At 36.7% G+C, this 72,089-nt stretch overlaps 1 protein-coding gene and 2 long non-coding RNA genes across 4 annotated transcripts; 2 read left to right on the forward strand and 1 right to left on the reverse strand.

Moving 5' to 3' along the window:
• The first annotated feature begins 18,878 nt into the window (after window positions 1-18,878).
• On the forward strand, window positions 18,879-21,011 carry LOC149002511 (uncharacterized). Its single transcript, XR_016170300.1, has 3 exons — window positions 18,879-19,236; window positions 20,257-20,607; window positions 20,707-21,011. It is a non-coding gene; the product is annotated as an uncharacterized LOC149002511 (long non-coding RNA).
• A 6,330-nt stretch (window positions 21,012-27,341) lies between these two features.
• On the forward strand, window positions 27,342-41,890 carry LOC149002512 (uncharacterized). The gene is made up of 4 exons (XR_016170152.1): window positions 27,342-27,735; window positions 28,731-28,792; window positions 39,885-40,052; window positions 40,135-41,890. It is a non-coding gene; the product is annotated as an uncharacterized LOC149002512 (long non-coding RNA).
• Window positions 41,891-52,647: 10,757 nt separating this feature from the next.
• On the reverse strand, window positions 52,648-70,109 carry LOC149002513 (NADH:ubiquinone oxidoreductase, 17.2kDa subunit). Of its 2 annotated transcripts, XR_016170293.1 has the most exons (10): window positions 69,840-70,109; window positions 68,978-69,034; window positions 68,555-68,607; window positions 58,939-58,990; window positions 57,393-57,449; window positions 57,250-57,312; window positions 55,325-55,364; window positions 53,901-53,960; window positions 53,356-53,646; window positions 52,656-53,264 (listed from the first exon to the last, which is right to left on the reverse strand). XR_016170293.1 is itself a non-coding variant. In XM_089137711.1 (9 exons), the coding sequence occupies exons 1-9, from the start codon at window positions 69,949-69,951 to the stop codon at window positions 53,583-53,585; spliced, it is 558 nt and encodes a 185-aa protein (XP_088993837.1). In that variant the 5' UTR covers window positions 69,952-70,109; the 3' UTR covers window positions 52,648-53,582. The 2 variants fall into 2 exon arrangements, 1 of the variants encoding a protein (XP_088993837.1); XM_089137711.1 differs by having other exon boundaries at window positions 52,648-53,646.
• Between the last annotated feature and the right edge of the window lie 1,980 nt (window positions 70,110-72,089).

A 72,089-nucleotide genomic window follows, 5' to 3' on the forward strand; every position in this document is an offset into this window, starting at 1 on the left:
GATTTCTGCGGTGGCCACGGCGGAGCAAGTGTTAGCACTTGGCAGCGGGAGTTCTAGGGGAGGCCCTAGTAGATTTATAGGGGGTTGTGGTGGGGGTTTTCCAGGCACATAACTTCGGAGCCATTTTTGCTTGCTTTTCTCTTCTCACTCTTCTCTCTCAAAGACCCAACAGGAACGGAAAATCAAAGAAGCCCTTGGCGCTAGACAATGAACCACCAGAAAAGATTAGAGGAACGACCTAACGTTTATTAGAATTACATAAATAAGCCTCAAAAAATCGCCCAATATATCGGCTGGTGTCGCCAACCATCGACACGGCGACACCAGTCGACATGTCAAACCTTGGTCTTGACTACATTTTTAGGTAACTATTATAAATAATTTACTGGTAATTTTCATTTGGATCCCTTGAAGTTCAACTCAAGATTCCTTAAACCCAAAAAAGATGATGTTTTGCATTTGCCTTCCATCTTATATACAAAAAATCCAATTTAATGACACATCAAATTTTTTATGACTAAAACACCATTCGCTAAATTCAAAATTTTATTCGTGTGATCATACAGTTGGTTGCCAAATTAGCATCACATATAGAAATTTTGATATGACAACCCTTATTAAAAAAGATTGAGATATGCTTGTAATTATAATTTTTTTCTTTTTTACAATCTAAGGGTTTTTTTATTCAAAACTTTACAAAATCAAGCCCTTGGCTGAAACTAGACAGAAGCCCAAGAGTAGACCTATAAATGGATAACCGAAATCCGCCTTCGAATTCGCATTCATTTTCATTTAAGGGTGTCCGTATCCGAAATTTTTCTTACCGGAAAATATCTGTATCCGTCTGGCTAAGCAATTGGATTCGATTCGAATAATTGCTTATCGGATCGGATAATATCCGAATAAAAATGGATCCAGATAGAGTAAAGCTTTTTTCCTCTGAAAAGGGATGATAATCGGATTCGGAAACCGGTAGTTGGTAATCGGATAATCGAATAATTGAAATTATCCGGTTAGAATAAAATATTAAAAACTTTTCTCTAGAAAATGGGTTAATAATCGGGTTTGGAAACCGGTAATAGGTAATCCGATAATCAGAAATTGGAAATAAATAAAAAAATGACAATCACCAATCAATAATCAGATAGTTTATCGGTTCGGATTATTATCGAATATCCGATAAAGTTTCGGATAATTCGGATGCCTTCTCTAAACTTCTGGCGGGTTCGGATAACGGTTTTGCTAATCGGATTTGGATTTGGATACTGGTGTATTCGAGCCGAATCCGATCATTTTACAGGTCTACCCAAGAGACATCATTGAAACCCATCTCTCGGTGAAGAGAGGAAGACAAATCATAATTTAGATTTTAGGTTTTTTGTTAAGGTATTCAAAGTATACCTATAAATGGCTAGTCTAAATTCGCATTTATATCCTCTTAAGGGTGTCTGAATTTGAAAATTTCTTATTAGGAAATATCTGTATCCGTCATGTAAGCAATTGGATTTGGATTTGGAGAATTGTTTATCGGATTGGATAATATCAAAATAAAAAATTATCCGATTAGAGTCAAATATTAAACAAAATTTTCCTCTACAAGGGGCTGATAATCGAATTCGGAAAGGGTTAACAGGTAACTCGAAAATCGAAAATCATAAATAAAAAAAATGACAATAAAAAATTAGTAATAAAATAGTTTATCAGATTAGATTATTATCAACAATCAGTAATAAAATAGTTTATCAGATTATATTATTATCGGATGTCCAATAAAGTTCTAGATTTGAACTCTGTAAATTTTTGTTGGATATTGAATTGGATTTGGATAGTGGTTTTGCTTATCTAATTCGGATTCGGATAGTGTGTAAGTGAGCCGAATCCAATCTGTTTACATGACTAATTCTAAGGAAACCCTTTGTCCGTTTTGTAACTTATGTTTAGGTTCATCAAGATCACATACTTTGTGCTACCATTATGTGTCGAAATTAGAAGATCGACCTAATTTCTTATATCTACTAATTAGTTGTCCACATAAACGGTGGATCATTCATTATGTTGGAGCTTTTGTGTTTCAGCTTTAAATTTCATGAATTTTGTAGAGATCATGGAACTATAGGTCATTTCTGTAGAATTTTTATTTATATTTATTATTTCTTTCCAGATTGATTGAGTATCCATCAACAAGATGATCTGCGTAGTCAAAGCATTCACCAAGAGCCCTTTAGTGTTCTAGATCTCCTAAGGCTAGCTTCGTGTTAAAGCATCAGGATTGCATTTGCAATCATGTTCGCTCCCTTCTGTGTCTGCGCCAAAAGGCTTCGACTTTGGCCTTTATGCGCGAAAACCCCTTTATATTTCAATTGTTAAAGCTTTTGGATCTTCAAAAAGTTCAAAGACTTTGAAAACCTATTATCGAGTGCAGAGCCTATGAAGGTGATCAATCGCAGCTGATCAGACTACCAGATGTGGAGTAGGTAAAAACAACAGCTTAGAAGCTAAAAAAGTAAATATTTTGCAACTTGGCTTTGAACGTTGTCTTCAATATTTACGGTAAGCAGGGTTGGTAGAGTGGTAAGATTCATACTTTTCAGTGGAGAGGTAATGGGTTCTAGCCTTGCGGACGACAAAGCTCCCTCTGAGGATGTAATCGAGGTGCTCGCAATCTGGCTCAGATGAACCTCAGACACACAATAAAAAATAAAAATAAAAACATTTACAGTATGCAAATCCTCAACTCGTACCCCTACCCATGCCTCGCCTCCACATTGTCTCTCGCTCCTAGATCACTCATTATGTTAATCTCTTGGACTTTGCAAATTGTTGAAGCACCCAAAACTAACAAAGAATTTTGGAAAACTCTCTTTTCAACAAGGAGTTGTCACCCCTCATTGAGGCTCTCTTTGGTGTACTTTAAATTTAGGGTAATTTTCAACTGGACCTCTGAGGTTTGGTCCATGTCATTTTTAGTTAACAGAAAATGAAACTTTGCATCTGCCTCACCTCAGGTGTTCAAAGAAGATCAATTAAAGACAAATTGTTACTTTTACAACAAAAAATCCCTTATATCTATTCTGTTAAACTTGCATCATGTCATCACAATTAGATCCAACAGTGCAAATTAGAAGAGTGGGGTATATATGTGTAAATATGTTTTAGATTGGTAGGACGAAATTGTCATAGCAAAGTCCTTTTTTCCATAGCCGGAGGGCTTACCACCAATAGTGTGCTTCGAACAGAATTAAAGGCAATCGTTGTGGGCCTTAGAGCTGCGCGGCAATGACAATATGAAGATGTGGATGTACGCAGTGACTCCTTGCAAGCAATTAACCACATTAATGTCCTATTTATACAACATGGTTAGTTCGTGATTTGTTGGAAGATATTTGGGGGCTTCGTGATGGATTCCACCAATGTGTTTTCGTTCATCACTTGCGCGAAGTTAACGCTACTGTTGATTATCTTGCAAGTCATGTTATGACTGAAAAAGAGATCTCCTATTTGGTTTCTTACCTACTGGACGAGCTTAGTGAGATCACTGATGCGGACCAGAATGGTCATATATATTACCGTATTTAAATTTATAATGTATTATATATATTTCTTATTATAATATAAAACGCATTTGACCGAAAAAAAATGTTTTTTCAAATTTATATTTAAAGGTTCAATAATTCATAAATTTACCATATGGAATCCTTAAGTTTCCTCCTTCCGCCTCAACCGGCACTTTCCCTTCTTGTTTGCTTGGCACAAAGACCTAGTTAATTAGAAGACCTGTTGCTACTTCTAATTATGCTTTGAGCGAAGTTTAATAATTCATAAATTTGCAATTCTTGACCCTAGAACTCATAGGTTCAAGAAATCTAGACCTTCTGATTATGGTTGAATTTTGTCAATGTCTTCCAATTTAGTGAACCTGAAAAGGAAAATTTGCGAACCAAAATTAACGTAATTGTAATGGTTGTAAAGTATTATATGTTGGCCAAATTGATAGTAAATAAAGAAAAATTAGATGATAACAATCAAAAGAATATATCAATGCTATTTTACATGAAAATAGAAATATACCCAAACGAAACTTGAACCGAAAGTAATAGAATAAAGAGGAAGAATCGTCGAGGCATGTCAAACACTTTTCTTAAAACAAATTCGTCCCCTCGGATATGTGCTTGAGGATCTAATGGACGTCTGTCTCCCAGGATACAATGCCGAAGAACAACGGTATACTTAGCACAAAGTAGATCGCTACAACAAACTTAATATGTGTCTTTCTTCTATCACCGTAAAATCCAAATTGACAAGTTCTCACAACATTGACAAGACTTACAAAATATTAAAAAGACTCTTAAAGCATTCTTAACATGACCCTTAAATAAAAAGAGAAAATCACAGAAACCCCTTGATTGTAATGTTGAATGGGTTGAGGAGTTGATTGATCCTATCAATAGAAGTTGGAAGGCTGATATCATCAAGTCCTTGATCCCTAAGGATGAAGCTGATGAGATTCTAAAAATACAACTCAGCTTGTTCCCTCAACCCAACTCTCTATTTTGGGCAGCAACTAGAAATGGGCAATTCACAGTTAAGTCGGCTTATGAAGTGCTTATATTGAAGAAAGAAAACAAGTTGAGAGAGAAGCCATCCTCATCTTCTAGTGGACTATGGAAGCAAGTCGATAGAGGTGTATGGGATTACATCTGGAAAGTAGATGCTCCACCAAAGATTAAACAACTTTTATGGAGGATTTGTGGGAGAGGCTTAGCAACAACTGAGGGGCTAATCAATAGAAACATACAAGTCGACCCATTATGCCAGAGATGCGGTAAAGAAAAGGAGAGCATTGATCACATTTTCCTCTCATGTCCATTTGCCAGAGCAACATGGTTTGGGTCTCAACTTTCATTTACTTCCCCACAAGGAGAGGAAGCCAAACTCCACGAATGGCTTAATTCATGGAAATCTATTGGATTTGGAGAGGGTGGCTTGACAAAGGAAATGACATCCTTGGCGGCTTTTATTTTCTGGGAGCTATGGTTGGCCAGAAATGCACTAATGTTTAACAGAGAGGTATCATCTCCTCATCAAGTTATTGAACGTGCAATGAGGCATCAAGGTGAGTATCTACAAGTGAATCCCATCAAATAAAAAATGGTGGTAAGTAGATTGGTGAGACAACCAAATTGGTCTCCTCCAAGCACCGGTTGGGTCAAAGTAAATTCCGATGCAGCCATGAAGAAGGACAGTGATAGATGCGGTTTGGGTTTCATTATTCGAAATGAAGGGGGTGATTGCTTATTGGTGGTTTCGAAACCTTCTTCCGCCCAATCAGTGTTGGTTGCAGAAGCTATGGCCTTGAGGGATAGCATGTTGTTCACATTGGGTGAATGTCATGACAAGGGGCATTTTGAAACTGACAATCAAGAGCTTACCCGCCACTTGGAAGACTGTCTCCATCTTGGCCCCCCGGAGGTTAGACCAATTCTGGATGATATCATATACCTCAGAACCAAGTTCAGTGATTGTGTAATTCATCATATTTATAGGGAAAGTAACTCATGTGTTGATTCCCTAGCTAGGAGGGCTCTATCTCTCTCGAGCGAGATAGCTTGGCCCACTTCCACTCCTTGGCTCCAGGACTTTGTCAATCTGGATGCCTCGGCTGTAGCTCGTGCATATCTTTCTGAATGAAGTTGTTGTTTACCAAAAAAAAAAAAAAAAACAATTTATCCTTAATTGATCTTTTTAGATACCTCAGAAAATCACTTGCAAAGTTTTATTTTATTTGAATTAAAAATGACATGAACCAAATCTCAGGGTTCAGATGAAAATTATTCTTAAATTTGTAATTATTTAATTTATGAAACTTAAATAGATGCATTTGGTATGATTTATGACCCCGATTTCTCATTAAAATAAATTGATTTAAATATAAATTCATAAATACATCAAGACCTTTTTATGAATTATCACCATTAATTATTAACTTTTTATTATGTTGGTACCATTAATGAACATGTAGATAAACTACTTAAGAATGGGTAAAAAAGTGAAGTTACAAAAAAATTAGAATAAAGCCTTGTTTTTCTCTCTTTAACCTCAACATTATTGCTCCCGTTTTCACTTTAACAATATTTTAGAAATATTAAAAAACTACCCAAATAAATAAAAGTGAGCCAAGACAAAAACTAAAGCATATATATATACTTCAAAAGATAAACTAAAAATCAAACTAATATACATAATATATTATCCAACTAATAATATCAAACCTATTTCTTGTTATATAATATATCATATATAATAATTAAACGAAAATTATTTATTACTCATAACCTATTATCGTAATTGATTATTCTTAAATATGTCATAAGCATAAAAATAAACTATGTCAAAGAAAATTTGAAGTAGCTAAGGGCTTGATTATGTAAATTTAGAATCTAAGAAACCTTTGACTGTAAAAAGATAAATTATAATTATAAGAATGCCTCATTTTTTTAATTAAGGCTTCGCATCGAAATTTATATGTGTAATGCTATAGCCAGCTATACATTTGCAAAAATAAAAATGTGAATGTATAATTAGCTTTTCTGAACACCACATGGGAGACATATGCAAAACATCATCTTTTTTGAGTTAAAATCGACCTAATCAAACCTCAGGGGGTCCAATGAAAATTACCCATAATTTAAATATATGATGATAATTTACTGTTGCACCAAAGAGATATAGAAAGTACATAAGTATTTTGGATTTCCTCAAATTTTACAAGTATTTGTGAACCTTGTAATGAAATCACATTTTATATGTGAATGTACATGGCTACCTTGCATAGGATGAGCTAAAAAATAATAATATATATATTTTTAATGATTTTATGTCATTTTATTCATATCTTATGTGTAGAGCTAACAAACATTAGTTACATATATTTTTAATGGGAGAGCACTGGTGAAGGTATAGTATCTCCCTTGCCAAATTAAGTGTCTACACGATTTTTATACAGTTTTTGAATTGAAAATGTCCACATGATAGCGGAATGAGCTAATAGAATAAAAATAGAATATCTATAATTTGCATCAGAATTGCCTCGACAACAAATGATCCATAATTAATTAGCTTGAGTTTTTATGTGCGAGTCTTTTTAGTAGTATATAAATCAATGTTGAGTCCCTTAGTGTATAAATGACGTCTCAATCTCAAAATAACTAACACCATCTAACACAATAGTGTCTTTGATGTAACAAAACTATACTTCTTTACCCAAAAAAAAAAAAAAAAAAAAACTATATTTGATGTTATGTTTTGGAATAGATTGAGCCCCCATCATGTACTTGTACATCTTAGACACTCAATAAATCAATCAAATCAAGTAATCAACTATTATATGAGTAGATTCCATGTGGTTTAGAATGTGTTGAATATCCATTTTTTTTTTGGCCAAAACAAAAAAGCAACAATTATATTAAACGAAAGAGTTTAGGTCAGAGGACCTATATACAAACGAGAGAAATCCACAATAAACAAAGGTGGTATACCCCACCAGGATCTATCTAGAGATAACCTGCAAGCACCCTTAGCAAGGAAATCAGCAAAACCATTGCCAACTCTAGGAATATAATTAAAAGAAACCCTAGTAAAGAAAGAACAACGCTTCAAACTATCTACAATTAAACTGAGACACATCCAATCTAAAGATGATTGGAGACCTTGGAGGGCACTAATAACAGCTAAACAGTTCGAATGAATATATAAATCAACCGCTCCTAAAGAGGAGCCCAAAATAATGCCATCTCTAATGGCTTCAAGTTCAACTAAGGTTGCTGAAGCACTACAAGAACATGATCGAGACCTAATGGATTTTGAATCTAGCTAATAAAACAATCAATAATTTCATATTGTCGCTACATTTATCAGAAATATCCTATAGCTAAAATAAAGCAAACCCCGGCCAAATGAAATATTCAACCTTAACTTTATGTTATACCTAATTTAGGAAGCAACCAATCTAAACCCTCTCTCCTTTTTAGGGCAAGTCAAAATGGATCGAGTTTGGACCACTAAAGCCAAACTTGCACCCTATAATACGCACGTGGCAGGAGTTTAAAATCTCTCCTTAGAGGGCCTCTCCCATGATTGCCCATTGAGTTTTAGGATTCAACCACATATAGTATTCTAATTCAAGAGATTAAAAAAAATCCAATGGGTGCCCTTGGATAGAATGCTATACGTGGCTGAATTCTATAACCTATTGCGCACTCATTGAGACACTATAAGGAGAGGAGCCAAATACATTGGCAACTGATGACTAGTCAACTTGCTAATGTCATAATTGAGATTAATAACAAAGTTAAATTATTAAATAAGTCATAAATAAAAAATTATTCTATTATTCTTGTAAAGTCTCTTTTCTGATATCACAAGTTCAACCACATGTAAAAACAAGAAGAATAAGGAGGGAAGCATGGAAATGACATTATTTCATAACCTAATGCATCCAAGCATACCTACTTAGCCTTTTAGAAAATGTTTCAAATTGAGTTACCTTAGCTCCTCACTTTTTCCCTTTAATCAAACATTATCTATCAACTAATACATTAATATATATCCAAAAAAAAAAAGATACACATGAAATTTTTTAACTAAGATCTATATTCTTATCAACTCATCCAAAAGGTTTATTTTTCACCTAAGTGTCTCCCAATGGTAATTTTCCCACTGGTCTGCAATATGTTAATGTGAAGAAGTTCTATAGATTATAATTTACCTTGTTGGTATATTCTTTTGAAAAGATAAAAAAAAAAAAAAAAACCCAAAATTAAGTTATCATATAAGCATATTAAGTTCAAAACTAGAGTTGACCATTGTTGATTACCATATTAATGAATTTAATAACTAAAAAGATGTAACAATAAGAAACATGCATACTAGTACACAAGAAAATTGCACCCTATAATTTAACTTGTGCAAAAATCTTTGGTATTGGATTCACTCTTTTAAATTCAAATACAAAAAGCAGGAGACCATATTTGTTCATTTAGTCCCCACCTTAGTGCACTATTCAATTAAAGCATTTATAATAGTATTATGTGGGTTTTTTTTTTTAATTACAAAAGGGGATTGAGTGGCAATTAATTGTATTTGCTTGTCATTGTCTAACTACACAAGCATGCAACTAAAAACTCTTTATCCTAATATATTTTCAATAATGTATCACTTTTTTTTTTATAAATTTAGTTGACTATTGCCGTTACTATTGTTAGTAAAAAAATTTAATGTTATAAATCTAACTCTTTATACATTCATTGCCTATGAAGAGGAACGTGATATAAACTTGTGTTAAGAAGTCAAACCTTCTTTTCTTTAGGAAAAGTCCATTTTGTGAGAAAAAACAGTCTTTATTATCATCATTTGATGCAATTTCAAATTCCATATTCACATCACTTTATTTTTTTTTTATAAGATAATCATAGCCATTTATCTTGCCTTATTCAGTTATGAATTTCTATCAAGTAAAGATGTTTTTTTCTTTCTTTTTTTTAATATTGTCACAAGGATGAATTAGCATAGGCATTTTCATTTTTTATATTGACACAAAGATGAAGTAAATATGTAATTATGTCTACTAACACAAAGGAGAGGCCTAAACAACAACAACAACACCAACAAATGCAAGTTGATGCGATGAACAAGTGATCAAGCAGTGGGAAAGGCGTTTTTCTCTACAGGAATCTGCATTTAAGAAGTGGATTTGGTACATGAGTACTCTCATGGGTATGGATGGAGGAGCTTTTGAGAATTTGGGGATTCTATGAAGTTTTTGTGTGGGTGTGTTGTTGTGCATTTGGATTCTATAGGTAGAGGGTACGTTAGTGGTTTTCAATTTAGGAATCAAACTAATGTAGATGCCATTCTATTTGGCAAGAAATATGATAGAAGAGGTAAGAAGAATAAGGCTGGATCACTTTTGTACCAATCCCTTGGGCCATAGGACCAATTGGTTGCATAACTGACCTTTTTGCAAGAGCCAAACATTGTTTACGTGAGCGGTAATGTGAATAGTGATACAACCCTATTTTGGCCTTAAAGGAATATCATTTAAAAATTTTGTGGCAACGTGAGATTGAAGTCATATTAGAATTTATTAGTTAGCATACCTATTGTTGGGAAATGCCGTGTCAACATTGCCACATCAGCTTCTATTAGTTTTGATGATAACAAATACGAATTACTAATATGAGTAATATTTACTTTAAGTTGTCATTGTCTAGCTTATTACTAAAGCAAGTGGACCAAATCCATGCCAACTCGTTAGACCAAACTCACCAAATGCCCAAGCCCAAGTCAAGATTAAGTAAACTTGGACAAGGAACCAATGTCAAGATGAGCATTAAGATCAAAACATAAGGGCTGCGTTTATTTGCAAAGGTGGGGTGGGAAAAAAAAAACGTGGGTCCCATGTGTTGTGGGGTGAGGGAGAAGGAAAGGAAAGGAAATGGTTTTGTGGAAAAGTGATAATGGTGGGTCCCACTTTTTACCTTTCCCAACTTTCCCACAAAGTCCCACCAAATATGTGCGGTTTTAAAATGGCTTGGGGTGGGAAAGTTGGGCTGCCACATCAGTAGACAAGTTTCCTTGATTCAAGGAAACTTGTCTCTCACTTTCCCACCCCAAGCAACCAAACAATCTACCATTTTGGGATTTAAGGGAAAAGTAAGATATCTACACTCTTTTCAAGAATTTTCCCACCCCACCTTTATTCCAGCAAACAAACGCAGCCAAGAAGATGCGAAAATCAAGTCAAATTCAAGACTTAGATAAATTGGGGACTTAGGACACTTCCACATGCACTTATATGTTCCCGCATTAAATTATATGCATATCATGTAACTAAACTAACCTAGGACATATTATGAGAGTGTATAAGACTTAGGGTTGGCTTGAAATACCAAAAACCCAATCAAGTCCCTGTTTTGCATTGACTATGCACTTTGTGCCGTAGACGGATGTCTGTCTGAGCCAATTTGAACTTACTTTACCCAAATTCACATCCTCTTTATTAGGGGTTGGAATTCATTTTTGTATTCATTGACTTTGATTTTGGATTTATATCATGATCCTATGGAGAGTATTTGATTTTATTGATCTTCATTTAAGATGATAACCCCTCTGTGAGTTGGGACAACTTAACTATTCTATTTAAGGGGATAGGGTTTCCTTTCCTAATTAACTCTTAAGCCAGATTTCTCCCTTCCCTCCAAATTCTCATCATCAATAAACAAGTAACCAACTTCCAAGTAACTAATTGAGTAAGTATCAGATGTGAAAGCCTTCCAAATCCTACACATTAAGATGGTTAATCATCCTGCCATGTATCAATTTGGAAAAAGAAGAAGGAAAAGAAAGAAAGAATTATAAAGGAGTGTTAGAAATGTGTATGGAGAGAGAGAGAAGGCTAGAGAGTTTACGTGGTTCGGTTGAATTCAACCTACGTCCTCAGGAGAGTTTTAGATGTTTTCACTATTGTAAAGAGTTGCGTACATGGCTTCCTTATATAGAGTTAGAGTCCTTCTTCATTAGTGTTCTAGGGCTCTTGTAGTTTTGATCTTCTAGATACCTTGAGTTACAGTGTTTGGATTAAATGAAGATAGATGTTTTAGATTACATGAAATATTGACCAGGGTTTTGTAGCAATTGTAATCTGTATCAAACTCTTCTTTGGGTTGGTTAGAGTCTTTGTGTGTACCAATTGTAGAGACCTTCCTGGATGTAGTGGCTAGTGTTTGATCAACTGTGGAACTCTTAGCAGCAACCTTCGATGTAGTGTCTAGTCTTTGATCAACTGTGGAACTCTTAGAAGCAACCTTAGCCGCATAAGCTTGAGATGGAGTGGTGGCTAGGGTTTTGGTTGATTTTTAAGAAATATCCCTAATACGCCCATGCAAACTCAAGGGAGGTGAAGTGACGTTTAGGTTGGCTAGCAATGTGCTGAAACGTGGAGTAGATAGAGGCTTGGTGAAGATGTCAACTAGTTAATCCTTAGAAGATAAGAAAGGAACTTGAAGATCTCCTTTGATAACTTTATCACGAACAAAGTGGAAGTCAATCTCCATATGTTTGGTCTGAGCGTGAAAGATAGGATTTTCAGGATTTATTTCTTTGAGTTAGCCATAATGTTGTGCCATAGCTTTTGACTCCTTGACGGGACTAGAAGAACTACCTCATCTTTTAGTTGGAGGTTGATTTATCTTGGAGGTGGTGGTGCAAAGAATGCATCAATTACCTTAAAGGAGCACTCAATGTGTACCTCAACCTCGTTCGTTGGTGGCTTGTTCGATTACAACATCAAGTTCTCTAGATTAGCTAAGGATCTTCAATTTTCAGTTGTATTGCAATTCCATTGTTGTACCTTTAAAATTTGTAATACAATTACCCAACACTTCTAGAGCTTTCAAAACAACTCACAACAACAATTGATGCACTTCCTGGCCTTGATGGGTGCAGGAGAGGGGGTGCAAAAAAGTTTTTATTTTTATCAAAAACAGAGAGGAAGCAACGCTTTTCTAAGATGCCACGGATGAAGACAAGATGACGGTGCTTAATGAATTTGTTCCAGTGGCTGAAGCATTATTAAGGCATATAAAGTTCAAAGAGAAGCACATCCTGGACTTGATGGCTGTAGGAGATGGGGTGCAAAGCAGTGCCTCTTTTTTCTCTCTCTCTCTTTTTTTTCCCCCTTAGATGCACGGTTGAAGACAAGATGATGGTGCTCGACAAGTTTGTTCTAGTGAGTGAAGAATCAAGACATTGGTGGGGCAATGTATTTTGTTGGTTTTATTGATCTGTTTAAACTGAGGTTCATACTCTTTTCTTTGAAGATAGCTGCTGTTATATTTCGTGGCTTATACTCTGTAAACGATATTTTTGCTTGAAAGTTCTTTCTAATATATTACTATGGCAGATTTGGCTTGTTAATGGTTGACACTACACTATTGAAGCTTAATTGTTTCCAATTAATTTTATCATGCAAAATACTTTGGTGTAGCTTGCAGAAATCATCTTAAAGTTACATTTTCCAGCATACCTGTGTCTTGGCATGTTTTCTTCAAGCGCCGAACCTTTTCTCTTTAATATTACATATTGCAGTGACGAACACATTTATGTGTGAAATCTTAGGGCATAAAGCATGTATTTTATACATTTTGAGTAGAGCTACCTTGAATTTTATGTTGTTTTTGCAGATTTTATGAATTTTCAGGACTTGAGCGAATATTTGGAGTTTTGGGTATTAAATATGCGATTTTACACGTCAAGATGTCCGTTCAAATTCTCAAATGCGAAAATGAGCCTGACCTGGAGCATGATGGACCAAAGATGTGATTATGGGCCAACTCCAAAGTATTTAGAGATAAAGAAGCAAATTTTGATATACGGCTGAGATTATGAATTATTAATCAAATCTACAGAGATATTATTGAAAGAGTCCTTGCACACCTCAATATCTTATTTCTTATTTGGGACTTGGTCAAAGAAAGAAAAAGAGGAAAAATCCCGTTTTTGAATGCCTCTATTCAGTTTCGATCAAGCCCTTCATCGAACGGTCATCCGTTGTTCAATCGAGCTGATTTTTGGAGGAGAGCTTCACGACTTCTTAACCCTAAAATCCAACAGTGGAATTATGTATTTGATATCTCTAAGTCCGTCCGATTGGTACCCCAAAACCCTAATTGGTTGAATCAGATAAGAACTTTGAGTTTTATTCAAATTCAGCCGTGCCTCATATCCCATGTAAACTCTATAAAAGGAGAGCATACTCCATCAAGGGAGAAGGTGTTCTAGAGCTTAGTAGAAGCATTCTTTCTTCTCTCTTCAGTTTATTTAGGCTTTCTCTAGTTTTATTTGCTTGCATTTGTGAGATTTAAATTTCTAGATTGAATGTTTAGGTTTAAATTTTTTATGTAATGCAATTCAAGTTTAAGTTTCAAGTTCTTAGATTCGTTTTTCTCTGGGTCTAGCAATTGCAGATTTAGATCATTCTAGATCTAGATCTGGTTGTTAGGGTTGGTTGAGATTCGAATCGTTTGTTCAATTCGCAAGTAAGTAACCTTCTTTATTAATCTTCTCTCCTCCCTCCATTCCCACTTCTATCTACCCCTCCATATTCTTAATTTAGGATTTACTTTCAACATTTATTTATTGTTCTCCCTTCCCCTGGATCCTTGATCAGAGATGCCTACAGTCGTGCCTCTCTTTGGTTAAGGTTTCCATTTTACTTTTTACAACTTACTTTATGTTATTTACTTTCTGCACTGTTTTTTTCTCTTTAATATCCGTTCCCCCGATCGGTGGACTGTAAGCTACGGCAAAGGGTCTACGGTCAAAGTCATTATTATTATACTCCCCTTCCCTCGATCTAGAGCTAACACTCGGATCACTTCCCTTTTCCTTTTACTGTTCGCATTTTTTTCCTGACTTTTATTTATGCATTGATTGTGTTTACTTTATTTTTCGTTTTAATTCAATTGTATCAGATGCATGGATTAAGATCGTTTAGTTTAGTTAATTAGTTAACAAAAATTGAATCATTCCACTCTTGCATTATCATTAAGAAGTTAATTCTAAATTGGCATATCTCCTTGAGATCGACCCGTTAGTTACATGATACCGTGCGCTTGCGGTTACTTATAATTTCACAAACATGCAGCACTTGTGATATTCAGATTTTGTAGTTGCTTCATATGTTATTACAGTTACAATGCAATAGTTGGAATCTCCCCTCTTCTTCCCTGGGGTGAGATTCATAATGTAAATGTCAGTGTAGGTATGCTGCTGAGAAAGACTCTGTAGTGAAACCTGAGTAGTATCTATGCTTGACCTCGTGGTTCAGTGCAGTTATAACTGTCAGGATTAGTCCCTGTACCAACAACAACAACGAATACTAGACCTATTTTCATCATACTAGGTTTGACTGCTAATATATCTCTTACCAGAAAATCTACCTGAAGTGCATCATTACTGCCCATTTAACCATTTCTTTTTCCATTCTAAAAAACATATATTGCACTTGCTGCAATAGTGCATGAGATTTGTTTTATAAACCCTCTGTATCATAAATAGTAGATTTTTTTTTATGCTGCCCACACTGGCTCTTTTCAGAAATAACAAGTTATCTATTATTAAATTTTGATCGTTTGACTGTTAAGTTTTCAAATTTATTAAAATATTTTAGGACAAAAATACCCTCACCCATTCAAATTAGACTATTGCCCATGTAAGTCACTTCCCTCCATCATCTTTCTCTTCTCTTGCGAGTAACTGTACACGGCACCTCCACCTTAATACTGCAGATGTCCTCCTTCTCCTCTGACTCCGGCTATTGGAATACGTCACACCCACTGCTGCCAGCATGTAATTTGACAGAGGAGATGTTGGCAACTAGTTACAAATTACCTGTGGTTAAATTATCATGCAAGAGGCATTAGATACAACAGGAATAGTGGAGAAAAAAATCGAGTTGTAGGATGAAACCCTAGATTTGTCGCTAGCTGCAAATTTACAGAAGAAATGTAGAAAAACAGAGTGTGAGTGGAGATGGAGCCACTAAACATCGGTCGTATCATCACTCTAGAGAAGAAGAAACCACGCTGAAAAGATCTGCTTTGCTCTTTGAGAACCGAAATGAAGAAACGAACAGAGTTTCATTAACTTCCAATTGAAGCGGCCAAAGCACTAAGATAAAGGGCAAAAGCATGGTTCATTGGGTTTGCTCAGACTAGACAATGGTGGGAAACTTGCCAGTCCTTTAAAGTGGCTAAACTGGTGCAATTTTCTGTGTTTGAATCTAAAGGATAAGTCCAAGGGTTTGAGGTAACTGAAATTGCAATTCAGTCATGGCTCCCACATAACAAGGGTGATTTGTGTCCTCAGAGGTTGACAGACGTGAAAAGGGTTTAAGTCAGACTCAATGGAGAATTCATTTGAATGTTCTTGTATAGCATGAAAGTTGTTTATTTCTTTCTTTATTCTTCATGTCAGCGGTGGGTGTGACGGATTCTAGTAACTGGAGTTGGAGGAGGAGGAGGACAACTGCGGTGTTGAGGCGGAGGTGATGTGCACAGTTACTTGCAAGAAAAGAGAGATATGATGGGAGGGAAGTGACCTACAGGGACAATAATGTATTTTGAATGGTTGAGAGCATGGAAAGTTATTTCGGCGAAATTCGTCGAAATATCGGCGAAATCGCCAGTTTCGCCCCCCGGCGAAACGAAACCAGGGGGCGAAACGATATCTGTCGGATATCGCCGAACTAGCGAAATCCAGCGATATCTCGCTGGAAAATCAACACTGATCGCCTCTTTCAGTCTTTCTCTTCTTTCTCTTCTTTCTCTCCGTCAATCCGAGGGAACTCCAGGTCTTCATCAGTGCTGCCTTTGGTGTTGGTGGTGGTAGTATGTCTTTTACTGGCGCCCAAAGGCACCACCGGCACGGCAGCAACAATAGCGATAGCCGTGGGAGAAGCGAGGGAGAAGAATGGAGGCGACGAAACCTAGGGGTGCCTACCGAGCCTCGCTTTATCATCTAGATGTAGATGCGGTGACTTCTAGGCTCTAGCGACTGCTGGCGAGAGTTCGTCCGACCGACCGTCCATGGTGAAGATGAAGATGAGAAGATGAAGATGAGATTATGTACACGCAACCGTCATTCTCAGTCATTTATGAAAGTATAAACATTTGGTAAATCATACCTCTTTACCTTTTTGGCATTTGAGCCTCATGTCACGTGGCTCTTAAATGACCATAAAATTGTTTAAAAAACCACAAAAAACAAAAACCCTTAAAGCAAACATAAATCCGATCGACTTTTCACATAATATTATTTTATGTAAAAAAACCAAAACGCATGTGGGTTTGAATTTTTAATAACAATTTGGGGCGAAATATCGCCGAAACCTCGGCGATATTTCGCCCTTTCGCTCGGTTCGCTGGGTAGCGAACCGAGCGATTTGAACGAACTATCGCTCCTTGGTTGAGAGTACTTTTGTCTTAAAACATTTTAATTTGAAAAGTTATTGGACAGACAGTCAAAATATAACATTGGGTAACTTCTAATTTCTAAAAGGGCTAGTGTGGGCAGTGAAGAGTTTTGTTTTGGCCCCACTTAAGTGGCCTGCATGAAAAAAAACTATAAATTATAATAAAAAATCTTCGTGGATTACTAAGTTTAAGAAAAATAATCTCCTTGTCTGAAATAATTAATTAAGGGGTCAAAACTCTTTTCTTGGAAGTTTTTTTATTTTTTATTTCTTGGGTGCATCTTTGTATCTTGCCTCTCTTTCTTTCTTTCTTTTATTTTTTCTTTTATTTTTCTTCTCTAAGGTCTCTCCTCAATATCATATTTGTATACATGGGATTGTTGTAACTTAATTCCCTAGTAGGACCATTCATGTCTATGGAAGCTCCTAGGTGGTATGGTTCTACTTTAGCTTTGTTCTTGTACCTTTTGTGAAATCCCCTGGATTTCGAACCTTTTAATCCATGGTTTCAAGATAGCAAACTCAAAACTGGAGTAGGCGATAACTATGAGCCATTCGAGTTAAGCCTATAGGTTTGGAAGTGGACCCCATGATAGTAGATGACCTCTAGTGATTACTCAACCACTCTCCTAGAGTTTAAGAGGAGAGAGAAGGTCAATCATGAAAATATGAAAAATAGATTTGGTACTTCCAAAAATCGATGAAGGAAAATCCAAATGACGAAATAAATATATCCAAAGATAGGTACTTAAACATATAATAGCATAATGAAGGTAAAAAAAAATGCATAATAGGTAAGGTAACTGATGTAAGTGATGAACAAAATGTAGAAGAAGAAGTAAGAAGAAAGAGAGAAGAACAAGAAATAGAAAGAAGTGAGAGGAAAGAGAGAAAGAGACAAATGGTCATGCTTGATAATGTGAGATGAAAGACGAGAGAAAGTTGAACAAAAATTATAGGAGAGAAGGTAGGTTTAAAGTCCATCAAAAATAGGAAAATATTAAATTTCCATAAATTATGTGTGAAAAAAAATTCAATGGTTGTGATTAACTCTAATATACTCAGTGGTTAAAATTCCAAATGTAGATAAACCTCTTACTTCCATCTTCCCAAAACTATGTGTTTGGTTGAGTTGATTATACCCCTCAACTTTTTATTTGTGCACATATAAAAAATTCATAAAAAAATAGAAGGGTAGCATGTTAAAAATGGACATCACAAAAGTCTTGGGGGTTGCTTTTAAGTTTTACTTCATAGAAGACAATGCAAGAAGACCATCCAAGAAAAACAAGAAGACCCTCAAAGGTGATTCGAGCTTATATTGGGCTTGTTATTATGTATTGTGAATTGATGATTGGTTATAGTACTGCGTTGATGGTCCTTCAAAGGGGAATTTTACAATTTGGGCAAGGATCCGGACATCTTAAGTAGAGTGTGGCATGTACAAAAAAAATCAAACCGATCTTTTATTGGGTTTCCGTTTCGGTTTCGGTTTCTAATTGATACATACTGAGTTTTGTCACCAATAAAATCAATTCAATAAGAAATGGGTTTGAAGCCTCTTTTGCTTTATTACGTTATTTTTTATTTTATTATATTTATTATATTTATTATTTATTTGGGAGTGCGTCGATTCAAGATAGACATGATTTATTGAAAAAAAAAATTCTTTTGGCCAAAAAAAAAATTTTTCAAATTTGACACTTTCATTTGAGCATGTAAATTATAACGAGAAAAAGGATACAACAGAAAATATAAGCATTTATCAGGGGTAAGTAAGGAAATAAGATTAGGGTTCTGCGGCAACGTTTAGCCATGTCTTGCGAGTTGCGAGCCGTTCTGAAGTAGGGTTTGCTCTAGAATCGGACCTCGCAGAGGACTGCATCGAAAGAAAGAAGTGGTGGTCTCGATCTCCTCCCCGGCATTTCTCCCTCAATACTTTCATCTTTTCTTTGCTTAATGTTAGTTGTCCGGGATAAATGATGGTTTTGGGTAGCTGATGATATCCCCTTCGTCGATGGAGTCGTTTGCTGCGACTCCTCCGTGTCAGAGAGGGGCTTTATTTTTCGGGACGAAAGGCTCTTATGGATGCTGTGCTCTCAGAAGATATGTTGATTCGCATCGGTTATTTTCTCTCTGGTTTCTCCTATGGTCCAAGTTTAAGCGAGCGTTATGCATCCCTAGAGTTATGTTACTCGTTGCAGAAGGTATGTTTTTTTCAATTGCCTATTGTTTTGATGTTGGAACTTGTTTCCAAGCTTCTGTACTTTCGATCATTTACTGCTTGCACTCTTGTGGTTAAATTTATAGAACTCGCTAGGGTTTCGCTCCCCAATCCTAGTCTTTGTACGAAATTTTAGACTCATTTCTTCCGCCTTCTTAGCTTTAATGACATGGTCTTGACTCTTGATGTGTGTTTTGGGGCTTTTTCACTGGTCTTTTGATGCAATGGCTTTGTTTATCTGCAGTTGCTGGTCTTCTTTTTCGTGTTTAGTTTGCGTTTAAATATTGTTTTCTGTTGTGGTTTGGGCAAATCATCTGTCAGTAATTGCCTGGAGAAGTCCCCTTCATAGAAGTTGTTCATCTGGTTGTCATTTACTCTTAGGTTTAGTCCCTGTTATAGCCATGGAACCCATCTTTCTTCTATGATTTGTGACTGTGACCCTGCTTTAAGCGTGTATTGCATTTTAACTAAGCATTTGTCTTCCAATCTAGTGGGACCCCTCAAAAAAACCGTCGCTTTGTCTGCTGGGAAGCTTGAGTTTGTGAAAATTTATCTTTGCTTCTCCTTGCTGAGCGGATTGGGTCCCTAATTGGATGTTGTGAATCTCATTGAGCTTCAAATTATGCCCTGTAAGCCCACAGCTCTTTCTTTCATCCCTTCAACATAAGCCTAATTATACTAGCATCCCCGACCCCTCAAAAGTACAATATATCCCAAACAATTTAATATCAATGGTTTGATGAGCGTTTTCATTTGACCTTGTTGTTGGGTGGTTTTCCGGATAGCGAGCTTCAGCTTGGGTTCCTATCCTGCATGAGGTGACTCCACTTCACAATTTCTCTTGTGGATTTGATAAATTGGGGTGAGCTTGAGCCCTACATAGGGATGCCACTAACAAAAGAAATTCAAGATTGAGGAATGCTTCCAACAAAACAAATTCAAGATTGAGCTTCTGTTGTGACCCATCGTTTTGATGTAGCTAACACTTGTCATATTGCTGCAGAAAAACCCAAGGTCATTCTTGTTGGTGCTTATTTGGAGTGGGTAGTCTCGGCAAGTTTTATTGTAAGTTCCTATGCATCCCTTAATTTTCTCAATAGGATTGTTGATTACCCACCATAAGTGTGGAAAAGGAGGAGATAATGATCTTAGGCCAGCTCAGTTTACAGAAATTGCAAACATGATTAATGCAACACTCCAATCCTCATATGAGACTGATCAAATTAAGAACCATTATCGAGTGTGGAGGGCAAGAATCAAAGCCCTAGTGGATCTCATCAAATTTAGCGTCCTTGGGTGGAATGACGAAGAATCAAGGTTCGGTGGACCTAAGCACATGTGGGCTTCCTTTCAAGTATGAACCTTATGATTTTTAGTCAATATGTTTCATTGGAAACACTTGTTTTTTGAAATACATTTACATATTAATATGTTTGTATTACATTTTTTGTAGAAAACTGAAGAAATGTTTTGGAAGGACACACAAGTCCTACCCATCCACTATGAGGTGCTTTCGTGGTTGGCAATGAAATTGCCATAGGTCAAGATTTAGGTCACCCAACTACCGTACCCAACTACCGTAGTCATTGATGATGTAGACTTGGCTGACATGACACTAGAGACTGATGGAGAGGGAAGTGCTCAACCAACCCCAAGTGGTCGAAGGTCGACACCTTGAGGTAGGCCAACATCAGAGGCTGCTAAGGTATCTTCAAGTAAGAAAAAGAAGGTCAAGACTGCGGTTGATAAGATAGTAAGTCCCTTCAAGCAATTACTGCCTCAATGTTCGTTGAAGAATGGCAACCAAGACTTACTTCATCAACAACAAAGCTGAAGCCCAAATTTTCTTGGACTATGATGATGGAGAGAAGTTGATAGTGTTGGATGAGCAAGTCCTTATTGCCACTGGATCAAATCTACCTAGAAACTTGTTTGGATAATTTTGTTTAAGTTCTAACTTAATGCTTTATGATGTATTTGTTTAAACTAGGGTAATTTTCATTTGGACCCCCTGAGGTTTGATCTATGTCATTTTTAGTCCAAAGAAATGGATACTTTGCATCTGCCTCCCCTGAGGTATCCAATAAGGTTAATTAAGGACAAATTGTGCTTTTTATGACCAAAATACCCTTATATCTATTATTTCGTAAGATTTGCATCATATCATCACAATTAAATCCGACGGTGAGAATAAAAAAAAGTATTTACATCTTATAAATTTATGAATTATTAATCTTTGAATATAAAAAAATTATTAAATCTTTAAACCCTAAATGTTATAGTTTCCTTAACTCCCATCCCCATCACTACCGCCACCTAAGGGTGTCAATTGCATACCGAAACCGTTTAACCGTAACAAACCGCGCCGTCTAAAACAGCACCGTACCGTACCATTCAAAATTCGGTATGGTACGTACCGAAACTGAATTTCTTCGGTACAGTTCTAGTTTTAGGTACTCATATCGTTGGTACGTACCAAAACCGTACCGTACCAAATTAATAGATATAAATTGTAATTTTACAATTAAAACACTTAACATTTTCCCTATCCCTATTTCAGTTTTTCGTTTCATCATTCAATTCTCTTCTTAGATTTACTTGTTTTGTCTCTATTAATTAGTTTTATTTGCTTTATCTATGTTAATTTCAAATTATATCGATTGGTTGATCACAATTTCATTAGGATCTTAATGAACTAATAACAAAAGTGGCATAAGTTCATTCGTACCAAAATTGTACCGCACTAGATAGCGTGTTTAAACCATTTTTCCGTATCGATTTAATATCGAAACCGCACTGAACCGTATTTGTAAATACCGAAACTGTACCGTACCGTTTAAATTCGATACGGTACGGTTCTAGTTTTCAATATTCAAAGTTGGTACCGCACCAAAACCGTACCGAATTACCAAAACCGTACCGATTGACACCCTTACCGCCACTATCACCGCCACCTCCAAAGCCCAAGAAGCAGATTATACACCACCACCACTACTACCACCACCACTACCAGAGCCGCCAATCCAACTAAGCAACTTCTCTTGCCATTGTTGTTGCTTGCATTCTCTTTCTTGGCAGAGCTATGCTTGTTATTTTGCATCCACACTTTCAAAACGACCTTCTCAACTCCAATCTCATTGCAGAAGTCTTCGATCAATTCTTTGTCACTCTTTTGCATCTTCCTACCCAGCTTCTCCGAGATCCAACCGCAACCATTGTGGGAGAAAGAAAAAAAAACTCTACGAAAACCAATACACCAACAGAAACCCTAGGTCAATCGGATTTGCACATCGGCTCACCTCTTTCTCAATGAACTTCGTGAATAATCGTTCCACCTGAACTGTGGAGACATCGCCTCTATACACGCCATACCAAAATGCGGCTTTAATGTCCAAAAGGAAGAGCGCCGAGGCGGCACCCACCATCAATCGGAGACTGAGGAGATCAGATCAGGTTTGCACAGGGGATCTGGATTTCCAAATGTCAAAGAAGAAACAAGAATTGAACATCTCTAATACTTTTTTAGACAGATTTTTTGAATTTCTTGGGGGAAGTCAAGCATGACTAAGCATCACAATTGAGATGTTGGGAAAAACTTGGCTTGATCCCGATGTCTGAAATGAAAATGCTTCAACTTCAAAGGCCGAGATGTACCGGGGGGGGGGCCCCGGGGGGTGGCTGGCCCGGGGTCTGCTCCCTTTCTTGGTTTTTCCTCTCCCCCCCCCCCCCCCCCCCCCCCCCCCCCCCCCCCCCCCCCCCCCCGTTTCATTAGGTTAATTGTGCTACACGTCCTGTTTTCTAAAAGAAGATATATTATTGTGAATGAATGATGAATCTACTACGAGTTTGCTATAGCATTCTTGGGTTTTCTTCTTTATTCCCTCTTTTGCTCACCTTTCAAGTTCTTCTTTTCCCCCAACTCGTTGGGATGGGAGTTAAGGAGTTTCATTTAGGGTTTAATTTTGTGCTACATTCAAAGTTAATTCATATTTACTTCTAAAAGAAGATATAAGGATTAATTGTGATGATATGATGTAAATCTACTAAAGAGATATATTATTGTGAATGAATGATGAATCTACTACAATGTAGACTATAGCAATGTCAGGATTAAGCCGGAACTAGTTTTTCTTCTCTTTGAATTCACGTTGCTCACTACTTTCAATGTTTCCTCTTTTCCTCCTCCTGGGCTTTGGAGGTGACGGTGGCAGTAGTGGTGGGGATGGGAGTTAAGGAAGCTAAAACATTTAGGGTTTAAAGATTTAATAATTTCTTTTACATTCAAAGATTAATAATTCATAAATTTATAAGATGTAAATACCTTTTTTTATTCTCACCGTTGGATTTAATTGTGATGATATGATGTAAATCTTACGGAATAATAGATATAAGGGTATTTTGGTCATAAAAAGCCCAATTTGTCCTCAATTAACTTTATTGGATACCTCAAGGGAGACAGATGCAAAGTATTCATTTCTTTGAACTAAAAATGACATAGATCAAACTTCAGGGGGTCCAGATGAAAATTACCCTTTAAACTATTTGTTTAAGTTCTAACACTTGATGCTTTATGAGTAGACATACAAGAAACATGGTTCTGGTGGTCCGATTAACTTGAATTTGGCTCGAACTTTGTGGATGACGCTTCAAGTTATGTACAGTTCTGATGGTTGGGTTTCCTTGGGGATCTGAAAATTCAAGGAAGGGGGGCGAAATCTTGGATCTTGGGTGATAATTGATGTATTCTATACTCTTGATAGGATGAAGGAGATGATTTATATGGATGGTGGGATGAATTTGGGAGGGTTCCAAAATCTTGGATCTTGGGTGATAATTGATGTATACTATACTCTTGATAGGATGAAGGAGATGGTTTATATGGATGGTGGGATGAATTTGGGAGGATTCCTTTTGTAGGTAGATCCCTACGAATCAGGGTCTCCAAAATGAACATTGAAATAAAAACAGAAACAAAAAAAGATGGTAGAATGCAGAAGATAGCTAATCTCAATATTAATCTACTAGGTTGGGTTTAGCACTAGGATATGACTCTGGAAGGTACTAGATGCGATTTACCAGCAGTCTCTCGCAATGGAGGAGGGGGCAACACTTTCATAGCTAATTGCAAAACTTTAAAATAATCAATAATTTTTCTCTATGGGTTGGATTGTTATGCTTTAATACTACTTTGATACAACCTCAATTGGATTGAGGACCTGCAACCAAGAAGATTTGTAAAGCACCTATTTGAACTGGGTAGGGGAAAGATAATTTTTAATCTATGGTTCTGAGATTTCAATGAGTCTCTGTCTCTCTCTTTTTTGGTGTTTTGTTATGGGGTTATCTTGATTGGGTTTTGGGTGGGCAGATCAACCCAAGGAATCAGGGGTATATTTAGTTGAAAAAATAAGACTAACTAGTATGGAATTTGAAGCCGATTGGTCAGATGTTGGTTCCTTGAATTGCACAGGGTTCTAGGGAGCTTGATGGGAAACTTGTTTCTTGTGGACTGACTGACCTGAAACTTGTATTGAACTTGGGAGGTGGTTTATAGGGATGAAGCTACAAGTTATTGACAGATCTTATGGTTAGACTGCTGTAGATTGAATTGTTGGAATTTAACACTCGGGCAGTTAGCTTTAGGCTTGTTACTTCTTCTCCGTTGTAGGAGACTCTGCGGATGTGTAATATCTAGTTCCTTGATTATTAATATCCAAGGAGGCATAGATGAACTGGTTAGAGTTGAACCACAACTAGATGGGTTAAATTCACACCATCAGAAGAAACAAAAAGGAAGCAGTACAGATGAAGGAAGTGAATCATGATTCTTAATCGTCAAGCCAAGGATGACAAAACTGTAAAGTTAAGGAACACTGACTGCAAGATAATTAAATTGAATAAAGCGAAGATTTTTTTATGCAAGGAAAGTATCTTATCTGATATGCCACTTCTGCTACATGATGAAGCAATGAGGCTAGTGTTAACAGATGAAAAAAAAAAAAAAAAAGAACTCCTAATCAAACAATGGCATATAGAAGTATATTTTCTTATAAGGAAAGGATTTCAGAATTCATCGGATATTATTCTTCGTGCAGAAGACTTGAGGTCAACATATGTATAGCTAAGGCATTGACAATGAGTGGATACTGCTGCTTAGTTATTAGGACTTGGCATTGCAGTTCCAAATAAGGAATAATATTAGATTACAATTAGTTGATTAGGATCTATATATGTGCACTTGCATCTAGTTAAGTCAACTAATTTTGATGTCAAGTTCAACAAAAAGCAAGATAACCCCCTTAAAATCGAGAAGAAAAAAAACAAGGGCATTTTTGTCACAAAAATTATTAAACTAATGGTTTCTGTTAAACTTATCCTTATTTAATAATTTCTTGAAACCACAGGGGAGTGCAAAAGAAAACTTAAAATGGACTAAAAGTGATTTGGACTAAACCTCATCCACATGAAAATTATCCATTTTGAAATTCATGGATTCAGATAACCAAACAGTTTTTCAAGGTGAATCTATAGATTTCAAATCCACAGATTTAGGATAATCAAACAATTTTTTAGGATGAATCCATAGATTTCATTCCACAGATTTAAGTAAACAAACAATTTTCAAGATGAATCCACATATTTCATTACACCAGATTCAAGTAACCAAACGGTTAATTTTTTCATTCATGAGTCCATAGATTTGAAATCTCATTTCATTTCAAATGGTTGGATTCACACAACCAAACAGGCCCCTAGAAAAAAGGCTAAAATCTAAGGGACAAAAGTAGCCGTGACAATGGATTGGCTGTACGTTCACAAAATTCAACCATTTGTTTTGGTGGATTAAATCTCAATTGTTGAATTTTTATTATTATCTTTAGTTTCATCTTACTTTCACCTAATCTTTTTATGGTAACGTCTTAATTTCCAAATACTTCTCCTTAAAAGTTCTCCAACTAGGGTTGCATTTTTTTTTCTAAAATGAAAAGGAATAGAAGAGTACTAAAGACATCAGTGAAGATTTCAGTTATTCCTTAATCTAATAAAACAAGAGATTGGTATCTCTCTTTACCTTCAAGAGATTTCAAAAAGGTAGAAACATATAATATCACAATGAAGGGGGGAAAATTCATAATAAGTAAGGTAATTGATATAAGTGATGAATAAAATATAAAAGAAGTAAGAGGAAAGAGAAAAGAACAAGATGTAGAAAGAAGTCCGAGGAAATAGAGAAAGGGTAAGAGAAAAGAGGGAGAGAGACAAATGGTTGTTCGTGATAATGTGAGATGAAAGATGAGAGAAAACTGAGCGGAAATTGTAGGAGAGAAAGTAGGTTTGAAGTCCACGAAAAATATAAAAAATATTAAATTTTCATAAATTACGTGTGAAAAAATTCAATTATTACGATTAATTCTAATATAATTAGTGGTTTAAATTCCAAATGCCCACGGACCTCTTGCTTCCACCTTCCCAAACCTATATGTTCAATTGAGTTGCTTATATTCATCGACCTTTTATTTGAGTATTGAAAATTCATAAAGAAATAGAACGGAAGCATGTTAAAAATGGACACCATAGAAGTCTTGGGGGTTGCTTTTAAATTTTACTTCATAGAAGACAATGCAAGAAGACCATTCAAGAAAAACAAGAAGACCATCTAAGGTGATTCGAGCTTATATTGAGCTAGTGATTATGTATTGTGAATTGATGATTGGTTATAGTACTGCATTGTTGGTCCTACGGAAGGGGTCTGGGCCAATCTTTCAATTCGGGTGAGGATCCGAACGTCCTAAGTAGAGGTTTGGCTCTGGTTTTGTTCCGAATAAAAATCAATTTAATAAGAAATGGGCTTGAAGCTTTTTTTTTTTTTTTTTTTTTTTTTTTTTTTTAATTTTTTTTATTCCGTTTAATTTTTTTTGGAGTGCGTCGATTGCGATTTGTTGACGCACACAAAAAAGAAAAAGAAAAAACAAACAAAAGAAAATTGACATTTTCGTTAGAGCCTTGAGAAAGTATACAACAGAAAATATAGGCGTTTATCAGGGGTAAGTAAGGAAATCAGATTAGGATTCTGCGGCAACGTTTAGCTATGTCTTGCGAGTTGCGAGCCGTTCTGATATAGGGTTTGCTCTAGAGTCGGAAATCACAGAGGACTCAATCGTAAGAGAGAAGTGGTGGTCTCGATCTCCTCCCCGGGCATTTCTCCCTCAATACTTTCATTTCTTCTTTGCTTAATGTTAGTTGTCCAGGATAAATGATGGTTTTGGGTAGCTGATGATATCCCCTTTGTGGATGGAGTCGTTTGCTGAGACTCCTCCGTGTCAGAGAGGGGCTTTATTTTTTGTTACGAAAGTCTCTTATGGATGCTGTGTTCTCAGAAGATATGTTGATTCCCATCGGTTATTTGCTCTCTGGTTTCTCCTATGGTCCAAGTCTAAGCGAGCGTTATGCATACCTAGGGTTCTGTTACTCGTCGCAGAAGGTATGTTTTTCTCAATTGCCTATTGTTTTGATGTTGGAACTTGTTCCCAAGCTTCTATACTTTCGATCAGTTAACCTGGTTTTATTCTCATGCTTATCCTCTTGTGGTTGCTGTTCTGTATCAAAATTTATAGAACTGGTTAGGGTTTCTCTCCGCAATCCTAGTCCTTTTATGAAGTTTTAGACTCATTTCTTCCGTCTTCTTAGCTTTAATGACATGGTCTTGACTCTTTGTGTGTTTTGAGGCTTTTTCACTTGTCTTTTGATGCAATGGCTTTGTTTATCTGCAGTTGCTGGTCTTCTTTTTCATGTTTAGTTTCCGTTTAAATGTTGTTGCTCTGTTGTGGTTTGGGCAAATCATCTGTCAGTAATTGCCTGGAGAAGTCCCCTTCATAGAAGTTGTTCATCCGGTTGTCATTTACTCTCAGGTTTAGTCCCTGTTAATTGCCTTTCAACTAAGCATTTGTCTCCAATCTAATGGGACCCCTCAAAACCGTTGCTTTGTCGGCTGGGAAGTTTGAGTTTGTGAAAATTTACCTTTGCTTCTCCTTGCTGGGCGGATTGGGTCCCTAATTGGATGTTGTGAATCTCATTGAGCTTCAAATTATGCCCTGTAAGCCCACAGCTCTTTCTTTCATCCCTTCAACATAAGCCTAATTACACTAGCAACCCCGACCCCTCAAAAATACAATATATCCCAAAGAATTTAATATCAATGGTTTGATGAGCGTTTTCATTTTACCTTGTTGTTGGGTGGTTTTCCGGATAGCGAGTCAGCTTGGGTTCCTCTCATTTTTGGTTTCTGCATGAGGTGACTCCACTTTACAATTTCTCTGGTGGATTTGATAAATTGAGGGGAGCTTGAGCGCTACATAGGGATGCCACTAACAAAAGAAATTCAAGATTGAGGAATGCCACCAACAAAACAAATTCAAGATTGAGCTTCTGTTGTGACCCATCATTTTGATGTAGCTAACACTTGTTATATTGTTGCAGAAAAACCCAAGGTCATTCTTATTGGTGCTCATTTGGAGTGGGTAGTCTCGGCAAGTTTTACAGTAAGTTCCTATGCATCCCTTAATTTTCTCAATAGGATTGTTAATTATTTTTATTTATGATACTTTGTTTGTCAAACTATACATATTCATGAAGATATGTAGACTCTTGATGTAACACAGGGTTACGGTTAATCTTCAGGATCCTCTCAAGGAGAGCCATCAACAATTTAAGTCTTAAATCCTTTTTGTCTTGGGTTAAAACTCTGGAAACAATAGCGAAAACACTCTTAAAACTCTCAAGGAACCCTGTGGCTAGGTCTAATTGGGTTCTTAATGCTTGGATCAAGTATGGGACGTCTAGGGTTATGTGCAGACTTGAATTAGGTCCTTCATGATTTCTACCTCATCCACCTTAATGAAGAGAGATGGCAGCAAATTACAGGATGCATATCATATGTGTGCATTTATACATCAGAATATTGCCAAAAAATGGCATTATAGAAATGAGAGTATTTTCTAAGAGCCTGTTTGGTTACATGAATCCAGGGATTTCAAATCTTAGGATTCATGAATGGGATACCCATTTGGTTGCTGTGAATCGTTGGATTCATGAAATCTAGATATTAACTTTTTTACCCTAAAATCGTGAATCTGTGACTTATGGGATGTGGTGAAATCTTTCTCACTTTAAAACCGTTAACATTAGCGCATTTAGACTTACCTTGACGAAACTCTACGAACTTCGACGGAACGACATCGATTGGCTCTTCATTGTTCTTCATCGTCTTTATCAGAGTCTTGCTTCAAGGTTCTCTCGACAGATGATCTCGCTTGAAGGTAGGATCTTTTTCTTCATCTTCTACTTCATTTTTCTTCTACTTCCACTGATGTCTTCTTCTCATGGTAGAGTTTTGGAGCGACAACGAGTTTTTTCTTAGAGTGCCTCACAGGTACAGAATGAGTTTTTTCTTGGAGCAAATCACCAAATTTACTTCAATGCTGTGCATTAAATGCACAACACTGAGCTGTGAATGGCTAGGATTAAGCCATGTCAACATCTTGTTTGATAGCTGTTGATTTTAAACATGAGGCTTTGGCATGTTTTTAGTGAACTAACCGGTAGGTAAACCGGTTCGGCTCAATCCGTTTCAAACCAAACCGACTCGATCCGTTTAAACCGAATTGAGGCATTTCAAAACAAGCAAAATCAAGGGCTTTTCTTCATTCTTCTTCACTCCATCCTACAAATGAGTATTCGAGAGAGAGAGAGAGAGAGAGAGAGAGAGAGAGAGAGAGAGAGAGAGAGAGAGAGAGAGAGAATCTCCTACAACGCTTCCTGCATTTCGCTTCCTTGGTAAGCTATAAAACCGTCAATGCTTGCCCTAATATCATGTGGTCACTGCTCCCCAATGAAGTCTTTCTTCTTTGTCTCGAAGACAATTTTGAAATCTTCTTGTTTTTGTATAATCTTTTCTTTCTTGTATCTTGAAGGATTGTGTTTCCCTGTAAACAGTTGTTTCTCACGTTTTTCCAAATTTTGAAATTCATGGGGTTGAGTGTATGATGTTGCTTCTTCTTTGCACTATGAATGTACCTAATTTTTTTAAAATTTTGATGATATATTGACTGCCAATGGTGCACGTGTTTGAATGTGATCCCATGTTGCAGTATTCTTATGGTGGCTTGGTAGATGTTAAACAATGTAAAGTCAAAGAATCTTTTCTTAAGGCTATTTAAGTTTGGATCTGATAATCTTATCTGGTTAGGACCCAATGGCTTCACAATTCAAAGAGGGAAGGATAGGTTGGTGTAGTCAGTATCCACAGGGGTTACTCAAAGCAAGAAAACTATTGGCCTTCTTATCCTGTACAAGGATGATGCCTGGGGCTACAGATAGACTGGTATATACTTGTAATAAGAGGTCGAAACAAATTTGTGTACTGTATTATTTTTAAATTACTTACTAGATACTTATACTTGTCCGTCCTTGTCAAAGAGAGTTGGATATATAATCCTAATCCCATAATTGGATTTGTGCTTTTTTTTTTTTGTTTTGGAAACATAGCCTGATACAAGGTCGTTGGACTACTAAATGCATGAGGTAAATGTCTCAAAACATTGGTTCAAGTCTCAGGGGAAAAGGGGCCTCTGAAACCTTGCTTTCTGTTCATAGAAATTAAGAATTTGTGGCATTGTTGCTGCTGTGTGCCTCTGCAACATAATGCAAGATGACCAATTAGTACATGCCCTGCTTAGAGGACTGATAATTACTCCCTTCCTTTGTTCACCTCAGCATTAGTGCTTCAGTTGGACGTTGAATATACTTATTATAATTTTGTCTTTAATCTAGTACACAATTTCTTCAAAGGATCTAGTTGACTTAATGTGAAATCGTTATTTTCATGTATATCTTGTGACCTTTATAGAACATGAGTACAACAACAATAAGCCTTGTCCCAACTAAATGGGGTCGGCTACATGGATTCTTACCCTCCAATCAGTTCTGTTCGAGGCCATGCTAGATATAAGGCTTAAGCTATACATATTATTTCTCACTACTCCTAAGGTTATCTTAGGTCTACCCCAACTCTTCTAGTTCCTTCAATATGGATTATATTACTTCTCCGTACAGGGGGTATTTATAGGTCTTCGTGGCCATGCAACCTTAAACAATTTTCTCGAAGCTTATCACTTATGGAGCAACTCCCAGACTACTTCTAATATGATCATTTCTTATCTTATCCATTCTAGTTTTGCCACTCATCCGTCTTAGCATCCTCATTTCTGCTACACTAAATTTATCTATATGATTCTTTTTAACTGCCCAACACTGCGCACTGTACATCATAGTTGGTCGAATAACGGTCTTATAAAATTTTCCTTTAAGCTTTAATGGAATACGCTAATCACATAAGACCGACACACCTCTCCACTTCATCCACCCTATTTTAATTCTTTGGGAAATCTCATTCTCTAAGTCACCTCTTTTACTTATGATTGAACCTAGGTACCTAAAACAATCACTCTGAGGGATTTCTTTATCGTTAAGTATCACCACCTCATATCTGCCCGATCATGACTAAAGTTTCAAACTAGATATTCTGTCTTCGATTTACTAAGTTTAAAGCCTTTTGATTCTGAAGTTACTCTCCGTGATTCTAATTTGGTATTAATCCCCACTTGGTCTTATCAATCAACACGATATCATCTGCAAAAAGCATATACCAGGGGACCTCATCTTGAATGTCTTTGGTTAATTCATCCATTACCAGTGCAAATAGATGTGGGCTTAAAGTTGACCCTTGATGTAGCCCAACTGTTATTGAGAACTCATTACTTTGTTCCCCCACTGTTCTAACACTAGTCACCAAACCATCATACATAACCTTAACTATAGCTATATATTTATTTGCAACACTTCTTTTCTCTAGTACTTGCCAAATTAATGCTCTAGGGACTCTATCATAAGCTTTTTCTAGGTCAATAAATACAATATGAAGGTCTTTCTTACATTCTCTATACCTTTCCATAAGTCTCCTAATTAGGTAAATAGCTTCCGTTGTAGATCTTCCGGCATAAATTCAAATTGGTTCTCAGTAACTGTATTTAAGTGTTTCAAACGAGTTTCAATTATTCTCTCCCATAATCGTATGGCTCATCAATTTAATGCCCCTATAGTTATTGCAACTTTGAATATCTCCTTTATTTTTGTAAATTGGAATCACGACTTCTCCATTCATCTAGCATTTACCCTATGCTCATAATCTGATTAAACAACTTAGTGAACTAAACTAGTCCATGGGTTCTTAAGCTCTTCCAAACTTCAATTGGGATTTCATCAGGACCTTGTGTCTTGCCAAGTTTCATCCTCCTTAAAGCTTCTTTTACTTTGGACATCAAAATTCTATGCATATAAGTTCGGACATGGTGCCTTGGTGAAAGGGGTAATCGTCCGAATTATAAGTGCTTGAAGAAAGCTCATTTAGAAAATATAAAAAAGTAGGTTCCCAATCTTTTCTTAATGTCCTCACAAACTAATACTTTATCATCTCCATTTTTAATACATCTAACATGGTTAAGATCTCAACTCTTCCTATCCCTCATCTTAGCTATTTTATAAATAGATTTTCCCTCTTCCTTCATGCTCAACTTATTGTATAACTCCTCATATTTCTTTTCTCTTGTTTTTCCCACAATTTTCTTAGCTTCATTTCTATCCAACATATACCTTTGAAGATCCTCAACATCTTTAGTTCTGTGTCATGTATCAAAATTCCTAATGGTAGCTTGAACTTCACTATCCCACCACCACCTCTCTATAAGAATCGAGCTTTCCTTTTAATTCACCTAGGACATCTTTAGCCACCTTCTTAATACACATAGTCATCTCATTCCACATTGCATTGGTATCCCCTATAAAATCCCATTTTCTTTATTTGACTACTTCATTAACAAATGATTTCGAGCACTCTCCTTTCAAATTCCACCATTTTATTCTGGGATAGTTTACCTAGGACCTTTTATGTGTTCTTGAAACTAAGCACATATCCAAGACCACAAGTTTATGTTGTGCAGTTAAGCTTTCCCCGGGTATCACCTTGCAATCCTTGCACAACAATCTATCAGTCCTTTTAGTTAGGAAGAAATCTATTTGGCTTCTATGCTGCCCACTTTTGAAGGTAATTTAATGTTCATCTCTCTTTTTGAAGTAAGTATTTATAATAGATAGATCAAAAGCAGTAGCAAAATTTTAAATTTAAATCCCCTCATTCATTTCTCCAAAACCATATCCTCCATGTACACTCTCATATCCTCTTTGATTTTTTCGAATATGTCCATTTAAATCACCTCATATGATAATCTTTTCTCCTTGACGATCCTTGTATTAATCCATCCATATTTTTCCAAAATTCTAGCTTTAGACTTTCACCTAATCCTACTTGAGGTGCATATGCACAAATTATATTTACGAACTCTTTCTCCATTACAAGCTTGATAACAATAATCCTATTACCCAGTCTTTTAACATTCACTATTATACCCACTATTATACCCAGTCTATTTTTATTTGTTTTATCCCCAATATACCAAAGTTTAAAGTCATCCAACATGAGTATAGAATAAAATTCAAACGACATCCTTTCACTTTTTCTTTTTTTTTGGATTTAGAAACTTATGCAATGTAAATTGGTTTTGGTGCAAGTATAAGTAAAACTAATCTGATAATTTTTGAAGCTTAAAAAAGGGGTTCGAAAATTTTTGTGTCCAGGTAGAAGTGTATGATGAACATTTGGTTGTCAGCGTAAAGTCTTGCATGTTCACATTTGGTTGCCCTCCCTTTCAATTTGATTGCTTTATGCCCATAAATATAGAGATTGTTGGGTCTAATATGATCAGTTGTCAGTGTTAAGAATTAAGCTTTGAAATTAAAGATGTCATTTAACTCAAAAAGAAATGTGACACATCCCATCAAGTTTCTATTCTTTAGCATCTTAGGGGTTGTATGGCGACGATTCTGTGCCAAAATTCCCAATTTGGCACAAAATCCACTTTTTTTTTGCTTCTGTGCCGAATTTTGCAAATTTGGCACATAATCTGTATTGAAATCTTGTATGATTGGACACAGATGGACACATTTCTGTGGCAAAATTGGCACAAAATCTTGTATGGTATGTACAAAGTTAGGGTACAAAATGGGCACGCATTTTTCTAGTATTAAATAATTAAAAAAAGGTCATTACACATCAGTTGATACACAATTGCTCACACAAAATCAAGTGGCATTATAATGTTTCAAGTGATTGGTGGGAGTCTCATGGTTGCTGCCAATTGATTTGCAATTGTCTTCCTTTGTTCTTCTATTTGTGTTGCTTCATTTTGGGTGTTTTTAGGGGGAACATAAAGGTCCGATATGACTTCTTCAAGTATCCAATGCAGGTTTCCGTACTCTTGAAACTTTTTGTTAGCAACTTGCTCGTTGCGGATGTAGTTATGAATAGCATAACAAGCAATGGCAATTCTGGCTTGAGTACGTAATGTAAACACGTGACACATTTTACACAAAATTGGAAACCTGTTCTTTAAGCACCCAAAACACATTTCTATGACATTCCTTACTGAAGAGTGCCTGTAGTTGAAAAGTTCAACTGCAATCCTTGGCCCTCGACGTCTCCCCCTGAAATCTTGCAAATGATACCTATTACCCTTGAATGGTGTCATGAATCCAGTCATGGTCGGGTATTCGAAGTCAACCATATAATACTTACCTACGACAAATTAACATAATAAAAGCTAGTCCCATCAGTTTAGATCCGATGAAGGGTTAAAAAGAATTTTGTGAACTAGTAGTATTAAATTTACTTGGAGTAGGTTGAGGAAAATTTAAACAGGTGTCTGTAATTGCTTGTTTAAAAACTCTGCAATCATTTGCAAATACTTCCCAGCTAGAATAGACAAACGTGAATTTCATGTCAAAAGAAAACACACACATTACATTCTGTGCGGAGATTCCTTTTTTTTCCATGAAATTGTACTTGTCTTTCAGCCGGTGCCACTACATGCACATGAGTGCCTTCGATTGCACCAATACAGTCCTAGTACAATGAACATTTTCAAACCCATTAATAGATCTCTATGAGAAGCATAAAATATAAATGTTTACTATTGTATTCCAATTATGAAAACGTGTATCAAACCTTAAAGTAAGGAAAATGCTTTGGATTTGTGAGGATCTCATTTGGAATTGCATCAAGCTTAGGAGGCTTGATGTTTTCTCTGCTTAACATCATAAAATTATTTAACTCTCTTTTGAATACTCTTGTGATTGTCTCTGGCGAACGTTGGAAATCTTCTGCGACATCCTTATATTTAAAGTCATGATCAAGTAAACACAAAAATATGCCAAGTTGTTCATCAACACGAATGTACCTAGTATCATCTAACCACCCTTGATGTTGCATTTTAGACTCTAGGTTATAGAATACATGTCGCTCCATCTTGAATTTCTCGTAGACGCGATCTACATGTCCCTATAAGATTTCTTTAACACGTTTTGGTCCCGTAAGTTTACTATCTCATATTGGCTCAACGACACGGGATACTTGTGTTTAATCCATAAGCAACATCCCCAAACCTAAAAATTCCACAAAAATCTCTTCATCTGAATCATTAGATATCCATATTATCAATATAGTCCTTGAAAATAATCACACGAACCCTGTTCAAATAAAAAAAGAGATAACAACAATCTTTAATTCATAACATTCCTAATAATCAATACCCTATTAAAAAGATGAACATAATGCATACTATTCAAATCCAAAGTTTCATAATTTAATGGTAACCTATTTAAAAACACACATAAGTTGCATACAATGCACATCCATAGTAAGAGGGTTCATACCCTAGTTAAAAGCATATAATATCATCCTGAATCCATATGCATAAATAATCCTTACAATCCATAACCAAAAAAACAAAAAAAAAATATATGTCCAAACATTCTTATACAGTCCAATTGCATATAATATCATCCTGAAAAAAACAAATATAAAAACATATGTAAAGACATTGTTCAAGCTTGAGTAAGGTCACTGGGGTGGGTGGACTGGTGGCTAGACGGGTGCTTGGTTAGTGTTAAACATAGTATTCAGAAAAATCTGTTTGACTTCAGGGGTGAAGATATCAACACTTCTCTGAATGTTGGATCCGACTTCACATGTAATATTGACTTGCATAATGTGGCGATATCCAAATCTTGGATCCGACTTCACATGTAATATTGACTTGCATATCCAAATTCATTGTCATAAGAACACTTATGGCACTAGCAATGCTGAAATCATTAGTATCACTAAATGTTGCACTACTCTGAGCTAGATACTTGTCCCGCTTTGCCAAACACATTTCTAAGAAGGACTGTTTAGCACTTGAATTGCTAAATCCTGGGCATGGGCTCTTTCTCTTCCTTCTCTTCATATTTTGAGTCTTGTCATGCCTTTCAAAAGGAGGGACAGGTTCGCTAGGTGTACGAAGTTGAGGTGTAGGTGACAACTCAGGATTGCTTTCAGAAAAGATGTTAATGTCATCTCCGTTTGAGCTATCATCACCCACATACTCATCATTATCCCTCCTTAGGTCCACTGAAGGCTCCAATGCAATGTCAGGAGTTATCGCTTACTCACCATTAGCATATGTACCTCCAAAGATCTTACACAAGTCTTCCCACTCAGGAAGGCCATGCCTCTTAAACATAGCCCAATCTGAATTAGCCTGTTATAAATATTGCACAAATGAGTACACATAAATCCAATGATCTAATTGTTTAAAATATAGCTCAAATTATTTTGATATGAATTTCCCATAATAACTCATCATCAACAGTGGTAGTTTTGTTGATAGGATTCCACCCAAATCCTGTGGTTTCTAGTAACTTTTTGAAATTAGCATATTGCTGCCTTAGCTTGTTAAACTTGTTTTCAACTGCTTCATTTCCAAATTTAAGTTTGACTTGCTTTTAAATTTTTCAAAAATATTTCTCCACCCAACTTTAGTGAATGTGGACGTTGTTCTATTTGAAGCTTTGACTTCTTCAACCATTATTTCTATAAAAAGTCTCATATTCTCTTGGCTTCAACTTAGCAATTAGAATGGATGGCGATCACATTTTGCAAAAACTACTAAATTCATACAAATAATAATGATTAAACCATACAAGTTACTAACAATATAATAGTATGAACAATAACTACTAAAGGGGCTAACAAATAATAAAAACATCCAAAACATTTATCATATCAGTCTGCATTCCATTACAACTTTCAGAAAATATAACTAAGCATATGAGCCCAATAGGAATAGAATTACACCACCTAATATAGATAATTCTATCACTACATGTTCAATTAGGATTTTGCTCGAGTCCTGCTCATTTAATGCGCAGGACGGTTAAGCGAGCCGTCCGATCTTGCCAGGCCAGATCGTGACCGTTGCTCGTTTTTAATATTAAAAAACTCAAATCTGCTGTTTAATGCACGATTCATTTGGTTGGTCGACCAAATTGAGAGGTCCAACACTAGACCGTTTATACATTTTTAAAATTCAATTTACTTTTATATGTTTTCAAATTTCAAATATCGTTTGAAAAATGGTAATCCAAATGGATTTTGCCATAGGGTTGAAATCATTCTTTCCTGAGCTGTCGATTTTTGCCATAGGGTTGAAATCATTGTCGCCTGATCTGTTGGATTTTGTTAAACTAAATTCCTTGGTTCCTACAAATTTACCTTGTGCTTTGTTTCCTTCTGATCTCATCAATTTGCCTAATGTAAGTTGCAGTCCTTCAGTCCTTCCAGAAGAGCAATCAAGCTTTAGCTTTCTTGTTCTTAGGACTATTGTTTCTCCTTTTTAGGCTTTGTTTGGTTGCAAGGGAAATGGCATTCTAAATATACACGTATCTCTTTCTAAATATTATATCATGCAATGTGGACTAGCTCCTTTGAGTTTTATTTGATTATTTTCTTAAACTTATGAAGTTGCTGGAAACGGTTTTCCCATCGAGTTGTATCTTCGTGTGTTTGTTCTAGCAAAGACTTGTGTTGGTATGTTGTAGTACATGATTGAGTTTTTTTTGTATACTAGTCATTAAGATGCTACCATATAGGTCTGCTATGAGATTTCCTTCATATTAAAAGGTGTTGTTCTTATCTACACTTCAAGGATGGGGAAGGGAGGCATTATATTATTTGTATTTTCTATTTGAAGGGTCTTGGTTGAAGACTTGTGGTGATCTTTTCTAGTTTGTTCTGATTACTCCCTTTGGGGTTTCTCACTGGCTTAGAAGCTAAGATACGATCACTAGCAAATCAGGAGTTATATTGACAGAACTAAGGTTGGCAATACATTGGCTTTGATATAATAGTGTACAAGAAAGTTGTTGGTTTTAAACTTTTAGATTTATCTAAGAATTGAAATTAGCCATATAGTGACTAATGTTAAGCTCCAGTTTTGAACTTCTAGTCATCACATAATCTTTTCCACCATTTAATGTACAACATTAAGTCCAGTCTTTTGATTCGTGAGAATCACTTAGTTACATTGGTGGTTTGTTTTGTTTTTTTTTTTGTAATTGAAAAATAAATGTTTTATCATATTTGTTTTGTTTCATGCTTCTCACAAGGGCAGACAGATGCCAGAAAACTAAATAGTAATACTGGTGCTTGTAGTACTATCCATTCTGTTTTATTGGTTGTGCTCTTGCCTGCTTTTTCCTTTGGTAGTTTTTCCATCTCCAATTATATATTATTATATTTTGAGATTGTTTAGCAAGACTTTGTAAGGATGAAGGTTGTTATTCTCTTGTTTAGTTTTTCAAATGGGATAGGTTTCAGGGTATATTGAGTTACGTATCAATTAGTTCCAATTCCCTTAGTTTTTCTCTCTTGGGCTTGAATTGGGTTCCTTTGCTAATCAAATTCATTTCAGAATACCTCATGTGTAGAGATCCTTGTGTGATACTTTCAGTTTATCCTAGGGCAGCTGTCATCAAATTCTAGTTAGATAAACATGGAAATGAGTATTGCAGTTGCACACACTTCTTTGGCTGATGTTATGCAATTGGTGCATATGTTATTCACCTCATTCTCGAATGTTTTGAACTTAAACTACTTGACTTTGATACTTTTTAAATTTATTGCATGTTTGTTTCTTGATGGTTCCTAATTGAACTTGTTAGGGTTTGTAAATTTGAAGCATTTTGATTTTAAGATTCAGAGGGTTCTTTCCCTCTCTTTGTGATGTCTTGCGGGTGGGTGGATGCTTGAACATGTTCTTAGTTATTAAATTAAAATAAACCCAAGTAGTTAGAAATGAATTATTGGTTGCTTGCAAAAGATGTCTATGGAAATGTTTGTCTTTAATCTGACTTGTTGGGTGAAGCTTTCAATTGAGGCCAATGGTTGGATGCTTGTTCATCTTTAACAACTAATATATGGAGTGAATTTTTTAATGCTTAGAATGCTTCTATTCTCTCTTCAATGCTGTCTCATCCTAAGGATCATATGCTTTATATGCGTCGATCAATTATTATTTGTTTTGTTATACTTGAGTTTCATACTTTGGATGGTTTAGCTAATATGTTTTGTGATCTATGCAGCAAATATCATATTCCCCACATCATTGCATATATCATCCAACACATAGGGTCACCATGAAAACCTAAATTCTTTTGAAGCTTATGTGACCCATTGTGTTCATATTATGAGGCCTCTAAACCTGATGATGCAATGTGCTGTAGTGGCACACAATCGTGCTCTCCCCTACGGTAGACTCCTAACTTGCATCTTTACTGTCTTTGGAGTTGATGTTAGAATTTGTTATATAAATTTTTTTTTTTTGTGGAGAAGAAGTGACAAATCCTCAAAACCCTCATCAAGATTGAGGAGCACATCTTCTAAAAAATGTGGAATAATCTTGGCTTATCAACAACAAATGGATGGAAGATTTGCACAACTGGAGGGAAGAAATGCACAAACAGAGGGTCATATGCTTTATATGCGTTGACGCTTGGACCAAATGGATAATCAAATGCAGCTTTCGGAGCCCCCAAGGTCTTCATCAGATTCCCAAAGTTCTCCATCAAATATCGAGTAAAAACACACTTGAGGATGATGTTGATTTTTATAGTTTGTCTGAGACAATTTGTTCAATGTTTATTTGAACAGTGTCTTCATTAGATTCTCAAAGTTCTCCATCAAATATTGAGTAGAAACACACTTAGAGGATGATGTTGATTTTTATAGTTTGTCTGAAACAATTTGTTGTTCAATGTTTATTTGAACAGTATGAACAATTTGGTTGACAATTTGTATTTGAACTCTTTGGTTGAATGATTTTTACAGTTTTTTACCAATTTGTTTCAGTGTTAGATGTATATGAGGGCCTTATTGAAAATGTACTTGTTTGAGCCTCATACATGATCTACATATTCTTATAAGAGGAAGAGAAGGACTCGGTGTCTTCCTCTCATATTCTTTAGTGCTGCAGAGGATCTATATAAGCTTTACTTAGAGTAATGAACTGCTTGACTGTTGAGGTGATTTTTTTATTCTTCTTTTATAATATGATGGTTCAGTTGTTGAAGTTGGAGGGATTGAGCTGGGTCAAGTAGATGTTTAGTGTTGGCACGGGCGGAGATACGAACAGATATGGGGTATGGCTATGGGTTAATGATTGAAAGAACATATTTCATAACTTTCCATGTCCTCAAAAAATATTTTTAATGGTTTTTGTGTCTTTGCATTATCAAAGTTCTTCATTGTCAGGATAAATTGAGGAGAACTCAGATCTTGACACATGCTTGTCTTCTTCGTGTAATAATCTCTTATTTAGTTCAACGCTCAGAGCTTTGTACATATTGTCTACTGAATAATAGAATACAAATTTACTACTTTCTTCCCACATTTATGTTATTGCACTAAAACTTACAAATGCACCATGAAACTCAGTAGGTGTATCAAGCCAGCTAAGTTGTACTGTACCTGAACCATCAAATGTTGGGTTCAAGATACATAATTAATGCAAGTCCAAATGATCTTGCCATGTAAAAGCTGTCGTCTTCTATTTGTTTTAGGGGATGGAGGTCTATATTAGCATCGTGTATTTGCATTAGAAACGCTAGAAAAGGAAATATTGCTTCAGATACTCCAATCCTAGGTTCAGGTTAGAAAGAAATTAAAAAACAAAAACAAAATACTTACGTGTGGGTGCCCCCATAAACACAGGGACCAAGGAAAGCCATTGGATGACCAAAAAAGCAAATCTCTTCAATTGGTCCGACAACGCTTGTGAAGGAAATTGTAGTGTGTGATAGAACTTTGTAACATATGGCACCTGCTGCCTGTCAACCATGTATATATGGAAAGATTTGAGTATCATGATAAAGATGGGCATAAGAGATGGAAAACTAACATTCATTGGATTATAGATCCTTTGTCAAAGTAGAGATTTGGACTCTTCTCATACCTATTCATCACATATTAGGAGGGGTTCATGTTGGATTCATTTACGTTTGTTTATGCAAACTTGTATAGCTACATTTGAAATACACTTTCAATTTACACAAATTTTAAGCAACTTAGTAAAGCCGTCGATGGGCTTACTAGAGGGAATTGATGAATCAGATGATTTTTTTAAACGCATGTTAGAGGGAAGGGAAAAATTTTCAAATTAAAACGGCATGGTGCCGTTTCACATCTGCACAGAACGACACCATGCCGTTTCAGTAAATGTAGGGGGACCCCTTTGATTTTTGAAACGGCATTGTGCCTTTTCAAACACCTACAAAACAACACCATGCAGTTTTGTAGGTATTTGAAACGGCACCATGCCATTTTGCAAGTATTTGAAACGACAACATGCCGTTTCACTTATCCCCTTCAATTTAAAAAAAACATGGTGTCGTTTCACATCTGCACAGAATGGCACCATGCTGTTTCACTAAATGTAGTGTAAATTTTAAAATGGCATGGTGCCGTTTCACTAAGCAAAATGAATCAACATTTCCCTCGAATTGCCATTAGAAATTGCTTCGGTTCTAAGTATTTGAACCGATTTGGTTTGAAATGTATCTACTTGAACCACAGTAGTCGAACCGGTAACTTAACTTAAAACCGCATGAACCACATCATGTTAAGAATCAACGGTTAATATTCAATCAACCGACATCACCTTTTTCGTTTCAAATGGCATGGTGCTGTTCTGCGTAGATGTGAAACGGTATCATGTCATTTTAAAGTTTAAAAGCCCCCCTCTATCACAGTGATGAAACAACATGGTTCCGTTCTATAGGTATTTGAAATGGCACCATGCTGTTTCAAATATTAAAGGGTCCCCCTACATTTAGTGAACGGCATGGTGCCGTTTCAATTACCTGCAAAACATCACAATGCCATTTAAAAAGACATGGTGTCGTTCTATGCAGATGTGAAACGGCAGCATGACGTTTTAATTTGAAAAAGTTACCCTTTCCTATAACATGCATTTGTTTGAAAAAATAGCCATCAAATTCGTCAATTCCCTCTTGTACGTCCATCGAAGGCTTTACTGAGTTGCTTCAAATTCATGTAAATTGAAAGTGTATTTCAAACGTAGCTATACAAGTTTGCATAAACATAAGTGCATGAATACATACCAACTCTTCATCTCTTCATAATTTTTTGGTAAATTGCAATTACAACTCTACATTATTTTTTGGATGAAAGCTTGTTAACACAAAAATAATGGTAGCATGAACCCTCACATCAGCTTTCAATATTAATGTCAACTACTTTTCTATTGGAACCCACAAATACTATCCTAGAATTGAGCAACCAACCATTGTTAAGCTCACTCAAATTTTTAAATGAAGAGTTACCTTAACTTGTATGGGACATATGACCCTCATTGTTTTATATAAACTATTACCACTATCCATATACCTCCTCTCCGTTCTTATGGAAAATCTTATAATGAAAATTTTCATCTGTATCGAATAATAGATGCTGGTTAGTGTCTTCAACAGTCTTGATATGTAGCATGTTTCTCATCTACTTTTTTTGGGTGGAATTTCTTACCTGGTAGAGAATTAGTGTATGGCTAGGTCAGAATATAGCAATCATTTAGATAATTATTCCTTTGTTATCTAGAATCCTTCTGTAAGTATAATTGACATTATGTTGCAAGTCTCACACAAATTTTGCCATAACTATTCCTTCCAAGATAATGTGCTTCTCATGATCATGGTAAGCTTGCTCTTATCACGTAATTGGCTAAGATCATTAGACATCCAAGGTTAGGTAAATGAGGCAAGATCTAGTTGAGTTGTGCATATGTTCATCCGGAATATAGTAAATTGTAAATTGTAATACATGGAGGCCCAATACAAAATTGAATAAAAAATGTTTCAAGATGAAGATCATGTATGACTGCAGTTGATGAGAAACTCCTGCTGCCTCCTCAAACTTTGAATTCTTTGTCAGCAACACCACCATGATGACAGCAACAAGTAACCAAGCTTTCTATGAAGAGCACGAAAAGATATCGGAGTTGGGACATGGATGGATTTGAAAGTTAGCGCATCAGTGAATGCTCTCAGAGCTTCTTGATGGATGCCTGTTTGCTTCATAGACTAAGACATTTGATGAGTTCCCAATTGAAGAATGGATGAAACACAAGAAACCTTGATTAGTATTCAAAGCAGGACTTATCAAAATTGACAATAAATATAACAACCAAATCTTCTAGTAGAAAGACACAATGACACATCCCAATATCCCATATCTTATAACCTCTACTACACTAGAAAGTCGGTTGTCAATAAACGCTAGTTAAGAAGACTATGTACAAAATTTTAAAATGTTTCAAGAATGTTCAACAAAAATATCAAGCGACAAAGATATTCACAATACAGTAGAATACATGGTTGGAAGTGGAGACACCCAGCTGCAATAGTGCATATGATCTACTCATCCTCAATGTACACCCTTGAACACTGTGACAAGTATACGTGCTCAGAACGTTGACACCATTCTATTCCAGACAATGGTGGGCCTTGTAAGCCACCTACTTCTTAACCAATTCAAAAACAAATATGTAAGAATAACTTTGAAATTAAAATAAATGAGCAATACAAAAAGAGAGAATACATGCATTTACCTGAGTTAAACAATGATTAGAACCCTAACCAAGTTGTACTGAACTCTGGGAGGAAGGTACGCGTTGTATAATTCAACAACACATAGGTAAGATTATTTGTCAAATGAAGTAAAATATATGTACAATACAAAAAGATAATAAATGCATTTACTTGACTTGACCATGTATTAAAACCCTCGAACATTAACAAATAATTAGACGGTGGCAAGATTGCTTCAATGGAGCTCTGTCCTTCCATTGGCTTGATAGACCTCTTCTTTTTAGTTTTTTCATGCTAGGGCTTCTATCTTTTTCTTGATCCCCTTTATTGAGACTCTTTCAGTCTTAATTGTAAACTTCTGTATGTTTTACCATTTTCTTCCGAGAGATGCTCAGTAGGTTGCACAGGATGTACATTTTCGAGTTCTTTGAGAATTTCATTTACATGATTACATAGTATGATATAATCAACTTCCGTTTCACATGCTTGGTTAATAACTTTCAAAAATGTGAGAGTAATCATCCTACATTGTTGTAAGCGACTTAATTGTCCATCAACTTTAATACTTGCCCCTTCTCTTTCTGTCCTATCAACTACTGACAATTCTCGGACTGATCTTGTCTATCTCATCAAAACATATTTTATCGGAATGCACTTGATTTGGAGAAAATCTAATACTCTTAAGATATGGATACAAATGATCACAAAACTCTTAAATTTATTACAACTACATGTTAGGCTTTCTTCTACTATATTACGCATAACTTCGTATCCCTTCCCTGTATAATGTCTATTCACATTTGCCTTTAAGATCACATATTCAACATAAAAATTATTTATATTTTGGCTGTTGACATTGGAAACATTCACCAACGCATACTCCTTCATAAATTCTTTGAATATAGTTGGAGTATATAACTCGTAAGCTTGAATCAACGTATGTATCATTAAATGTGAACGTCCAAGAACTTCATTTCGTGCATCAAATTCTTTTTTCAATTCATTTGCAAGTTTTGCATCCACAACATCCTTAAAATGTCTCCTAAACCTTACAAGATCAAGTTTGCATCCAAGACATTCTTTCAAATCAACATTCACACTTTCAGTCAATTGTGTGCTCCTCACACCTATTGTGAAGCAGTCCTTCATGTAACAACAAACCTTTTTTTTTTCTTCGATTTTATATGTTCTATCTAGCCAACCACTGTTTACAACTCCATAATTTTCTCTTAAATTCTTCTATGCAAATTCAAATCCCCAACTTCTATATAATCGTTGATGCATTTGTACAAAATTTTGGAGAATTGTGACCTATTACTCATCAAATATCTATGGTGTTTCTTTGCATTTTGCCACAGATGCCAAGTGCACAATGCATGGCATGTATTAGGTGCAACCTTAGTTAGTGCCCTTGCCATTACAACATCTTGATCAGTAAAAATTGTCTTTGGCTTCTTTTGACTATTAACTCCAAAGAAAGTTCAAAATAACCATTCAAATGACTCAGTTGTCTCATCATAAAGTAAAGCAGCTCCAAAGATAACTGCAGTCCTATGATGATTAAACTCCACTAACACAGTCAATGGTTTATTTTCCTTGTTTGTACATAAAGTAGTATAAAAAACAACTACATCATCGAATAGTTGATAATCACATTGCATTTGTGGATTTGCCCAAAATACATTTGTCAACTTATCATCACTGTCCATCTGTACAAAATACACAAAAGTAGGGTTTAAGTTCCGTTGATTGTCTATATAAAGCATTAAGCTCCGGGCATCACCATATGCCAAATCACATTGGCGTTTGCTATTCAAATAATTATGCAAATCTTTCTTTGTGAAACCAAGGTTTTCATTGCCCCCTGCTTGTAAACCCAACAAATTATATGTCAATCTTGTCTCCATTCCAGTTTTGTCAGCCAATTTTATTTCTGTAGCTTGGGTACTTGATATTGCACGATGGGAGTGTAATAAATGTACAACTTCTTCTTTCAGAGGACCATGATTGTGTTCATCACAAAATTTATCAACTACTAATCGCCCATTGTGATCTATTCTTACAATCATCCTTGTTAGACAGCCAATTCTAGTCTCAAGACATTGTAGTTTTACATTTACTTCTTTTTCTCTTCGACATCCTTCTTTGCTACAAATGTAACACATTGCACGATGACACTCTTATCTATCGTGCTCCTATGCAAATAATTTCTCATAATACTGAACCCACAAATATGGCCATACTTATTGTAAAAATCATAAGCTTCTTCATATGATTGAAATTCCATACCAATTCGAGGTGTCACCTTATCTTCATTATCATTCATCTCCACCAACTTTGATAGTTCAGTAGAAAGACACATTTATAAAAGTTAGGTATGAAAAATAGTAAAGATTATTCAACAACAACAAAGATCAAGCCAACAAACACTTTAACACAAACTTTAAGTAGTTTAACCATCTTGGCCTCCCATATAAGAGACTCGGAGACCTTAAGTGCCTTTGGAACCCAATTATTCTTTTTTTAATTCGAGGCAGTTCGGAATGATCTCAAGGATAAATCTTTCTTTTAAATAGAAACCCAATTATTCTTTTTTTATTTCCTAAGATTATGTAATTATTACAGATCAGGTAATTGTAAAATACAACCAATAGAATAGTGGTTTGTCTTGTTATATAGCATAAAAGAAGTTAAGTTTACCAGATATATGTTACAAGCAAATTCAATTTTCTTCATAAAGCTGAAAGCATCAATGAATTACATCATAATACTAAATTAGGACATGAATTAACATACTTTGAGATCTGGTACTATAAGTTCTTGTTATAGTTTTTAAAGACCTGAATTTACCCTTCCTTTAAATCCATCCCTTGGCCCTTCTTTTTTTGGCCGCCCTTCTCTGTAGTCTACCCACGACACTTCCCCTTCATTCACCTTAGGTCAAACCATCATCTCTTCCCACACCCCTCTTAGCCCAGTCTTTCCAACCCTTCCTCTCTGTTTGCCCTTCTCTCCTCTCTTTTCTCTCTCCTTGTCTCCTCAGTCCCCCCCCCCTCGGATTAGTTCTCATCCACCCTTTCCCCCATTTTGAGGATTTACAGCTACCTCAAGTGCATTGCCAGCCAGTTCTCCTTCACCTATTGCGGGCAGCCTAAAGTGGGCCACTCTTTATCATGCAATAATGATACTTCGACAATTGTGCCCAAGATTGAATTCCCTTCCCCTTCGTTCGATCCTGATTGTGTTCATTGCAGGAAAAGCAACCATATCCCTAAGGATTTCTATCAAGATGATGGAGATTTCATTATTGAACTCAAGTCGCTTAGAAAGAGGAGGAATAAAAGCTAAAAGAAAAAATAGACTCACCTCTAGTCTTGCTTTTTAGTTCTGTTATTTGTTCAGACATATGTTAGGGTTTCTGCCAATTTGAGCTTTTGTTGTTTGGGCTTAGCTTTGACATTCTCTTGCTGGTTTTCCTTCCTTACCTCCTTATCTTATCTTTGGTAATGAATTCTTTATTTATCTCCAAAAAACCATGACAGGTTTATGTGACTTCAACCATTTTGGCCAGGTCATATGCCTCCAAGACAAAATGACACTTCGCTTTACAGGTTTTGGCCAAGCCTATTTGGCATTATTTGTTTCACCATTGAACTTGGATATTTAGAAATGAGAACATAATTCTAGGAAGCCATAGGCCAGTTTCTTGCCCCACTGTCATCTTTCTAGGCTTGGTCTAGAGGCACGTAGGCTATCTTGGCCAATGGGTAGCTTCATCACACACTGTAATATGGTTCAAAATATTTTGTTGGTAAAGTCTTGGTTTGGTCCTATTACAATGGGAAGTCATTCAATATCAAATTACAAGGCACAACTAATGCAAAACTTGCATACATACTAGTGATTTCAGAGGACTTTGGTACTAGCATTGCTTGAATAGGCGAAAATCTGAAGTTAAATTCATACAATACAACACTAAGCTTTTGATGTAAAGAACAATTATTCATATGAACAAGCCATTATGGCTATAGGCTTCATATTCTAATTACTTTGTAGGAAGATTGAGATACGTCCACTGCGAAATTGTAGGCTTGCAAACTAACTGGGTACTTCCTTCAGAATCACTTACTTTATGTATATCACAGAGCCACATACGTATAATATACATTTTGTAAAACCCCTCCAATTAATTTTGACCACCTACTCCTAGTGTAACTTAAGTTATACACGAAATACTTCGGTCCATTGATCCTTATAACTCCAACTTGGTGCGAATCTCTCCATTTTTCTCATCCACTGGAACAAATAAGGGCTTTAAATTAATATTTGATGTCAAGATGGAACTCAGTTGTAATGGATAAATATATGGGTGTAATTCTCTTATTACATAATGCTGGATATATGTGGCTACCTTGAGGTTTCAATGATTGGAGAGCATATACAATCTCATATCCAAAAGTTGGGCCTTCTTTTTCATATAAGCTTGATGAATTCTTTACTGACCATGTATGCTAGTTGTGGATCCATGGATAAGGCACCCAAAGTCTTGAATGAGATCCCTTTGGCTGACTCTGTTTCATGGAATTCAATCCTTTGTGGTTATGCACAGAATGGCTTCAATGAAGAATCTATCAGATTCTACATGTTAATGAACAAAAATTTCTTAGGACCTAACCACATGATGTTCATGAGTTAATGAACGAGAATGGCTTAGGACCTAGGACCTAACCACAAAATGGCTTCAATGAAGAATCAATTAGATTTTCCACAACTTTGTACTGTTCACTTTGTAAATTAATCTATTCAACATCAATGAATAAACAAGCAGCACATTTATATAGAATCGATTAAAAAAAATTACAATGCAAAAAAATACCAAATATTAAAGACAAACAAAGCAAAGAGGGAACAAATCAGGAAAACAAACTCTGATAAACTGATACACACATACACATAATCGATTAAAAAAATTATATATGTTTTCACAACGCAGCTACTCTTAGAGGAAAAAACACAAAACGAAGGATCGGACCTCACCAAATGCACCACTTGACTAGAGCTCAGCTGATCGACTCAGTGATTTTACAACCACAAGAAAGGAAAGTTGCACTTTTGCGGTGGTTCAAATCCGAAGCTCAAATGGAACAAATATCCAAATGGAGGGGTTCACTTGAAGAATCGTGAGGGAGAAACGTGGGAGCACAAAAAAGATAAGAGATTAGAGACTTATTTGCTTTGCGCTTTCATCCAAATCGATATTGAAATACTTCAAACTGTAAACCGCTTCTACCATACTACGTATTTCATCTAAATTTGGGTTTCGATTAGTCAATTAAGAGGGAGAATAGCCATGTGAATGAAGAACAAGAGAGAGAACGAAGAAGAAGAAGAAGAAGAAGAAGAAGAAGAAGAGAGAGAGAGAGAGAGAGAGAGAGAGAGAGAGAGAGAGAGAGAGAGAGAGAGAGAGAGAGAGAGAGAATGAAGAAGCCAAGCTCAGGTCTTTCGCGCCTTTATGGAAGACAAACGAAGAAGCAGAGTTGCCCTCTTTCGCGCCTTTGTGGAAGACAAACTCGATTTTGAAAACTTATATCATTTTGTAATCGTACCTCTTGTTTTTGAAAACGTATTTTTTGTAATTGTATGGTAGTTTTTGTATCGTATATGTTTTTCAATGGTTTTGTGTTTATGAGTTGAACCGTTGGTCCAATCATGGTTTGCTCTGGACCGATGAGGTAAACTGTTGGCTTTACAACAATTTGGATTATTGTACTATTAAAATCAAGCCAATGGTCACGATCTTGCCTGGCAAGATAGGACGGTTGGCTTGACCGTCCTGCGCATTTAAAGCGCAGTACCCAAGCAAAATACGTTTAATTAATGCTACATCCTTCTCTATGTTTTCTATACATTTCATTCCCCTTTTTTAGGACTTCAACAATTCCCTAACAAGTGGGTCATCTTGTCTTGTTTCCATCCCACGTGAAGGAGTGCTTGTCAGCACTCCTCCTATTGGTTCACACCATTGAAAAAAACTACATCCATTTGGAAATGATGCACATACTTGATATAACCTATTAGGATGCTGGGCAGATGTTGAAATTCTGACTGCAGCCAGATTCCCATAATTACAATTTGTATTGTTAAACTTCAGATAAAAACTTCTAACATCTTTCACACTGGATGTTGATATTCTAATACAAAGGGGCATAGTGATCCAAACAACAAAGAAAGGAAAACATAATTACAGCAACAACATGAGGGACAACTAAAATATGTTTATTACCGCTACCATAAAATGTTTGTTTAACCACAAGTTACATGTAAGATTTTTCTCTTCTTTTTTTTCTTTTTTCTTTTTTCTCCACCTCATAGTGAACCTATAAGAACATTCATAGATAAAATCATAAACCAGCCACAACCCACAACAGTAAAAAATGTCCATTCAACACTAAAATCCCATTTGCTTCCTTTTCCAACATCTAAAATCATAAACCATACCGATGCTAAGTCAAATGTTGGATCAGTTGATGAAGTTTTGGATGATTCTAACAAGGATAATGCAAAGAAGACTAAAAGCAATTAACACCTTAAAGAAAATCTTCAGGTTAAAGGTAATGGTTTATGAAGGCTTACCAACAATGCCAAGAGCAACTTAGAAAGATTTAAAAACTAAATAGTTAGCAACAAGTCAAATCAGCTTCTGTACAGTGTCTTGCTGGCTATTGTATATAAATTAATCCTCATCATGTCATGACTTTATCTCAATGTGAAACTGCCTCACATTCTTAGCTATGTATCATATAATCAATAAAGAAGGTGACACAGAACATGATTATTCATCTATACACCATAGCATTATATAATCAATAAAGAAGGTGACAAAGAACATGATTATTCATTTACACGCCATAGCCAGTTTGTTGAGCTCTAGCAGATGGCATTCTTCCTGATAATGTCTAGACCCTCCCAATGAAATGGGAAGAAAAAGCTGAGGGTTGGGATTTAGTACAAGTTTAATAGACTTATACCAAACAAGAAATTGAACGTGTATTTATAGTTGAAGTTTTGGCAATTAAATAACATTATAGGAGATAAAATTATCTCCAACTAAACCTAAGAATGAATCTCAAAGAACTTGATAACCTTCTACATCATATATCAAAGTATAATCATATCCTGAGATCCTATACAAGAATTTTACCATGGCAAGCATTACTATCATGCTCCATTATGCACAAGACATTACTATCAGTTTGATGCGAGCAATCAACCTATTCAGCACCTATGGACAATCAGTAGGATCTAATTGAAAATATTCTTGGAAAAAAAAAAATCCATCCGAACGTAACAAATTGTTGCAAGCCTTGGTAATTTATGTTCCATTTCGAATTCCAGGTAAGAACCAGATGAAATTAAATTGTCAGGCAAATCTCATTTGTAATGTAGATGTTATGTAAAGTTTTTGCTTTTGTGTTGAATTACCAGGAAACAATGCCTTTAGAAAACCAAAATGGTTGTGTTTCATTTCTAGGTCTACAAAATACAGGGAAAATACCTCGAATTAGAAGCAATTGAACGAAGATGAAGAAGTGGGTTGCAGACACACGGCTTCGGTTGAAAGGAGATCGGTTGCAAAGAGAGGGCTTCGCTTCTGGTAGAGAGATTGGTTGTAGAGATGCTTCCAAATAGAGAGATCGTTTGCAAAGAGCTTGCCTCGATCTCTTATGCCTGCGTAGGGCTTTAGAGATACACAACAGAGACTAGAAAGACGAGAGAGTTGAGAGAGACCTGCGAGAGTTGAGAGAGTTGAGCGAGATAAGAGAGAGTCAAGAGAGACGAGAGAGATGAGCATAGGGCTGTTGTGAGAGATGAGTAGATTTTACATCGATAACCCTGAGTTTTGTAAATTACAGAGTTGTGCCCCGCATTTTCGAAGAGAAGTGCTTCTGTGTTAGAGAAGCTCCAATTTGGAGCTTCTTTGACACAACCAATTTGTGTGCCAAATGCCTGGTTCGGCACACTTTTGTTGAACCGGCACACTAAATTCAGACCGGTTTACCATACAAGTTTTTGTGATTTCTTTGCCAAAATGGGCAAATGACATAGAATAACTGTGCCAGAATTTGCCATACAACCCCTTATTTGTTTGAAGAAGAACATTTCCTAGTGTGAGTCAATGGATCATATTTCCTTGTCCGCTAGGGTTGATGCTACAAACTTACCATAACCTTTTATGTAATGCATTAGTTATTTGGCAAACCTTGGTGAATAAATTTTTAGGTGATTTTCTCTTCCTGTGTCATGGTTTTTCTCATCTGGTGAAGCTTTGCAAATGGGATTATAAAAAATAAATAAATAAATAAAAGAGAAGAGAAAAGAGAAAAGTGGAAGTGCTAGGAGAAGTTGATTTTAGAAGAAAATTAATTTTGCTTTTGTGCTGCAGATATCGAGTTTCTAAACCATCATGAAGAGGAAAGAAATATTAAAATAGAAAATTTAGAAAAATCAATGTGGTACCTAGTACCTACAATATTGCAATAATTGGACGAAGCAAATCTCAAAATTATTGAAATTTTTTTTTTATTATGGACACGGTTCTACAGCATTATTTCATCTGATGCCACCAACCAAAATGGCTTGATTGTTCATTTTTTTCGCCTTTTTAGCTACTCCTATAACACAAAATGTTGTTTTCATAACTTTTGTAGGGCAAAGGAAACCCCCTTCTGTGAGAAGAAAAGAATCAATGACAGCCAAGCAGAAGCTTAGCTGCAAAACCCAATAATCATGTGTTTAAAGTAAGAACATAGAATACATGTTGGCTCTTCAGTTTCCAATGATGGTTAGGCCTGCGGATGAACCCTTCAACCAAAGAAGAAAAATCAATAATCTGCAGGGACAAGAAACAAGATACATCTACCAAATTGCATTCTTGGAAACAACTGATAAATACCATTTCCAGCAGAATAGTCAGCTCTGGCAACTTCATCTGATCCTGCAACTTGTGCTCCATGAAAAAACCTTCAACTTGTGAACCCTTAGCATAAGGTGCCTTGAGATACTGCTTCAAGTAGTAGTGTTGTCGAAATCAAGGAAACTCTCCTATCAGTGATGGAAAATCAACAAAACAATGCACAAGCAGTTGGTGGCTGATGAAGTGCCAGTCTATCAACCTGTTCCTCATGTTGGTGGCTGCCATGTTCCTGGTCTGAAGGATGGACCAGATCCTGTAGGCTCTGAGGACCTGCAATACAGTTTGATCCATAATGCAACCAGCTAAGCAGGTACAGAAATCACATAAATGCACGACTTGTTCTGTAGTCAAATTCTCTCATTGTAAATTATACATTGATGCCGGTAAGGTTTGGCGTTCATCAACACTCATTCACTTTATTCATCTAAAAATAGTATTAGAATTCTGGATGCAGAACAGTATGTTTGCTTGTGCATTTAAATGGAAGGATCTCTTTGGAGCAAAAACAGTGAAAGAAAACATACTCAGGCTGCTGCTCTACTTTGGGAGGAATTGTTTTCTCTTTCCTAGTTTCTTCAGCATTCCTGCAGACACCAAATGATGTCACTTGTCAGATAAAAGTCTCGGCACAAAAACAACATTCATGGAGATTCATTTAATTTTATGCAATTCTTCATTAATAAAGGAAAAAGGAAAATTTTTTGCTCATAATTTGATTAAGTTAACAGAGGATTTCTTGAGACATCCCAAGCACTCAAGTATGATGTGTTGCTCCAAGATGTTGAGAAGAAGCATGCTAATACCTTAAATTAAATACCACACAGAAGCTTAAGATTTACCCCATACTAATGCTAACTTCACTCCACAATGTTTCCTTCGTCCTAGAGTACAAAAATGATGCAGCAAGCTATGCCAAGAAAGCAAGAAAAAACTTTTATACAGTTACTCTGAAAATCCATTTAGTCCAGCCTCTGTAGTTGAAATAAATATTTGAGACTTGGATACTTCCAAGTTGCATCAACCCCCAGCAATAAGCATTATTCTTCAATGCAAGAATTGAAAATGAGAATTTAAGTTAGTTAAATTTAATATTCGACTTGGTTATCATGCAAGACAAGTTTGTACTTTGTAGTAGAAATTCAAACTAAATTTCTCTTTCAATCGTCAATTAATGCCTAATTAACTTATCATTCTGTCTCATATCATTCAAAGTTTCAAAATGTGTAGACTATGTAATATTACATGTTTCCAATAAGGGTTGGGCATTCAATTCAAACTAAGTTCTACCAAAAAAGGGGGAAAAAATAAATTCAATTCCAACCAAGGGTGTGAATTCAAATAACTAAAATTTGTGTGTTTCTTCCCTCCAACTTGAGCCATGCGTATTAATATCAAGCTTCCTTTAAAGTATCAAAACTGACGATCCCCATTTGACCCCCCCCCAGCCCAAAAAAAAAAATGCAGCATCTCCACATTAAGATCTAAAGATTTTGAGAATCTCAATCTGACCAAAATGGCAAACCAAGATGAATTTTAAGCTGGCCAAGAGGTATGACACATTAGTTAACATGCATATAAGCCAATGATTTTGAAGTGTGATCTAGTCCCCTCAAACTAAATGAAACATTAAAAATTAAAGCATGACATAAAAGCTCCAAAAACAGTGGAAAGTAGATAGAAGGATATAAATAAAAAAAGAAATGAAAAGAATTGGGAATGGGGTAGGTGCAGGGAAAAAAGGGAAATTACAACAATAAAACACCCTGATTTTGCAACGAACATGTAATGATGTAACCATACTACTAACTATAGGCTTGGATTCATTTAAAAATAAATAAATAAATAAATAACCATAGCCCTGCCAAAGGAACCTAGAGTAGTGGGAATTCCAATTTGAAATGATTTTGTCTAAATGCAAAGTACGAAAAAGTTTAGAAACGTTAGATACCTCATTTCTGCTGCATCAAATGCATCTTCCTGCTGCTGACCTAGAGAAAAAAAAAAAGAAAACCAAAAGAGCATAGATGTAACCCTTATCAATATGACCAGATAAATTGCATTCCATACTTGGGGGGGGGGGGGGGAAATCACAGGAAAAACTCATCAGCAGTTATAGAAAGGGTACTGTGATGCATTTGATGGTTAACAAATTTCTATCCACATGACCATTTGAGCTTCAAGTCCAGCTTCTAAAGGGTCCTAGCCTCCTGGGAAGGATGGATGGGAGACAGTCTTAACCTTAATCTTTGTGCAAAATAAATGCAACTAGATTCAATCAACATTTTCATGGTGGCTGAATAAGCTTGTTTACCATTGCACTAACAAATGGCCACAATGCAATAGCAGCATAACTGTAGTTTAAAGCTGGACCAACCTCAAACTCCAAAGGAAGTTCATTACCATCTTTCAGTGGTTTGATTGGGTTTTGACACGTTAGAGGCTTTTGACAAGGCCCCTGGGATGGTTTCTGTTTCCGGTTTGACCACCTGCTTGGTCCACTTACAAAACCTATGGTTGCACGAATAGTTTTCACAGTGTCGCTTAGGCATCCAAGCACCTTGGTGGATTTAGTGCCTCTGCTGGAGAAGAGTAACAGTGGCGTCACTGCATAGTGCTAAAACAAAGTAGTAATAGCAGGGACCTGCTTACCTAATATAAAGTTACTAGGAACACTAAGGGCCGACTTTTGCAAATGAACACATTAAGGAGAGAAGGGGGGGGGGGGGAAGCAAGAAGAGCTATGGGGCTTTTCCACAAAAATATGTTGGATTTTGTAGTTGGGGTCAACTACACATATCCTGTCTTTGTTCCTCCATTATCAACATAACCAGTTAGAACAGGGTTATTTGTGGCTCTTACATGAATATCCTAGATCCTCAAGTTGGGATTCGCTACACATGCATAGCTGTATTTTCCATTGATTCAAATGCATTCATTTCTTCCTCATCCTCTTCTTAGCCAACTTACTAGTATCATAACACATCATTAACAACCACAACTGGGACTAGATTTCATTTCATTCAGCTTATGTTGACATGTTGGCATGATCCACTAAAATGCGATAGATTTTCAACTTTGTCATGCAGATACAAAAAGAAAGAACTTTGAAATCGTTATTCAGTGCTCCAACAAGGGACTCTGGCCAGGGGGCCTACTTGGCTAACACAACAGGTGGTAATGGGAGTACAAGGTTGTTTCTTTTTATGCAGTCTATTTGCCAACATATATACCCCAAGCCACGTCTTCCAGAAAATCAGAGAGCTCATGTAGTCTTCTCCTGTCAGCCAATACAACAATTTCGAAAGATTAATAGGTTTCCCAAATTTCCAACTTTTATCCAATCTATCGGTTTTTTCCCCAAGGGGGGGGGGGTTCACTTGGGGTTGATGAGTAATCCTCAATTCATATTCCATAGCAATCGATTATATTTGAGGTACCTACAAAAAATGTGATTTTCATTATAATGGCACTGGAATTGCAGGGCACAGTATTAAGTACCCTTTCCTTTTTCTTTTCTTTTTTTTAATTGGGGGGGGGGGGGGGTGGCATTGGGGCACAGGGGGAAGTGCAACATGGAGTATAAATCCTCCTACAAAAAATGTGATTTTCATTATAATGCCACTGGAATTGCAGGGCACAGTATTAGGAGAAAATGTCAGCACATACAGTGGCAGTAATCACTCAGACTGCATCATTCTAATTAGGCTTATCAGACTGCATCGTTCTAATTAGGCTTACTGCAACCTGACACTTCCCACTTCATGGTGACATGAAGATCAATTGAAGATGTTGTAGGTAAGATAATACTATTACCTTTAGGTCGCTGAAAGGAGACATAATATATGAACTTTTGACTAAGGAATGTGAATATACCTTTTGTCGACGCAGCTGGAAATTGCTGAATGAAACTTCTCAGATTTGGGCCTTCAACTTTACCTAGTATGTTACACAGAATGAGATTAATGGCTGTATCAAAATCACAATCAACAATCGGAAATCACTGATAGTGCTCACACCTTGTCGAGGAATGTGCTGTCCAGCTTTCTTTTCCTCTTTTTCTTTTTCCTTGAGAACTTGATGAAGAATAAAGAGCAGTAAGTTCTTCAAACTGAAGACAATAACACAAGTCTATTTTCTTTCTTTTTTGGTGGGGGGGGGGGGGGGGTTGGTGGGGGGTTAACAACAACATCTAGTTTCCTGGGCCAAATCTCATAAGTCATAACAAACTTCTCAGTCAGTCAAAAACTGATAAGGTGCAAATGCAAATTAAGCAATTATTTGTGTCTTTTGCTACTTGAGAACATTACCTCTAGTTAGCAATAAGATGACATATAAAAAATGTAGATAAATATATTCAACATAGAAATAGGACCAGTTGATATTTTAATTAACAACAGATTCAATTACTCAGCAGAAAAATTCCCCAGCAGTTTTTCAACCGCCCTGTTTTGAATCGCTTAATTAACGCCCAAACTACAAAAGAACTCCAAGGCCTAAAGTGACATAGGACATATTTTTTGCTCAGGGGCGGCTGCTGTCCCCATGCCCATCGGCCACAGAATGTGAAGAATGAGCCATACTCAACATTGAGAATCAATGAATCAGTAAATGCCTAGACGGACGCTTTGACAACCATGGTTTGATGAGATGAACTTATGTTTGTGTTCTTTTTTTGAATAATTTTTCATAATTATGATTCTTGATTTTTTTTTTTTTTATTTATTTATAATGTGACAATTGAATATTTGTTTAGCTTATTATAGAAAGTAGTTGTATTGAAAAAAAATTTGACCCAACTGTTTTGGTCACCTTATTTCCGCCTAGGCACCGCTTTGCTAACTAATCACCTAGACGGAGCCCCAATCACTTTGGTCACCTTGCCGCCTTGACAACCATGTACCCACCCCCACCCCCCAAAAAAAAAAATTTGTCAGATTCCAAAGATGACAAATTGATTCTATCCATCCTAGTTCCCTTAAGCATTCTTTTCCTTTTTCCCTTCAGAGATGGTGTTATAGTTTTTGCTTTGATGGTGTAATCTGCAGTATCTAAATCACATGATGTCATAGCAAATGCATTATAGCCGTCGGATAATTTACAATCTTAGCTGTTGGGCCTATGCAGCAACTCAGAATCACAAACTGAAGGATAGATTTTTCTAATTTGAAATGATTAAGATGAAAGACGAAGCATCAGTTAATTGCACAAGAATGGCAAACATTCTAATCTCTTAACACTTGAATTGGGTGTGTTTATGGAAAGGCTTTTAAGAGATTTATTGCTCAATCAAAGCAAACATTCTTCTTGATAGAGAAGACGGTTATTTCTCTAGTATTATGTATTCATAAACCCTATACAACTTTTTGCAGCTCCTTGTTCTATTTCTTTCACAAAAATGTTACTCAAAGGTGTAGGCGTCTCGCAAAATTCATCATTTTAGGTTTCCTGATTATCAACTGATTGTCCGGTAAAGGGATGGAGAATTAGTTAGCGAATATGAACCAGAGGCTATCAGTCACCCAAATTGATTAAAACTAATGCAATTGTATGAGGAATACTTACGAGCAACATTCATTCTAACACGTTCACGCCTTGCCTGCAGTTCCATCATTTCCTGAAGAGGGAATCAACAAGAATATCAAATGAAAATTACTTAATCATCAGACCAGAAAGACTGAAAATAATGATAGTAGTAGTAGTGATAATTACATGTGATAATTACTAATGCCCCCTTGTACTGTAGCTTAATTACATAACGAACCCCATACTCAATGAAAAACTACTGTTGCCCCCTCACTTCAAACAGTGTTAAGTGAATGTTATGGTTAACTGCATAAAATGTCCATTTTGCCCTTTGTTAAAATTAAGAAGCCACAAAATGATATTATGCATTTATGCTTCTTTTAAAAATCCCTAAGAAATAACAATTTTGCCACAATAGTCTTGTTAGTATGAATCCCAAAGCCTCAGAATCCCGATAAGATGAAACCACATCAGCTTCAACCTCTGGGATCTGCTCCCTTGACATCGCCGTCCAACTCCCAAAGCTCAGGTACACAACTGAATCCTTCTCCTGCCAATCCAGCTATTCTGTTGCCAATGATTCACCTAGCTCTGGCTCACATTTGTATGGGACTAGTGGCCAACCAGCACCACTGTCAGCAGCCCATTTATTACCCTTGCCCTCATTCAGCACCACCATCATCTCAGGCTGTACTGTCTGTTGGACTTCATCTTGATGAGCCTCACTGTGGAACTAACTTGATATTACCTACCTAACTTGACACATCACATGATCTTGTTTGGGCCACCATGGAATAGCGAAGTTAAGTTAATCTAAAAACAAATTTCAGGCAAAGCAAACACAAAGTTCTAAGCCCTGTCAATTAGATCTTTACCCCTGAAAGATAAATATTATCTTCCTTCACTCATCACACGATTCCATTCAGGCGACCACTGGCAAACCCTAAGCAGCTTGCATCCATCTTCACATCGATAGTGCGGCTTTCATAGCAAATGCTGTTTGTCTGTCTTTCTGTCTGTCTGTCTGTCTGTTCTTCGCCTTCAATTTATTGAAACCAAAGCTGTAGAAACCCAGAAGAAAGGAGAAGCAGCAGCGGCAACACCACCACCACATGCAGAGTGGATGCAATGAAAAAGTGAAGCTGTGGGAAAGGCATATTCCTCTACACAGCTTTGCGTATAAGAAGTGGGTCTGGTATATGAGTACTCTCATGGGTATGGATACAGAAGCTTTGGAGAGTCTGGGGATTCTATACAAGTTTTCACGTGGGTGTGAGCCGCAATGAATTTGGGTTCTATAGGTAGAGGGTATGCTGGAGTTTTTCTATTTAGAAATCAAACTAATGTCGATGCCAAGCTGTCTGGCAAAAAATATGACAGAAGATTAAGAAGAATAAGGTTGGTTCACCTTGAACCAATCCCTTGGGTCATAGAACCAATTGGTTGCAGAGCTGCGTTTCCAAAAGAGACAAAACACTATTCACATAAACTGTAACATGAACAGAGCTACAGCCCTTTTTTGGCCTTGAAGGAATATTATTTAAAGATTTTGGGGGCCTAAGAGTAGATTATGTGAAGATCCTTCATGAAGGCTGGAGATTGAAGACTTATTAGATTTTATTTATTTTTGTAACTTCTAAAGTTAGTTTTCTATTTTAGCATTCAAGCATGTGGCTAATTATGAAGCCTAGATACTCATTTTTTTAATTATAGTAAGCTTCTACTTTCTTGTTGCCAAGAATATTAGCTAGATCAGCAAAATAATCTCTGCCCACGGTTTCTATATTCGATGTACTACTTCAAAAGCAAGTATTAGCACTCTAAAAATATGTAATAGGTGTATAAGACCACAGATTTATGGAATTGATTAATGAAGCTTTGCTTTGCATTATTTTTTGTCTTTTCCACAAGTGATAAGAAGGGTGAGGACCTTGCTATCAAGAGCTACAATACCTAGTGAGGTAAACCTAATTCTAGGGTTAGGGTTTCTAGGATGGTTTCCCTAAAATTAAGGGTCTGCATAGAATCTTTTGGCAAATAAATTAAAAATATTATGGGATGCCTATGGGTATATAAGAAAGTTGTGGGAAGCTCTTAGGAGTGATATGGGATGATAGGATAGTTGTGGAAACTTTTAGGAAAGATATGGGTTGCTCTAATCTAGGATATTACATATGCCTCTGCTAGGATCGAACCTACAGCCTCTTCACTAAGAGGTGTTGATCTCACCAACTGACCAAACTTGCATTGGCAGATTCCCAAAATTAACATAGAGCTGGAAGGAAGGATTTTTAGGGCTACAGAAAAAGGTTTGGATAAAAAATTGGTGGATTCTTCGATGGATCTTGGGCAATCTTTTGAATTTTTTTTCTTTTCTTCTTTCTTTCTTTTTTCTTTTCTTTATAAAAAATTGGTGATTCTTAGGCAATCTTTTGAATTTTTTCTTTTCTTTTCTTTCTTTCCTTCTCTTTTCTTTTCTGTTTTTATTTCTTGTAATTCTGCCGTAAGTCAGAGAAGGGAGAAAGTGAGGGAGCAGAGAGAGAAAGAAAGGGGGAAAGGGGTGCCATTGGGTTTGGAGGTGGGGAGGATTTCTTGGCTTCTGCCAAGGTGGGGGAGGGGCTTGCAATGGGAGGGTACAGGCTTTCTTGGACTGCAGGAATGGGACAGCAGGGTTCTTGAGATTCTCGGTCTTGTTTTTTCTTGGTCCGAAACAGCAAGCAATAGGAGCCGCAAGGCATAGGGAGAAAAGGAGGAAGAAGAGAGATTAGGGCGGGGTTGGGGAGGGATTCAACTTGTTTGCAGAATCTGGAAGAGAATGGTCGTTGGATTTCTTGCTGGAATCGCAGGACAGAATTGATGAAGCTAACAGAGCTCTTGATAGCTGCAAGGTCCGCTCCCCCCCACCTCCCACCTCCAAAAAGGACCCTGCCACACCTTTTTGGCTGTGATTCTTCAAATTTTTTTATTAATCCAGACTTAGACTTCACAAATAAAGAGTAGGCTTATTTATAGCCTACTAAAAGACTCTAATCCAAAGTAAGTTTCCTTTATAGATTAGGATCCCCTTACAAATAATCTCAACCATCCAAATAAATATTTAATGATCTAATGGAATCTCCTTGAAAATAGATTCCCCATAAGACTCAAATACCAAAAGAACTCTTCTTGTAAATAAGGACTGATACGAGTCTATCTTTAAAGAAGAATCCCAGTGACCTAAGAACTTATCTTTGACTCAAATTAGACTTCTAATTGACCAAGACTATGATTTGACAAGTATTTTGACCCCCACCCCCAAAAAATAAATAAATAAATAAAATAAAATAAAATAAAACTCATTAACTGACAAAATACTAATCTAGATATAAAAATGAGGATAGACTCATGACCCATGGATCGAGGGGGTTCCAAACAGATCCTTTTTGAGCTCCAAAAGGGCTGAATCAAAATACCCCTAGGGCATTCAGCCAGCTTTGGATTGGACCTTTTGGGTCTAGGTTTGGGCCCTAAGTATGGGTGGGTCAACTCTGTTCACATCACCTAGGGTTGAAGAATCCAGCTGAGAGAGCTGAACCATCTTTATCCGTTTACTTTCTACTTTTCCTATTTCTCCTATTTTTACCAGATTTAAGACTAGCATCAGCTGTTGCTCCTTTGTCAGCTATCTACCTGCTGATGCCTTCGAACCAGTTTGCCTTCATAACTTAAGTGATCTTGAGCTACTAGTTTCTGTCCTTATTCTATTTCTCTGTTTATGGGTTATTTGGGGCTGAGTCATCCTTGATCTTGGCTCTACATTACAAACCCCTTGAAGAAAGAAAGGGTCTTCGGATTTGGTAGTTACGTGAGGATGGGTTTGAACATCACCAGAATCTGCCATTATATCTGGCGGAGCTCCTCCTCTGTTTCCCTCTACATCTCTCTACAACCATGGCTGCTGTTGCAGAGAACACAACGGCAACAAAAGAGATTAGATCTGGGAGACCCAGGAAGCAATCCATTACAACTTTATATTCAGACCCACAAATTGCTTCTGTCATTCAATCTACTCATCTTAAATCCACCATTTCTTCTTTGCTGCTGTCTTCTTTCACTAATAACCACAATAACACGATGATGAACAACCCTAGAATCAGCAACAATAGCAATGTTTATGATGTCTCGTTGACACTGTAGCACAAAAAGAAGAACTTCACATTGGCAACAATCAGAGTGCTTGGATGTGTTTCATCTTCACATGTGTCAGCACCAGAGGCTATTCACTCTTCTGCAGATTGGCAAGTTAAGGAGTGAGGAAGAAGAAGTGAGGAAGAAGAAGCAGAAGAAGTAAGGAACCCACACAAGAAGAAGAAGTGAAGAACAAAGACAAATTCTGGCTTTTTAATTTCTGTCAGCAGAACTTGTTTGGGAAATTGAAGAAGATGGGTGAAGATAGCATTTTTCACCCATCTATTAATTCCATGTGGTTTCATATTTAGTTTTTTTTTAAGTTGAAGAGTAAGCCCAAGACTTTCCTTATTACTTAAAAGGATAAATTTGTAATTTAACATAATGGGTAAATAAGTAATTACACATTTCAGGATCATTTTGGGGTTTTTGAAACATACAAAGATCCCACGCCAATAGTTAACAAAAGGAACTTAATGGCAGGGGGGCAATAGATTCTTTAAGTAAAGTCTAAGGTTCGATTAGTAATTTTAAAAAGTATAGGAGATAGCATTGTCATCAAGCTAGAGCACAAAGGGGCATCAATAATTATCCCTAACAATCATTCAAGGATGCAAGTATTTCTTCAAGCAAAGGGCTGACTATAAGGAAATAAGGATCCAAGCCTACTATAAGCTAATCATAATAAAACCTCATAATTAGGAGTCCTCAAGTTCTCATTTATAAACAATTTGATTAGGCTAATTCGTTAGTAATAGCGTTAAAATACCAGGTAACTGGTTAACAAGTAGGTCTGCTACCCTCTTGCAACATAAATTAAATATCCCTAACCTATTGAATGTTGATAAAAAAGAATGCTGTCACACTACAATACCTCCACTGGAAGTATTCAAAAGCTTATGGGGCCAAGTGCTTGGGCTTGATGAGCTAGAACATCAGGTTGTGATGCAGAGCATTGCAAGGACAGTCTCAAAAAAGGGCCTAAAGTAGCCAAGCTGAAGAACAAGAGTCTATTTTTCTGGATTTTATGACCAACTGTAGACCAATCAGGTCCTAGGGATAATATAATTTTCCAATGGGATTTGGAAGTAGTAGAAATGGTTTCATCTATTGAGTCCCATCATGGGTTGTTTATTCAATTACTGCAGAATTCTTGTTGGAGTTGGACAGTTATAAGATGAGGAGTCTAGAATTTCAATGTCTACATAAAGCATCATACACTGGCATGTTAAGCCATCAAATTTGATTAAAGTTTTAAATGAGCTTTTTAGGAGATCCATGCAGATTGAGAGGCAGAAGAAAGTAGGTTCCTAGTTTCAAGTTCATATCATCATTTCCTACTTCTACTTCTCTCTTCATAACTCAGCTTCACAATTTACAGATCAGGTCATCAGTTCTTTAATCTTCTTATTCTGCAGTGTAGGCACTTATTCTGGTTCCATATCCAACGTAGCTTATGAACACCAACCAACAGATCAGGTCATCAGTTCTTTGATCTTCTTATTCTGCAGTGTAGATTATTATTCTGGTTCCATATCCCTTTTTTTCTTGTTTTCGGCATCTTATCTTTTCATGGAATGCTAATTTGATTCTCTGAATCTATAATATCTTAAGTGCTGTCCCGCTTTTAATATAATTGGTCCAAAAGTACTTTCTATAATAATGTTGGTCTAGTTCTCTTCTATAACCATAGATATATCATTCAAGTCCACCTAATGTAAATGACAGAGAAATCATTCCAACTGTTCTGTGAGGGCTATTAACCTATCGAGCTCTCATTCTACAAATTGAGTCAGTACTTGAATTTTCTCTCAAGAATTAATGAGTATCGGTGTTGGGTATCATACAAGTCAGATGATTTTAAGAGTATCTTCATTTTATTTTTATTTTTATTTTTTTTGGGGGGGGTGGGTAAACAGTGTGAAAATGTGTCAGTATACATTTTTGGAGAGCAACTTATAACAAGACAAGAGACTTCCAATGAATTGTATACAACAACAACAACAATAAGCCTTGTCCCAACTAAATGGGGTCGGCTACATGGATTCTTGCCCTCCAATCAGTTCTGTTCGAGGCCATGCTAGATACAAAGCCTAAGCTATACATATCCTTTCTCACCACTTCTCCTAAGGTTATCTTAGGTCTACCCCTAGCTCTTCTAATTCCTTCAATATGGATTATATCAATTCTCCGAACAGGAGCATTTATAGGTCTCCGTTGAACGTGGCCGTGCCACCTCAAACGACTTTCTCTAAGCTTATCACTTATGGGAGCAACTCCCAGACCAACTCTAATATGATCGTTTCTTATCTTATCCATCCTAGTTTTGCCACTCATCCATCTTAGCATCCTCATTTCTGCTACACTGAGTTTATCTATATGATTCTTTTAACAGTCCAACACTTTGCACCGTACATCATAGCTGGTCAAACAACGGTCCTATAAAATTTTCCTTTAAGCTTTAATGAATTGTATACAAAACCTAGAAAATAATCAAGTTTGATGTATCAGCACACTTAGTTTTACCTAAATGCACTTAAGGGCTTTGATTTATAGGGAAAAAATAGGGTAAAAAACCATGACTTGAATGCAAATTTGATTTTTCTAAAACTGATATTTTTCTAAGTAATCTCATCCAATGTTTGATCCTATATCCAAAATCATAGCGACTAGTCATATCACATGTGCCTTTAATATCTATAGCAACTATTAACATGGAGAGCAGAGGTTTTAGGGATGCAAGACTCAAAGACCATTCGCAGCTGAAGTGTTTGTAGAGAATGCCCGTCAGATGCCAAAGTTCGATCCAAAAGGAGACACAGGAATCAAAAGAGACAAGGGTGGAGGTAGCTGATATCTAATGGCTCTTAGTCTTGCCCTTCCCATCCACATTTGAGCCCCCCCCCCCCCAAAAAAAAAAAAAAAAGAAGGAAAAGAAAGAAAGAAAACTCTTCATGTCCTCCCCCATGCCCCAAACCATTTGGCTCCCATTCTCTAGCTCCTTTTCCGCATCCTCAACCTAGAACCCACCTGCACCCCTAACCAATTAGTCCCTTGGTTGTCATTGGTTTGGTTCAAAGGTCATATTCCTTGTCACTCGCCCACTCTAACGATCACTTAACCATTGCCTCCCCACCCACTGATGGAAACCCAACTTTAGGGTTAGGGCTCCCAGAATGATTTCCCTAAAATTGAGGGTTTGCCCAGAATCTTCCAGCAAACAAGTCAAGAATGTTATGGGATGTCTATGGGTTTCTAAGAAAGATGTGGGAAGCTCTTAGGATTGATATGGGTTGTTATGATCTGGATGGGAACTATAGGGAAGGAAAGGGAGATAAAGTTAGGACCCTAAGGGTTGATGGATCTTGGGCAATTTTTGAATATTTTTCTTCTTTCTTCTTTCTTTCTTTTCTCTTTTATTTTCTTCTTCTTTTTTTTTTCCTGCCTCAAGTCAAGAAAGGGGGTGGGAGGGGTGTGATGGAGAGAATGGAGGGAATGGAGGAGCTGCAGGGGTAGGGGAGAGGGGGGGAGGGGTTAGGGAGTGTCGCAGGGGTAGGGGAGGGGTTTTGGCCATCAGGGGTTGTGGAGGGTGCTGTCAAGGGTGTGACAGCAAGGGGGACAGGTTTCTGGGTTTGCACAAGGAGGGGAAGGGACAGGGAGCTGTGTGCTGGGTTTGGGAGGTGAAGGGGGAGGGATGCGGTAGAGAGGTGGTGGGGGGAGGGGATGGGGGCCAGCTGTACTTACTTGAGAGCTGCTGTGATTGCTTGTAGATGCTGAAAACTGGAAGAATAATGCTAGAATCTTGAAGAAGAATTCTCAACAGTGGCCTCCTCAAGAAGAATTCTCAACTGTGGCCTCGTCAAGAAGGCCACAATCCCTTTGACTCTAAATTCAATTCTTTATTCAATATTCAGACTTAAGATTACAACGAAAAGACTAGGCAACTTATAGCCTACACTAAAAGTCTTACGATCAACTTGGGAATCCTCTATAATTTAGGATCTACCTTACATTTAATCACAGTCACACAATTAAAAGACTCTTCACTTAAACAAAACAACTAATTGAATCTTCTGAAAATAGACTCCCTAAGACACTAGGGCTCAAACATAATGGAAAGGAACTCTTCTTGAAATAAAAGACTTATAAGAGCCCTTCAAAGAAAGACTCCCAAGGACTCGAGAACTCAACTTACAAATCAGACCAAGACTCTGAAAATTAAGAAATAAAATTTTAATTTCAGCAGATATTCAGTGCTGAAACTGACCAAAATACCCCTCTTGGAGCGTTCGGCCAGCTGTAGGTTCGCCACTTGGGAGTGGCCTTGGGGCGCACTCCTAGGACCATCTCTTCTTCACTTATCCCATCTCGCGTTCCCTCTGGGAAAAAGCCTTGGCCTCCATTTGGTCCCATGCTAGACATTCGTATGGATTTGCTCAGGACTAGTGTTGGACATTTGAAACCCTAATCTGGTCTTACTAGTAGTGACCTTGCTGGTAAGTTGGTTTCGGAGCTACCATTCATCACTTGCAGTGGAAGTGAAACCTAAGGAGATGGACCTCCAACTCTAGGTCCATGGACTCGATTTGGAAAGGTATCTGCTTTTATGTCTCCTGTAGACTCCAATTGTTTCCCCATCCCCAAGTTGAGGATACCCCAAGAATAGGCTTATTGCCTGGGTCTTGGTTCTTTTTTTCTGTCTTCCACTTGAGCACTGCTCTCTTCCTCCCCTCCCTCTCCCCCCTCTCTCTTTTCTTTCAAGGTATTTGGTAATGATATTTTATTCATCCACCCCCCCCCCCCCCCCAAAAAAAAAAAATCATGTATCTGTTCATATCAACCATGCTGGTATCTATCAGTATGTATTGAGGTGTATCAGGCTCTACCGGTCTACATCAAGCTGTTATTCTCTCATAAAACTTTCAACACAAGTATTGTTCTGTATAAACCGGTACAAGATAGCAACCGAGACATATTAGTTTCCAGAAAGAACTATCAGTATCAGAATTTACCACATTGTGTCAATCAATACTTTAAAGCATGATTCCAGCTTAGATTTTCAATTTCCCAATATAGACGAATGCTGAACCAAAAGGCTTAAAAATATTTGAAGACTATCATATCAAGGGGTCTGTCTTCGTTCAAGACATCAGTCTTTGTAGACTATACCTTTATTAGGAAAGAGTACATTATTTTCAAGCATTTAGAGAATAATTTAATATACTTTTTTCAATATCCAGAGAAGAATTTGGATATTTGGTAGCTAGAGACTGACACATCTGATAGGTTACTCACACAGATGCATCATGGTACAATAGCTTTCACAGGTTGTCTCCAAATAAAGCAAAACTAGAACAGTCCATGTTAAGAGATCAGACATCATACTTAATAGGCAGCTGCATGGATGGATAGATATGTAGATATGAATTGTGGGGGAAAAGAGAAGGTGGGGGGGGGGGGGGGGAGGGGATGTGAAGATCCAGCCTACCTCAGGAGTTGGTGCTTTCTTTCGCTGTCCATTCAACCAACAAATCCACTCAACTAGAATTACCAAAAAGTGAAAAAAGCAACTGAATATTAATAATTATAAAAAAAAAAAAAAGATCGAATCCATTTTCTCTATAAGGTGGTGTTTAACTAATCTACCCAAGTATATATCAATTCACAATCAAATTATTGCCATCTCCCAACTGTTTGTTGCAGGCATCAACAAGACAAATACAGGCTTCATTATAATTATGTGTTAATTTATACAATTAGTCTGCTATAATAGCTGTCATTTTATACTATGATGAATGGAATCACTTTCCACAAAGCCTGATTCCAAATAAACTGTGGTCTAACTAACTAACTGAAGAACAAAATTCACTCTAAGGGGGCAAAACGACATTCAACCCAAAAAGAAAGTTACCTGGAATGGAAGTAGAATCAACCTCTCCTTTGAATATCACCCATCTTTTTTCTTTGACTGAGTTAGCAAAGGGAAAAAACAACAAAAGCATGCTGTCAAGAGGAAATTCAAGAACAAGAGGTAGATGCACCTAATTCAATCAGATAAAAATGAAGATGATAACAACAGCAGCTAGTAATAGTCATAATTATAGTTGCTAGTAGTTTTATTGTTGTGTAGTTTCTCATTTAGGCATGGTGCATTGGGTGGTTAACGTGTGCCTGAATTTCAGAGAGTCACTGACAGACACAACATGAACCTCCCTACTTATTGAATATTGAAAAACGTTGACTAAATAAATCCCAGTAAGGTCAGGAAAAAAAACTATAGAAGAGAAGACATGCTTTTGGTTGTTATCTAGACACACCAAAATCAGTAATAGCTAGAGATGCCCCTAGCAGTGTAATTGCACTAGCACCATAGTTCTTTAGATAATGGCATCCACTTTCAACAATCCTTAAGTTTAATTAGCAATGAATGTGTTCTTCATTAGATGTTTATGATGTAAGAAATGAGATAAACAGAATATATGTTCCACAAGACAAAACAATTAGGAGTGCCAACTCTGATTTTCAAACTGAGTAGATAGTATTTTCCAAATCTTCAATCAGATATCATCTATCACAAAGATACAGTCATCCCAAAAAAAGAAACAGATAGAGATATACCTAAATAATTTCTTTCTTTCTTTCGTAAGCAGAATATTCACTTCTAACTACACTAATTCAACCTAAAAACTGAGGAAGCAGAGTAAGGGAAAGAAAAAATGCTAGTTCATTAATTGGCGGGATACAACTAATAGTGAATGACAAAGAACACTTACTGATTCCATCGATCACTTCGTTCCTGGTAAAATATTGGTTGCCCGCCTTGTCGATCCCAGCGAGCGTCCGGGAGCTAAACAAATTAGCAATCTTCCCGAACAGCTTTGACATTTTTGAATTATTTAGCAGATCGTATTGTCTCTCATAACCTTAGAAGTCAAATGATACAAAAATCCAGAGTTTCCGGAAGCTCTCCAGAGAACTTTCTGGCATATTTTTGAGATTCTTTTTCCTTCTTTTCTTCTTTCGCGGTCTGACAACTGAATTGGACCCGGTTACCCGCCCTATATGCCCAAAACAGACTCGAACTGTTGGTCTTTCCTGGGATTCCTACAATGCTCACAAAGTTGGGATTTTTATTTGTGGACGGCTCTGATTGAGCCACGTCATCGGAAAAAAATCAACGATCCAGATTAAAACAATGAGGAGGTTATTGTAAATATTGATTTTTTTCTTCTTACACTTTAATGTCTTAAAGTTGTATTAATTGTAACAGGTCCTCGTCTCGGCCTCCGGCAATTCCAAGAGAGAACCAGGAGAGACTCCAATGGCAAGATCAGGTCGAACCCCAACCGAAACTTTGAGGGTTGATTAATAGCGAACAAAGCAATCATATAGAATCGTAAAATATAGTTGTCGGCATGGTAAAAAATTCGAGGGAAACTCAAGTTTCGACCGGGTGAAAATGGGAAACTTAAGTGGAAACTTGGGAAATTTCGAGGAAACCGAGGACTTTTCTTCCTCGAAATTTCCCGTACAAGTTCAACAGGTTTTAGAGAGTATTTTGGGGTGGGATCTTGTATTTAAGCTAATTAGAGTATAAAGAATACATTTGTTGTATTTTGCTAAAAAAATTAATGTAGATATGTCATTTAATGTATATAACATCAATGTAGAGTTGTCCAAAAAGTACATTATAAACTTAACTACTTAAGCACATAACATTCAATATATAATTTCTAACTTCAAAATAGTTGACAGTAAAAGAAAAATACAACTTAGTGTTAAGAGGAATGCTAAGAGTGTATTCATCCTATGAACTGAGTAGTACTACGCCTGTAACATCCTCTCCTCTAACCAACGAACATAGACATCCCATGACATTTTATGCCTATGGCTGTCAAGTTAATCGACAACTGTAACTTTATGAGTCTGGTCATCAATATGCTTAAGATAACCAACCTGAGGGAATACGCACTTTGGATAGGGAAGTCCTGATGGAGGGGGTATTTGTTGTGGGTATTTGGGAAAACATGAAATAAACAAAAAAATTGAAAATTTGGGAAAGCTACAAAATTTACAGGAAAAAGTCCCAAGTTTCCACAAAATTTTCCAAGTTTCCACGAAATTTCCTAGGTTTCCACGAAATTTCCCAAGTTTCCCACGAAATTTGAGAATTTTTTTCCCTCATAAACCAGCTGGTCCAACTGGTTGAACCAAGTTTCGACAGATTTCGAGGTTTCGACAAGTTTCGAAGAAATTTCGACTGTTTCGATCGAAACTGAGGACTTTTTTTCGGTCCTCATGAGTTTCGTTTCGCATTTTCCAAAATGGAAAATTTCGGTGGAAATTTCGCAAGTTTCGATGGAATTTTGTTCTATGGTTGTCGGCATTCTGCAACAACCAAAACTTTGAGGGTTTTTGACGTTTTGTTCCTGAGTTGAATTTTCCGATGTTTCTGATGCATAATCTCCTCGTCCATCCTCTTTTTAATTCACTTATTTTAAGGTAATGTAGAAACAGAATCAGTGGCTTTGGGAGAGACGATGGTGCTGATGGAGAAGTTTGATTTCGAAGGGATGCTGAAAGCAATAGAGGCGTATAAGGTTGCTTACATGCCGATGTCGCCGCCGCTTGCGATGGTGTAAGCGAAGTTAGAGTTGGTGGATAAGTACGATCTCAGCTCGCTGCAGCTGGTGGGGAGCGGCGGTGCTCCGCTCGGGAAGGAGGTTACCGAACGGTTCGCGTCACGGTTTCCGAATGTGCAAATTGGACAGGTAACGGGTCTACGACATCGCCTGGGGCAGCGTCGGCGTGTTCGGCTCCGTTAGGATTTTCGACCTGCGTGACAAGGAGCACTCCACCATCATCTACAACATCTGCTTTCCCACTCTCCCTATCGTCGAGCTGCAGAGGCACCAGGCCAGCGTCAACGCTATCGCCTAGGCTCCCCACAGTTCCTGTCACATCTGTAGTGCCGGCGACGACTCCCAGGCCTTGATTCGGGATCTCTCCTCCATGGAGCAGCC

This window comes from Hakea prostrata, chromosome 10 (assembly GCF_041222555.1).
Source record: "Hakea prostrata isolate BN-2017 chromosome 10, UWA_Hpros_2, whole genome shotgun sequence".
Lineage (NCBI taxonomy): Eukaryota > Viridiplantae > Streptophyta > Magnoliopsida > Proteales > Proteaceae > Hakea > Hakea prostrata.

What these genes read in the sequence shown, in the direction of transcription:
- LOC149002513 (XM_089137711.1), bottom strand. Translation starts at nt 69,951, where the DNA reads ATGTCAAAGCTGTTCGGGAAGATTGCTAATTTGTTTAGCTCCCGGACG. An exon ending in ACAGCACATTCCTCGACAAG is followed by an intron (nt 57,313 to 57,392) that starts GTGTGAGCACTA and finishes GTAACATACTAG; the next exon opens with GTAAAGTTGAAGGCCCAAAT. An exon ending in TTTGATGCAGCAGAAATGAG is followed by an intron (nt 53,961 to 55,324) that starts GTATCTAACGTT and finishes TGGTGTCTGCAG; the next exon opens with GAATGCTGAAGAAACTAGGA.